This window comes from Triticum urartu, chromosome 4, assembly GCF_003073215.2.
Source record: "Triticum urartu cultivar G1812 chromosome 4, Tu2.1, whole genome shotgun sequence".
Lineage (NCBI taxonomy): Eukaryota > Viridiplantae > Streptophyta > Magnoliopsida > Poales > Poaceae > Triticum > Triticum urartu.
Window position 1 is genome coordinate 575172416 of NC_053025.1, and position 72089 is coordinate 575244504.

The following is a 72089-nucleotide window of genomic DNA, read 5'->3' on the forward strand; positions in this document are numbered from 1 at the left end:
GGCTCTGGCATAGTTGAGTATGTTGTGTGACTTCTTTCAGTGGTAGGCTAGCAGATGTAGGGGATGTAGGTGATACTGTCTGCCCAGAGTAAAGAGTTAATGCTTCAGAAAGACTGTGTCTCGGTCATCCGTTTCTCAAACACCTTGTAGTGCGAGAAATCCAACGAAGGAGATCGAGTCTTGTGGGGAAAAGTGCGCAAACATCTTCAGAGTGTACAAACTAATCATGGTTAGCCGTGTCCCCGGTTATGGACATCTTGAGTATCTGGTTCTTAAATTATTGTTTTGATCTCATCACTCTAAATTAAATTGTTGGGTTCTTAATATTGGTTAATTGAGATTGAGTTGGAGGAACCTCCTCAATGTTTATCAACTACCATGATAGTTAAAAAAATATTTCTTTGTTGTAGGAAAAAATGGCTTTTCGCAAAAACATAATAATCATAAATTCTCCCCCAGCCATATATGCATGTAGTGTTAGCATATATGTTGTTCATTGCTCTCTACAGTGTTATTTTGCCAGCATATTTCATGTGCTGGCCCGTTTTCGGGCTGCAATGTATTATGTTGCAGACTTTTCTGACGAAGTGTAAGCTGTGGTAGGTCGTTGTCGTGCACTCAGCTATGCTGTTGGAGTTGATGGACTCACTATATCTTCGAAGCCTTCCGCTGTTATCATATTTAGATGGCCTTAAGCCATATTATTGTAATAAGTTCTTTTTTGAGACTATCGATGTATTAAGTGTGTGACTGCACTTTGTTATAAATCCCTCAAGTACTGTGTGTGTCAGCATTACCGATCCATAGATGACACTTATGCATAGAGATTTAACCGTTTGAGGTCGGATCACTACAGGCGCACGCACGTACCATAGTCCGTAGCACATATAGTACACCGCCGTCACAACTCGCAAACGCGCCAACACAGTTCGTCCGCTCCGTTCCGGTATCCAGGCGTCCAGTCCACCCAACGCGGCGTCGCATCGTTCAGCATCCAGGTCCATGTCGTTCCGCCGGCCCGCCGCCTCCTTCCGGCCCCCGACCTGGCATGAACCATCACACGCCGACTCCACCTCCACCTCCCGGCGCCCCGGCTCCCGCGATTGGGTTTTACTGTAGCAACTGTCGTACATCTCCGACCGCCGGAACGCCACCACCGCCGAGTCCAAGACGAGTGACGGCCAGGCCGTGGCGCTGTCATTCTGGCTCGTGGATCCGCCGGGCGTCTCCTACACCGTCCACTGCCCCGGTGTCAAGGAGGACGACGACGATGATCACTCCTACAGCCACTAAGAGGCCTCGGTCATCAACGCTGAGGAAGCCCTCGTTCTCTTCAGCGTAACTTTAAGCTCCGCTTGGGTTAGCCGCTACGAGTATTTTGTCTACCGAGCTGGCCCGGGGCCTTTTTCACTATTTTGACCTTTTCAGAAAACTTTCGCACAAAATAAACTTCACGTAAAACTATTTCACAATCTAATCCTTTTGATAACGCCATAGACCGTGGCGTTTCCTCTCTATTTAGAAACGCCGAGCTAGCTAGCGTTGCTTCACTTCATAAATAAGTGGCAATATGGATAAGCTAGTTGAAACGCCAAACCCTTTGGCGTTTCATGCTTGGGCAGTAACGTCAAGCACCCTTGGCGTTTCTAGCAACGCTGTATATTTTGGCGTTTCTGCCCTGCCACGTAGCGTCTTGATCAGGTCAGCAACACTAGCTAGTTCGGCGTTTCTAAATAGAGAAGAAACGTCATGGCTTATGACGTTATCAAAAGGGTCAGATCATGAAATAGTTTTGTGTGGAGTTCATTTTATGCGAAAGTTTCCTGAAAGGGTTAAAATAGTGAAAAGAGCCCTGGCCCGGGCAAGCCATCGCTGGACCTACTTCCGGACCCCGGTATCCGAGGCTTCGTAGCCGAGGAGTTCGGCCTCTTGCCCTGTGGCGACGCCCACGGCGGGCACTACGCCGTGGCCTATCTCAACTGGGTTTCCATCGCCGGTGATGATTCATGGCAGTTCGACGCCCACCTCTTCTCGTCGGAGACGCGGGCGTGGACTGCTAAGCGGGCCTCGCAGAGCCTATCGGAGTGTGACAAGCTATTGCTGGGTAATCACGATCACGACACCGGCAAGCAGATCACCGTGGGAGCAGACTCGCTGGGCTGGGTTAATATCATCTGGGGCATCCTTCTGGTTACCAACCTGTTCGACGAGCATCCCGTGATCCAGTACATCCCATTGCCTGAGCCAAGGGTTCGCACCACCGACGAGGACGGTGGCATTTTCTACTGCGCAGATTTGCCCGAGTATATCCGCGATGTCACCTGCTGCGACGGCCTGATCAAGCTCGTCGACGTCGACTTCTACGGCGGCGATGGGGGGAGGGACCAAGGCTGGATAGCCACCACGTTTACCAGGATGGTGTCTTGAGACGATTGGCGCCGGCGCTTCACGGTCGATGTCGCCGGCATCTCGGTTGATCCTGGCTATCGGGCTTTGCTGCCAGACCTGTGGAACGACAAGACCAAGCAATTGGAACTGAAGAAGCTTGCTTACTACGGCCCAACCCTGAGCACGCAGGATGATGACTTCGTTTACATGATGGCCAGGGTGAACGATGAAGATGACAAGGCCTGCGTCATCGCCATTGACATTAAACGTGCGGCTGTGGAGGCAGTGGCGCCGTTCTCCGACCAAGGACGCCGCTGCATCACAACCTACTGTCGATGCACCTTCCCCAAGTACATCGACGCGGCGATAGACAACAGACCGGTGGTTCTTCCTTCTTTCTTATGTGGTTACTCAGGAATTCTATCCCTCCTGCTCTTGGTTTCTCTGTTGGTTAATGTGTGCTTAATTTGGAGAATGTTTATGTGTTGACGCAGTTGACAATGGGCTTTTTCGTGTTTGTTACTTCGATTGATCTGTTGGTCAAACTGTGCGATATGGTCTTGTAAATTAACTGTTATGATCAGATTAGTTTGTTGACCCTATGGCATGTAACCTTCTTCTGAGATCCACTTATGTTCTCTCCATTGGAAATTGCAAATAAATGCTTGGAATTTGAGAATGCAAGTTACAGCGAGTGCAGATCACTAGTGCACTGTTGTGCAGTGTCATCTCCACGTTACAATATTTGGGTGATGGTTTCATACTAGGAGCCTATATAGTTCTCCAGAATTAGGATTATGCTCAAACTTCCGTTCAATTTATACAGACAGTCAGGTATAGAACATTAGAAAAAAGGGGTTCTGATGTACAGTTTACTATAATGAAAAGTAATACTATATACTCTAGAAGTACTGCCACAGGTAATTGTTCTGCTACGAAATTCTTGGTCCCACTCTGCAATTTAATCATACTGATGAAATTTAATAGTACAAGATGCGTTAACCTCAGCAAGATTCAGCATTATAGAATGTCCTGCAGCTGTTTCAGGCTGGGATCCAACTCTGCGCCATTACCCTCTTCATAATAACCATCTGAAGGGGTCCTGTATGCATCAGCAATCGCCTTTCCTTTATCCATAACGGCTGACGGCACGGTTTGCAGGAGGCTGAAATGACAGGAATACAAAGAAGTATGAGTAATGACTCCTTTTGCTTTCAAGATGGATAAAGATATTGCATTTGGTAATACTTGTCCAGTGCTCCAAGGGCTACAGCGATTTTGCTCCTCATGACTTCAACAGATGCTGACGAGTCTTTCCGTGAAGCCTTTAGTAGCAGCGAGTCGAGATCTTCCAACGCTCTAGGAAACAGCATGCATAACAGCTCAATACATTCGTCAAACAAGCAAGTACTTCTAAAAAGGGCGTCATTTACCGTAAGCATTCATCCACTGCATCAGAGGCAGTTTTGCCTTGGCCATTACTGGAAGCATATTGTGCCACCTACATTAAGTTTACGACACAGTTTCAGTATCCATAGATAGAGATAAAGGAATCATAATTACGAAATATGGATACTCTATAATGCTATGGCCTAACAATAAAATTTCAAGACCTAGGACACCTGAAGCTTGAGAAGTAGAAGGGCTAGCTATTCATAAAAACATGAATGCGCTAGTAATGTGCTAACATTCACCAAATCATTGACTTACTGCCCGAATATTGATACGTAGAGATGATGCTGGACCAGAGCGAAGCAATGATCTACTCTCATCAAACCTTGGCTTCTCGAATTCCAAGGATTTCTCTGTAATGAAGCATATGAAGGTTAAAAACCATCTGACAAAGGTAGAATCTAAGATAATTGAGTTGTACTTAGCAATTGTATGCTGCTTGTTTCAAAGGACCATTTCCATTGGAAGAAGCACATAATAATTCAATAATGTGTGGTAGACCTGCAAAAGAATTCTGAACGAAACTGTACATTTGACACTGATTCCGTACGGTTGCAGATGAAGAACCCAGCTGCTAATTGTTGCTCAAACAGTCGTGCACTTGCAATTGGAATAACTTTCTTGCACATGTTCAATCAGGACAGCCAGTGTGCCGATCAAGTCGGTGCTTTGGGTACCAAATTTATCAACTGTAAATCACCCTCACCTAGATCCCTGAACTGGTCTTGGGTCAGCAGCACGGCCGGGACGTACGTCTCCAGTGGCTCCAGCTTCTTCCTAGCAGCAGCAGCAATTGAATGTCAGCACGAAGCCTCAAGGTGGTGTTAACGCAAACCAAATGGGGAGACGGATTAGCACTTCTTGACGTAGTTGTCGAACGGACTGGCTTCTGCCCCTGCAACATCGGTGACACGGCAAATTGGTCACTCACATCGCACACCGAGCACGCGCGAAGTGCCCGAAGAAATACTGTAGAATGCTTACGGCCGGCGGTGGTGGCGAGCCAGGCGGCGACGCCGGCGAGGGAGACGGCGCGGCGGCCGACGGAAGGCGGTGGGACGGAGGCGGCCGTGACGCGGCAGCATCGGCGCCGGCCGCGGGGCGTTGCTAGGGTGGGGCAGAGCTGCGCCCCGGCGGAGGTGGCGGGGAGGAGCGAGGCGGAGGGCATTTTTGGGGGCAGGGAGCTCTCGGCGGGGGACTGGGGGGAGCTCTTTGCTGGCTGCCGCGACGGACGCGAGGCGGGGGAGGGAGGGGGTGCGGCTGTGGTTGGCTCGGCGTGCCCACGGGCGGGGCTGCGTACGAGCAAATCGTTCGGTTCGGGTCGGGCAACTGGTGGACGCGCTCGGTGATGTTGCACGTTACGTGGGCTATCCGTCGCCACCAGGAGGCCGGGACCGAGTGACTGGTCGCCACTCGCCACCCTCCTTGTACGTACGTGGGCTCTGCCTTGTCGCCGGCACTGCGATCGCTGGTTATGGCATGAGTGCGACGTCGTCCGAAGAAGCATGGGCGAGGATGATAAACCAGTGCCACGAAACGGATAGGGAAGTTTTTGTTTACGGTATCAATAACTTCCCAACGTCCAACTTTTACGCTCTCGCCCCGAACGACCTTTCGATCGTAGGATGTCAGCACTGATCCTAAAGCATGTCAAAGCAGCCATGTCATCGATTCCTTTCGTTCGGAAAAGGAGGTGGCTGCCCCGAACATTTCCATCGTCCTCACGCCGCTGCCTTATCCATTTTCTCTCCTCACCCACCACACACTCCCAAGCAAACCTCCATTCCCATCCCCTTTCCTCACTACGCAGCACGGAGGAAGAGCACCAAGTGTCGGTGACGAGGTGGGCAGCGGCGGGGAGGAACTCTACCAGATCCAACATCGGGACATTGTGCGGCCGAGATGGGGCGAGCTGCGTTGTCCTCGTCGGCGTTGCGCCTCCCAAACTCCACCGGCGTTGAGCCTCGAGCTGGGGCTCGGCAGCCTCATCCAGCCGCCTCCGAGCAGCCTTGCGGTGGCCCGGCAACATGCGCGGTGTCCCGCCACAGGGAGGCTCGCCGGAAGAGCCGCTCATCGGGGAGCGCACGAGGAGCAGCCGACAGATAGGCTCGCTGGGAATGCGCGCCGTGGCCTCCGTCGGTCAATGACGCCCTCATGCCCAGGGCCAGAGCAACGGCAGGGGGGTAGAGGTAAGCGGCGGCGATGCCCTCAAGCGGCGCGTCCTACATCGACAGCTGACGGTTGTCCATGGGCCAATGCCCTCCGCCGGAGGAGTCGCTGGTGCTCGCTTAGGTCGGGGGCTTCCTCTTCCATTTTTCCCACGGCGCGTGCTTGGACAGGATCTGGGGAGGTCGGCTGCTTCCTCTTCCATTTCCCCCGCCAGTCGAGTGAGTAGGAGCAGTTTGCTGCTCCCGTGGTATGCATGCTATCTCCTTTTTTGTGATTGCTTCTCTTCTTCCCTCTAGATCATATGTAGTGTTTTTGCTTTTGGTGATTGGATTAAGTTGCTACGAGTACTGAGTTCACATCATCACGGCAATTTTCACAAATCTGTGTAATAGTTCACACGTCATCACGGCAATTTTTAGAAATCTTTGTAATAGTCACACGGCAAATTTTAGTTTAAGTTGCCATGACAATTTTTAGTTTAAGTCGCCATGGCAAATTTATTGTAAATAGCATGGCAATTTTTGTTTGAAATATGATGGCAAATATACATTTTCAGAACATGGCAAATTTAACTACGTAGCACGGAAATATACTTGCGTAGCCATGGCATTTTTAATTTGTTTCCATGGCAAAAGTACTCCATTTTTGCCATGGAAAAAATTAATCTGTTTATTGACGTGGCAGTTTCACTCCATTTTTGCCATGGTAAATTTAACTCCATTTTTTGGCATGACAAAAATATTTTTATTTTTCGCATGGTAAATTTTAGGTTAAGTTGCCATGGCAATTTTCAGTTTAAGTCGCCATGACAAATTTATTGTAAAGAGCATGGCAATTATAATTCAAATATTATGGAAAATCTAAATTTATAGAACATGGCAAATTTTATTATGTAGCATCTTAAATATACTTGCGTAGCCATGGCATTTCTTAATTTATTTTCCATGGCAAAAGTACTACTTCTTTGCCATGGAAAATTTCACACCATTTTTGGCATGGCAAATTTAACTCCATTTTATGCCATGGCAAACTTCTATAATTAACATGTTCAAAAACATGTAAACTTGCCATGGTAAACTTATAGTTGTTCAAAAACATGGCAACTTACGATGTTCAAAAACATGGCAACCTTTTGTAGATGTTCAAAAATATGACAAATTTGACATGGCATTTTAAAATATTAAAAAACATGGCAAACTTGCCATGGCAAACTTTAATATGTGCAAAAACATGGTATTATTTTAATTAAGTTTGTTAAAAAAACATGACAAACTTCTTTAAATTAACATGTTCACAAACATTCCAACTTGCCATTGCAACTAAAGTTGTTCAAAAACGTGGCAATGTTTGTAGATGTTTAAAAACATGGCAAATTTGCCATGGCAACTAAAATAAGTATTGTTTATAGATGTGTCTTTTCCCATGGTAACTAAATTCATTTTTTGCCATGGTTCGTTGTGTCTTTTTGCCATGTCCATCTTAAGAATGTTTGTCATGGGCATTACAAATTAGTTTGAGAACATGGCAAGTTTGTTCTTTCAAATTTGTTTTTGCCATCGGGATTACAGGTAGAATATCAATACAACTTAAGATGTTTTCTCCATTTTTTCCGAAAATTTTCTATGTGTCTAGAGATAGCTTTTTTCATCATATCACTTCATGGCAACTTTTGCATTTTTTTGTAAACTTTGTAGTGATGGCAATTTTTTCATACTGTACAGATGCAACGATTTATTCCTTTTTTCTTGTTATTTTTGAAAACATAAACTTAAACATGATAGTTTTTTCATAGAATGGCAAAATTCCATGACAATATTTTGGTGCAATAGACCATTGTTTATTAGTAATCACAGAAAAAACTGGGCTTTTTTTACTAGTTGTAACTTAATATGGGCTTTACTTTTTGTTTTCCTTTTCACAGGTAAAAGGCCTGTAGGTTCCGATGGTGGGGCGTTCGTGCTGGGGCGTTCTCCTCCCGAACGAGTCGTTCGGTGGATGCCCCTCCCGTCCCGAACGAAGCGTTCGGTATGGGATGGTCCCAGATGGAACAGTCGCGTCTCTAGCCGCACTCCTAACAGGTTTTTTTCAGACGTTTTTCCCGCATTGACGTCTAAAAAACGGTCAAGTTGCCTTCTCAGGAGCCTGTTTTCGCCAGCTTAGACCAAAATTGACGTCGGCGTATTCAAGCCGAACCCGACGCGCTGGGGGGCGTCCGGGGACACCGGGGCGAGCGTTTTTGGCGCGAAAGAACCGCGGCTAGCCGCGTCAGTGAGACGGCGCCTCGTTTTCCTCAGAGCGCCTCGGTTTCCCGCGGGGAATCAATGGCGAGGCTGCCGCCGGTCAGCCTTACCATTAATTCCTCACGGGTGGCGCGGCGACGTCTCCCCTCCCGCCACGCGTACACACAGCGCGGGCTATAAAATCCGTCGCTCTCCCTCGCCGCTGGCCACACTGGCCTGAGCCCAAACCAGCCGTCGAGCTCCCTCGTCTCTGCTCTCTACCGTCCGCGTCGCCGGGCTCCCCCGTCCTCCCCTTCCCCGGCGATGGCCGAACGCTTTCCAGGCGATGCCGCGGCGGCCAACGACTTCGACCACCGCTCGCTCCAGAAGCGGGAGGCATGGCTGCTTTTCGAGGCCAACATCTCGACGCCGTCGAACATGCGCGCCGGGCCGACGGGGTGGAGGCTCAGCAACGGCGGCGGCCCCATCCCCCCGGTGCCTGACGTCGACGCGCGCCCCGGCGTCTTCGCTGCCGAGGTCGACCGCGTGCGGGCGTCCCTAACAGAGGAACAGTGCGCCCTTTTCCAGTACGCTGCCGACAACCACGCGTCGTGGGCGGACTACTTCCAGCGACGGCAAGCGCAGCAGCTGGCGTCCACGAACGGGGTGCCGGTGGTCGGCGGTGTCAAGAACAGCGACGACCGCCGCGTCTAGTGGGGCGTCCCGGGCCGCACGCTCCACGAAGTGCTGTAGTACCTCGAGGGCGGCAATAACCCGCTGCTGGCATACCCTGTCGCGACGGCCGCCCCCCCCCCCCGCTGGAGCGCCGGGCCTTGGGCGCCCAGGAGGATCGGTTCCTCTTCTTCCTCGTCGTCCCGCTCCTCCTCCCACTCTTCCCGCTCGCCGCGTTGTTCGACGTCAAGGCCAAGCCCGCCGCGAAGACGCCGCTCGGCCGGCGCACTCGCAGCGTCGACATCGTCAACAACGAGGGTGGTAGACGCGTCCCCTCCTCGGCTCCTCTGTGCTTCGTCAAGCCAAAGATGGAGTCGGGGCACGCCGCCGTCAAGACGGAGCCGAAGCTCCCCGTCGTGAAGACGGAGCCCGGGCTCGCCGGCGGCGTCAAGGAGGAGCTCGACGACGCGGTGGCCCTCAAATGGGCGCGCGATGACTGGGCGTAGCTGGAGCTGGAGCGCCAGCGCGCCGCCTACGAGCGGTTTGAAGCTCGGCGTCGTGGCCGGGACGAGGGAGGCGTCGTCGTCCTCGACGACAGCGACGACGACGACGCGCCGCCGCCACCACCGGTCCACCTTGGAGACATCGGGCAGGAGTCCAGCAGGGGGGCCACGCCGTCAAGAAGGAGAAGGCTGGCGACGACGATGAGGACGGCGGCGACGTCGGCGACTTCGCCGCGCTCAGCGACTTCTTCGCGCCCGTAGATGTCTTTTTTTAATAATTTATGTAACGTTGAACATGTTGAATATTAATATCAGATTTGCCGAATTTAGCCGAACTTTGCCGAATTCAGATTTTTTAAAATAAAATAAAAACACATCTGGGGCGAGCGGCTGGGAACCCGCTCGCCCCAGCACCGATTTTAGCGCCGGCTCGCCCCCCGGGGACGCGTAAAATCACCGTCTGAAGGGCCAACGGCTGGAGATGCTCAAGGCTGCAGAGATCGCCACCGGCGACGTAGAAACGACCAAATTCAAGGGTTCGGGTTGGCTTCATGAGGTGCGTGTGGAAGGAAATGTCGCTCCATTTTATTTTATTTTTTGCGAAAGAAAATGTCGCTCCATGCGAGCTGCGTTACATAATATATATGCAAATGGTGGTAGGGTGAAACCAGGTCGGACCCGAATGGGCAATGCTCATATCGTATAATATTCTATTGTTCTTTTTGGGTTCGAATCCCGGATTATTTTGGATTTTGAACGTGGTACGGGAACGGAAAACAGGCATATACTACATGCACATACGAGGAATATATATATTTGCTGAAGTAAAATTATTATACATAAACAATGAACAAATATTAGTACTTGGTGAGGGTCGCTCGCTTGAGCATAGGCATGGCGTGGATTGCTTTCTCCGTAGTCCTCCCTTAAACCTTAAACTAGGGTTGTTGTACAAAATTTAAGGTTTATCTGGTATGCCAGATAATCAAGATCTCTCAAGCGGGCTCCCTTTGCATGACCTTTGAAGTGGTTTTTTTCTAAACGTCACATGAGGGGGTGGGGAGTTTCCCACCTGATTTTTCATTTAGAGTAAAGGTTTCTTTTACAGAGCAAGCGTTTATCGTGAGGAAAAGTCATGCCACGGATGGAACCGGATCCTCTAACATCCTCAAGGGATGTCACATAAGCTACAGTAACCGTGACATCCCTCCTTCATATCCATATGGTTAAGCCTAAAATGATTGTAATTAATTTGCAAATTACAAATATACTGTATATATTTAAAAAATTACGTACAAATAAAATCATGGTGCAATAAAATTATTTTTGATTTATTTTTGTACATGCTACAGTAAATCTTGTACACATATTTTTGTACATGCTACGGTACCCTAGCATCCCTTCTTCGTTTTACACACACATTTCACTGTAGCTTCGTGACATCCCTTGAGGATGTTAGAGGATCCACTTCCGCCACGGACCTGCATCACTTCTCTGCTCATGTGTTTTTAGGTGATGTGGTCATAGGATTAGGTCAAAGATTACACTAGGGAGTACATCAACCGGCGCTAAGTTCCTGGCGTCCCAAATCTTTCAAAGGATCAGCAATGTCATGAAATGTTGCAGTAAGGTAGAAGTTGTGAAAAATTGATCTTCCAGATGAGCTTGATGTCGTTGCAGTTTTTTGCCTCATGCCAAGGGCGCGCCATATAGCTTTTGTTTTGGGGCATAGGAGGAACAAGTGTGTGTGTGTGTGTGTGTAAGTTTTTGTGTCTTGTAGGCACATAGGGGTACTTGTCAGAAGGAAGAATGGTTTTCCTATGAAGGTTTTTGTATGTTAAGCCCATCATTACCTCCGGACCATTCCGGAACTCCTCGTGACGTCCGAGATCTCCGGGACTCCGAACAACATTCGGTAACCACGTATATCTATTCCTTATAACCCTAGCGTCATCGAACCTTAAGTGTGTAGACCCTACGGGTTCGGAAACCATGCAGACTGACCGAGATAACTCTCCGGTCAATAACCAACAACGGGATCTGGATACCCATTTTGGCTCCCACATGTTCCACGATGATCTCATCGGATGAACCACGATGTCAAGGACTTAATCAATCCCGTATACAATTCCCTTTGTCTAGCGGTATGATACTTGCCCGAGATTCGATCGTCGGTATCCCGATACCTTGTTCAATCTCGTTACCGGCAAGTCTCTTTACTCGTTCTGTAACACATCATCCCGTGATCAACTCCTTGATCACATTGTGCACATTATGATGATGTCCTACCGAGTGGGCCCAGAGATACCTCTCTGTTTACACGGAGTGACAAATCCCAGTCTCAATTCGTGCCAACCCAACAGACACTTTCGGAGATACCTGTAGTGTACCTTTATAGCCACCCACTTACGTTGTGACGTTTGGCACACCCAAAGCACTCCTACGGTATCCAGGAGTTGCACAATCTCATGGTCTAAGGAAATGATACTTGACATTAGAAAAGCTTTAGCATACGAACTACACGATCTTGTGCTAGGCTTAGGATTGGGTCTTGTCCATCGCATCATTCTCCTAATAATGTGATCCCGTTATCAACGACATCCAATGTTCATGGCCAGGAAACCGTAACCATCTATTGATCAACGAGCTAGTCAACTAGAGGCTTACTAGGGACATGGTGTTGTCTATGTATCCACACATGTATCTGAGTTTCCTATTAATACAATTCTAGCATGGATAATAAACGATTATCATGAACAAGGAAATATAATAATAACCAATTTATTATTGCCTCTAGGGCATATTTCCAACAGTCTCCCACTTGCACTAGAGTCAATAATCCAGTTCACATCGATATGTGATTAACACTCAAGGTCACATCCCCATGTGACTAACACCCAAAGAGTTCTGGGTTTGATCATGTTATGCTTGTGAGAGAGGTTCCAGTCAACGGGTCTGCAGCATTCAGATCCGTATGTACTTCGCAAATTTCTATGTCATCTTGTAGATGCAACTACTACTCTACATTTGGAGCCATTTCAAATAACTGTTCTACTTGGAGCTTTTCTAAATTTTTGCTCCATTATGCGTATCCGGTATCTCTACTCAGAGCTATCCGGATAGGTGTTAAGCTTGCATCGACGTAACTCTTTATGTCGAACTCTTTATCACCTCCATAACCGAGAAACATATCCTTATTCCTCTAAGGATAATTTAGACCGCTATCTGGTGATCTACTCCTAGATCACCTTTGTACCCTCTTGCCAAATATGTGGCAAGGCACACATCAGGTGTGGTACTCAGCATGGCATACCGTATGGAGCCTATGACAAAAGCATAGGGGACGACCTTCGTCCTTCCTCTTTCTTCTGTCGTGGTCGAGCTTTAAGTCTTAGCTTCATACCTTACAACTCAGGCAAGAACTCCTTCTTTGACTGATCCATCTTGAACACCTTCAAGATCATGTCAAGGTATGTGCTCATTTGAAAGTACCATTAAGCGTTTTGATCTATCCTTATAGATCTTGATGCTCAATGTTCAAGTAGCTTAATCCAGGCTTTCCATTGAAAAACACTTTCCAAATAACCCTATATGCTTTCTAGAAATTCTACGTCATTTCTGATCAACAACATATACTCATCAGAAATTCTATAGTGCTCCTACTCACTTCTTTGGAAATACAAGTTTCTCATAAACTTTGTATACACCCAAAAACTTTGATCATCTCATCAAAGCATACATTCCAACTCCGAGATGCTTACTCCAGTCCTTAGAAGGATTGCTGGAGCTTTGCATACTTGTTAGCATCTTTCAGGATTGACAAAACCTTCCGGTTGTATCACATACAACCTTTCCTCAAGAAAATCATCGAGGAAACAATGTTTTGACATCCTATCTGCAAGATTTCATGAATAATGCAGTAATCGCTAATATAATTCCAACAGACTCTTAGCATCGCTACGAGTGAGAAAGTCTCATCGTAATCAACTCCTTGAACTTGTCGGAAAACATCTTAACGACAAGTCGAGCTTTCTTAATGGTGATACTTACCATCATTGTCCGTCTTCCTTCTAAAATCCATATGTACCTAACAGCCTTACGATCATCAAGTAGTTCTTCCAAAGTCTACACTTTGTTTTCATATATGGATCCTCTCTCGGATTATATGGCCTTGAGCCATTTTGGAATCTAGGCCCACCATCGCTTCTCCATAGCTCGTAGGTTCATTGTTGTCTAGCAACATGACTTCCAAGACAGGATTACGTACCACTCTGAAGTAGTATGCATCCTTGTCATCCCACGAGGTTTGGTAGTGACTTGATCTGAAGTTTCATGATCACTATCATAAGCTTCCACTTCAATTGGTGTAGGTGCCACAGGAACAACTCCCTGTGCCCTGCCACACACTAGTTGAAGAGACGGTTCAATAACCTCATCAAGTCTCCACCATCCTCCCACTCAATTCTTTCGAGAGAAACTTTTCCTCGAGAAAGGACCCGATTCTACAAACAATCCCTTATTGCTTTCGGATCTAAGACAGGAGGTATACCCAACTGTTTTAGGTGTCCTATGAAGATGCATTTATCCGCTTTGGGTTCGAGCTTATCAGCCTGAAACTTTTTCACATAAGCGTCGCAGCCCCAAACTTTTAAGAAACGATAGCTTAGGTTTCTCTAAACCATAGTTCATACGGTGTCATTTCATCGAAATTACGTGGTGCCCTATTTAAAGTGAATGTGGTTGTCTCTAATGCCTAACCCATAAACTATGGTGGTAATTCGATAAGAGACATCATGGTATGCATCATATCCTATAGGGTGCAGTTATGATGTTCGGACACACCATCACACTATGGTGTTTCAGGCTATACTAGTTGTGAAACAATTTCCATAATGTCTTAATTCTGTGCCAAACTCGTAATTCAGATATTCATCTCTATGATCATATCATAGATATTTTATCCTCTTGTCACGACGATCTTTCAACTTCACCCTGAAATTACTTGAACCTTTCAATAATTCAGACTCGTGATTCATCAAGTAAATATACTCAACATCTACTCAAATCATCTGTGAAGTAAGAACATAACGATATCCACTACACGCCTCAGCACTCATTGGACTGCACACATCAAAATGTATTACTTCCAACAAGTTGCTTTCTAGTTTCATTTTACTGAAAACGAGGCTTTCAGTCATCTTGCCCATGTTGCATGTCTCAAGTGATTCAAAATCAAGTGAGTCCAAACGGTCCATTTGCATGGAGTTTCTTCATGCATATACACCAATAGACATGGTTCGCATGTCTCAAACTTTTCAAAACGAGTGAGCCCAAAGATCCATCAACATGGAGCTTCTTCATGCGGTTTATACCGATATGACTTACGTGGCAGTGCCATAAGTAGGTGGTACTATCATTACTATCTTATATCTTTTGGCATGAACATGTGTATCACTACGATCAAGATTCAATAAACCATTCATTTTAGGTGCAAGACCATTGCAGGTATTATTCAAATAAACAGAGTAACCATTATTCTCCTTAAATGAATAACCGTATTGCGATAGACATAATCCAATCATGTCTATGCTCAACGCAAACACCAATCTCGATGGTAGAGGGAGCGTGCGATGCTTAATCACATCAAGCTTGGAAAAACTTCCAACACATATTGCCAGCTCACCTTTAGCTAGTCTCCGTTCACTCCGCAGCCTTTTATTTCGAGTTCACTAACATTTAGCAACCGAACCGGTATCTAATACCATGGTGCTACTAGGAGTACTAGTAAAGTACACATTAACACAATGTATATCCAATATACTTCTATCGACCTTGCCAGCCTTCTCATCTACCAATGTTGGGTTGGCGTAGGCGTATTTCGAGATTAGGTTTTGTCACTCCGATTGTCAGAGAGGTATCTCTGGGCCCTCTCGGTAATGCACATCACTTAAGCCTTGCAAGCATTGCGACTAATGAGTTAGTTGCGGGATGATGTATTACAAAACGAGTAAAGAGACTTGCAAGTGACGAGATTGAACTAGGTATGGGATACCGACGATCGAATCTCGGGCAAGTAACATACCGATGACAAATGGAACATCGTATGTTGTTATGCGGTCTGACCGATAAAGATCTTCGTAGAATATGTAGGAGCAAATATGGGCATCCAGGTCCCGCTATTGGTTATTGACCGGAGACGTGTCTCGGTCATGTCTACATTGTTCTCGAACCCGTAGGGTCCGCACGCTTAAGGTTACGATGACAGTTATATTATAAGTTTATGCATTTTGATGTACCGAAGGTTGTTCGGAGTCCCGGATGTGATCACGGACATGACGAGGAGTCTCGAAATGGTCGAGACATAAAGATTGATATATTGGAAGCCTATTTTTGGATATCGGAAGTGTTCCGGGTAAAATCGGGATTTTACCGGAGTACCGGGAGGTTACCGGAACCCCCCGGGGAGCTAGATGGGCCTTAACGGGCCTTAGTGGAAAAGAGAAGAGGCAGCCCATAGTGGGCCGCGCGCCCCTCCCCTCCCTTGGTCCGAATTGGACAAGGAGAGGGGGCCGGCCCCTCTCTCTCTTTTCCCCCCTCCGCGAGTCCTATTCCAACTAGGATTGGGGGGGGGGGAATCCTACTCCCAGAGGGAGTAGGACTCTCCTGGCGCGCCCTATGTGGCCGGCCGGCCTCCCCCCTTTAGTCCTTTATATATGGAGGCAGGGGCACCCTAGAGAAACACAAGTTGATCCACGTGATCTTATTCTTAGCCGTGTGCGGCGCCCCTAGCCACCATAGACCATGATAATATTGTAGCGGTGCTTAGGCGAAGCCCCGCAGCAGTAGTACATCAAGATCGTCACCACGCCGTCGTGCTGACGGAACTCTTCCCCGACACTTTGCTGGATCGAAGTCCGGGGATCGTCATCGAGCTGAACGTGTGCTAAAACTCGGAGGTGCCGTAGTTTCGGTGCTTGATCGGTCGGGCCGTGAAGACGTACGACTACATCAACCAAACGCTTCCGTTGTCGATCTACCCGGTACGTAGATCACACTCTCCCCTCATTGCTATGCATCACCATGATCTTGCGTGTGCGTAGGAAATTTTTTGAAATTACTACGTTCCCCAACAGTGGCATCCGAGCCTAGGTTTTATATGTTGATGTTATATGCACGAGTAGAACACAAGTGAGTTGTGGGCGATATAAGTCATACTGCTTACCAGCATGTCATACTTCGGTTCGGCGGTATTGTTGGATGAAGCGGCCCAGACCGACATTACGCGTACGCTTACGCGAGACCGGTTCTTCCGACGTGCTTTGCACAGAGGTGGCTTGCGGGTGACAGTTTCTCCAACTTTAGTTGAACCAAGTGTGGCTACGCCCGGTCCTTGCGAAGGTTAAAACAGCACCAAATTGACAAACTATCGTTGTGGTCTTGATGCGTAGGTAAGATTAGTTCTTGCTTAAGCCCGTAGCAGCCACGTAAAACTTGCAACAACAAAGTAGAGGACGTCTAACTTGTTTTTGCAGGGCATGTTGTGATGTGATATGGTCAAGACATGATGCTGAATTTTATTGTATGAGATGATCATGTTTTGTAACCGAGTTATCGGCAACTGGCAGGAGCCATATGGTTGTCGCTTTATTGTATGCAATGCAATCGCGATGTAATGCTTTACTTTATCACTAAGCGGTAGTGATAGTCGTGGAAGCACAAGCTTGGCGAGACGACAACGATGCTACGATGGAGATCAAGGTGTCGCGCCGGTGACGATGGTGATCACGACGGTGCTTCAGAGATGGAGATCACAAGCACAAGATGATGATGGCCATATCATATCATTTATATTGATTGCATGTGGTGTTTATCTTTTATGCATCTTATCTTGCTTTGATTGACGGTAGCATTATAAGATGATCTCTCACTAATTATCAAGAAGTGTTCTCCCTGAGTATGCACCGTTGCGAAAGTTCTTCGTGCTGAGACACCACGTGATGATCGGGTGTGATAGGCTCTACGTTCAAATACAACGGGTGCAAAACAGTTGCACACGCGGAATACTCAGGTTATACTTGACGAGCCAAGCATATACAGATATGGCCTCGGAACACGGAGACCGAAAGGTCGAGCGTGAATCATATAGTAGATATGATCAACATAATGATGTTCACCAATGAAACTACTCCATCTCACGTGATGATCGGACATGGTTTAGTTGATTTGGATCACGTAATCACTTAGAGGATTAGAGGGATGTCTATCTAAGTGGGAGCTCTTTAAGTAAATTAACTGAGCTTAAATTTATCATGAAACTTAGTACCTGATAAGTATCTTGCTTGTTTATGCTTGATTGTAGATAGATGGCTCGTGCTGTTGTTCCGTTGAATTTTAATGCGTTCCTTGAGAAAGCAAAGTTGAAAAATGATGGTAGCAATTACACGGACTGGGTCCGTAACTTGAGGATTATCCTCATTGCTGCACAGAAGAATTACGTCCTGGAAGCACCGCTGGGTGCCAGGCCTGCTGGTGGAGCAACGCCAGATGTTATGAACGTCTGGCAGAGCAAAGCTGATGACTACTCAATAGTTCAGTGTGCCATGCTTTACGGCTTAGAATCGGGACTTCAACGATGTTTTGAACGTCATGGAGCATATGAGATGTTCCAGGAGTTGAAGTTAATATTTCAAGCAAATGCCCGGATTGAGAGATATGAAGTCTCCAATAAGTTCTATAGCTGTAAGATGGAGGAGAACAGTTCTGTTAGTGAGCATATACTCAAAATGTCTGGGTATAATAATCACTTGATTCAATTGGGAGTTAATCTTCCAGATGATTGCGTCATTGACAGAATTCTCCAATCACTGCCACCAAGCTACAAGAGCTTCATGATGAACTATAATATGCAAGGGATGAATAAGACTATTCCCGAGCTCTTCGCAATGCTGAAAGCTGCGGAGGTAGAAATCAAGAAGGAGCATCAAGTGTTGATGGTCAACAAGACCACTAGTTTCAAGAAAAGGGGCAAAGGGAAGAAGAAGGGAAACTTCAAAAAGAACAGCAAGCAAGTTGCTACTCAAGAGAAGAAACCCAAACCTGGACCTAAGCCTGAAACTGAGTGCTTCTACTGCAAGCAGACTGGTCAGTGGAAGCGGAACTGCCCCAAGTATTTGGCGGATAAGAAGGATGGCAAGGTGAACAAAGGTATATGTGATATACATGTTATTGATGTGTACCTTACTAATGCTCGCAGTAGCACCTGGGTATTTGATACTGATTTTGTTGCTAATATTTGCAACTCGAAACAGGGACTACGGATTAAGCGAAGATTGGCTAAGGACGAGGTGACGATGCGCGTGGGAAACGGTTCCAAAGTCGATGTGATCGCAGTCGGCACGCTACCTCTACATCTACCTTCGGGATTAATATTAGACCTAAATAATTGTTGTTTGGTGCCAGCGTTAAGCATGAACATTATATCTGGATCTTGTTTGATGCGAGACGGTTATTCATTTAAATCTGAGAATAATGGTTGTTCTATTTATATGAGTAATATCTTTTATGGTCATGCACCCTTGAAGAGTGGTCTATTCTTATTGAATCTCGATAGTAGTAACACACATATTCATAATGTTGAAGCCAAAAGATGCAGAGTTGATAATGATAGTGCAACATATTTGTGGCACTGCCGTTTAGGTCATATCGGTGTAAAGCGCATGAAGAAACTCCATACTGATGGACTTTTGGAACCACTTGATTACGAATCACTTGGTACTTGCGAATCGTGCCTCATGGGCAAGTTGACCAAAACACCGTTCTCCGGTGCTATGGAGAGAGCAAAAGATTTGTTGGAAATCATACATACAGATGTATGTGGTCCGATGAATATTGAGGCTCGTGGCGGATATCGTTATTTTCTCACCTTCACAGATGACATAAGCAGATATGGGTATATCTACTTAATGAAACATAAGTCTGAAACGTTTGAAAAGTTCAAAGAATTTCAGAGTGAAGTTGAAAATCATCGTAACAAGAAAATAAAGTTTCTACGATCTGATCGTGGAGGAGAATATTTGAGTTACTTTGGTGTACATTTGAAAAATTGTGGAATAGTTTCGCAACTCACGCCACCCGGAACACCACAGCGTAATGGTGTGTCCGAACGTCGTAATCGTACTTTACTAGATATGGTGCGATCTATGATGTCTCTTACTGATTTACCGCTATCATTTTGGGGATACGCTCTAGAGACGGCCGCATTCACGTTAAATAGGGCACCATCAAAATCCGTTGAGACGACGCCTTATGAACTGTGGTTTGGCAAGAAACCAAAGTTGTCGTTTCTGAAAGTTTGGGGCTGCGATGCTTATGTGAAAAAGCTTCAACCTGATAAGCTCGAACCCAAATCGGAGAAATGTGTCTTCATAGGATATCCAAAGGAGACTATTGGATACACCTTCTATCACAGATTCGAAGGCAAGACTTTTGTTGCTAAATTTGGAAACTTTCTAGAGAAGGAGTTTTTCTCGAAAGAAGTGAGTGGGAGGAAAGTAGAACTTGACGAGGTAACTGTACCTGCTCCCCTATTGGAAAGTAGTACATCATAGAAAACTATTTCTGTGACACCTACATCAGTTAGTGAGGAAGCTAATGATGATGATCATGAAACTTCAGAACAAGATACTACTGAACCTCGTAGATCAACCAGAGTAAGATCCGCCCCAGAGTGGTACGGTAATCCCGTTCTGGAAGTCATGATACTAGATCATGATGAACCTACGAACTATGAAGAAGCGATGGTGAGCCCAGATTCCGCAAAGTGGCTTGAAGCCGTGAAATCTGAGATGGGATCCATGTATGAGAACAAAGTATGGACTTTGGTTGACTTGCCTGATGATCGGCAAGCAATTAAGAATAAATGGATCTTCAAGAAGAAGACTGACGCTGACGGTAATATTACTATCTACAAAGCTCGACTTGTCGCAAAAGGTTTTCAACAAGTTCAAGGGATTGACTACGATGAGACCTTCTCACCCGTAGTGATGCTTAAGTCTGTCCGAATCATGTTAGCAATTGCCGCATTTTATGATTATGAAATTTGGCAGATGGATGTCAAAACTGCATTCCTGAATGGATTTCTGGAAGAAGACTTGTATATGATGCAACCAGAAGGTTTTTTCGATCCAAAGGGAGCTAACAAAGTGTGCAAGCTCCAGCGATCCATTTATGGACTGGTGCAAGCCTCTCGGAGTTGGAATAAACATTTTGATAGTGTGATCAAAGCATTTGGTTTTATACAGACTTTTGGAGAAGTCTGTATTTACAAGAAAGTGAGTGGGAGCTCTATAGCATTTCTGATATTATATGTATATGACATATTACTAATTGGGAATGATATAGAATTTCTAGATAGCATAAAGGGATACTTGAATAAGAGTTTTTCAATGAAAGACCTCGGTGAAGCTGCTTACATATTAGGCATTAAGATCTATAGAGATAGATCAAGACGCTTAATTGGACTTTCACAAAGCACATACCTTGATAAAGTTTTGAAGAAGTTCAAAATGGATCAAGCAAAGAAAGGGTTCTTGCCTGTGTTACAAGGTGTGAAGTTGAGTAAGACTCAATGCCCGACCACTGCAGAAGATAGAGAGAATATGAAAGATGTTCCCTATGCTTCAGCCATAGGCTCTATCATGTATGCAATGCTGTGTACCAGACCTGATGTGTGCCTTGCTATAAGTCTAGCAGGGAGGTACCAAAGTAATCCAGGAGTGGATCACTGGACAGCGGTCAAGAACATCCTGAAGTACCTGAAAAGGACTAAGGATATGTTTCTCGTATATGGAGGTGACAAAGAGCTAATCGTAAACGGTTACGTTGATGCAAGCTTTGACACTGATCCGGACGATTCTAAATCGCAAACCGGATACGTGTTTACATTAAACGGTGGAGCTGTCAGTTGGTGCAGTTCTAAACAAAGCATTGTAGCGGGATCTACATGTGAAGCGGAGTACATAGCTGCTCCAGAAGCAGCAAATGAAGGAGTCTGGATGAAGGAGTTCATATCCGATCTAGGTGTCATACCTAGTGCATCGGGTCCAATGAAAATCTTTTGTGATAATACTGGTGCAATTTCCTTGGCAAAGGAATCCAGATTTCACAAGAGAACCAAGAACATCAAGAGATGCTTAAATTCCATCCGGGATCTAGTCCAGGTGGGAGACATAGAGATTTGCAAGATACATACGGATCTGAATGTTGCAGACCCGTTGACTAAGGCTCTTCCACGAGCAAAACATGATCAACACCAAAGCTCCATGGGTGTGAGAATCATAACTGTGTAATCTAGATTATTGACTCTAGTGCAAGTGGGAGACTGAAGGAAATATGCCCTAGAGGCAATAATAAAGTTATTATTTATTTCCTTATATCATGATAAATGTTTATTATTCATGCTAGAATTGTATTAACCGGAAACATAATACATGTGTGAATACATAGACAAACAGAGTGTCACTAGTATGCCTCTACTTGACTAGCTCGTTAATCAAAGATGGTTATGTTTCCTAACCATGAACAAGAGGTTGTTATTTGATTAACGGGATCACATCATTAAGTGAATGATCTGATTGACATGACCCATTCCGTTAGCTTAGCACTTGACCGTTTAGTATATTGCTATTGCTTTCTTCATGACTTATACATGTTCCTGTAACTATGAGATTATGCAACTCCCGTTTACCGGAGGAACACTTTGGGTGCTACCAAACGTCACAACGTAACTGGGTGATTATAAAGGAGTACTACAGGTGTCTCCAAAGGTACATGTTGGGTTGGCGTATTTCGAGATTAGGTTTTGTCACTCCGATTGTCGGAGAGGTATCTCTGGGCCCTCTTGGTAATGCACATCACTTAAGCCTTGCAAGCATTGCGACTAATGAGTTAGTTGCGGGATGATGTATTACAGAACGAGTAAAGAGACTTGCAAGTAACAAGATTGAACTAGGTATGGGATACCGACGATCGAATCTCGGGCAAGTAACATACCGATGACAAAGGGAACAACGTATGTTGTTATGCGGTCTGACCGATAAAGATCTTCGTAGAATATGTAGGAGCCAATATGGGCATCCAGGTCCCGCTATTGGTTATTGACCGGAGACGTGTCTCGGTCATGTCTACATTGTTCTCGAACCCGTAGGGTCCGCACGCTTAAGGTTACGTTGACAGTTATATTATAAGTTTTTGCATTTTGATGTACCGAAGGTTGTTCGGAGTCCCGGATGTGATCACGGACATGACGAGGAGTCTCGAAATGGTCGAGACATAAAGATTGATATATTGGAAGCCTATGTTTGGATATCGGAAGTGTTCCGGGTAAAATCGGGATTTTACCAGAGTACCGGGAGGTTACTGGAACCCCCCGGGGAGCTAGATGGGCCTTAATGGGCCTTAGTGGAAAAGAGAAGAGGCAGCCCATAGTGGGCCGCGCGCCCCTCCCCTCCCTTGGTCCGAATTGGACAAGGAGAGGGGGCCGGCCCCTCTCTCTCTTTTCCCCCCTCCGCGAGTCCTATTCCAACTAGGATTGGGGGGGGGAATCCTACTCCCAGAGGGAGTAGGACTCTCCTGGCGCGCCCTATGTGGCCGGCCGGCCTCCCCCCCTTTAGTCCTTTATATACGGAGGCAGGGGCACCCCAGAGAAACACAAGTTGATCCACGTGATCTTATTCTTAGCCGTGTGCGGCGCCCCCAGCCACCATAGACCTCGATAATATTGTAGCGGTGCTTAGGCGAAACCCTGCAGCAGTAGTACATCAAGATTGTCACCACGCCGTCGTGCTGACGGAACTCTTCCCCGACACTTTGCTGGATCGGAGTCCGGGGATCGCCATCGAGCTGAACGTGTGCTAAAACTCGGAGGTGCCGTAGTTTCGGTGCTTGATCGGTCGGGCCGTGAAGACGTACGACTACATCAACCAAACGCTTCCGTTGTCGATCTACCGGGTACGTAGATCACACTCTCCCCTCGTTGATATGCATCACCATGATCTTGCGTGTGCGTAGGAAATTTTGTGAAATTACTACGTTCCCCAGCACTTGAAACTAGTGGTTTCACCAACCATCAACAATTGATGCTCCTTCTTGATTTCTACTTTTGTGGTGTCAAACATCGCGAATATCTCAAGGATCATCATATATGTCCCTGATATATTATAGTTCATCACGAAGCTCTAGCAGCTTGGTGGTAATGAGTTCGGAGAAACATCACTATCTCATCTGGAAGATCAACTCCCACTCGATTCAAATGATTGTTGTACTCAGACAATCTGAGCACAAGCTCAACAATTGAGCTTTTCTCCCTTAGTTTGCAGGCTTAGAAAATCGTCGGAGGTCTTATACCTCTTGACGTGGGCACGAGCCTGAAATCCCAATTTCAGCCCTCGAGACATCTCATATGTTTCGCGACGTTTCAAAACGTCTTCAGTGCCTCAATTCTAAACCGTTTAACTGAACTATCACGTAGTTATTAAAATATGTATGTCAGATGTTCGCAACATCCACAGACGACGTTCGAGGTTCAGCACACTGAGCGGTGCATTAAGGACACAAGCCTTCTATGAAGCAATGAGGACAATCCTCAGTTTACGGACCTAGTCCGCATAATTGCTACTATCAACTTTCAACTAAATTTTCTCCAGGAACATATCTAAACAGTAGAACTGAAGCGCGAGCCACGACATAATTTGCGAAGACCTTTTGACTATGTTCAGGATAATTAAGTTCATCTTTTGAACTCCCACTCAGATAGACATCCCTCTAGTCATCTAAGTGATTACATGATCCGAGTCAACTAGGCCGTGTCCGATCATCATGTGAGACGGACTAGTCATCATCGGTGAACATCTTCATGTTGATCGTATCTACCATACGACTCATGCTCGACCTTTCGGTCTCTTGTGTTCCGAGGCCATGTCTGTACATGCTAGGCTCGTCAAGTGAACCTAAGTGTTTCGCGTGTGTAAATCTGTCTTACACCCGTTGTATGTGAACGTTAGAATCTATCACACCCGATCATCACGTGGTGCTTCAAAACAACGAACTGTCGCAACGGTGCACAGTTAGGGGGAACACTTTCTTGAAATTATTATGAGGGATCATCTTATTTACTACCGTCGTTCTAAGTAAACAAGATGCAAAACATGATAAACATAACATGCAATCAAATAATAGTGACATGATATGGCCAATATCATATAGCTCCTTTGATCTCCATCTTGGGGCTCCATGATCATCTTGTCACCGGCATGACACCATGATCTCCATCATCGTGTCTCCATGAAGTTGCTCGCCAACCATTACTTCTACTACTATGGCTACGGGTTAGCAATAAAGTAAAGTAATTACATGGCGTTGTTCAATGACACACAGGTCATACAATAAATAAAGACAACTCCTATGGCTCCTGCCGGTTGTCATACTCATCGACATGCAAGTCGTGATTCCTATTACAAGAACATGATCAATCTCATACATCACATATCATTCATCACATTCTTTTTGGCCATATCACATCACATAGCATACCCTGCAAAAACAAGTTAGACGTCCTCTAATTGTTGTTTGCATGTTTTACGTGGCTGCTATGGGTTTCTAGCAAGAACGTTTCTTACCTACGCAAAAACCACAACGTGATATGGCAATTGCTATTTACCCTTCATAAGGACCCTTTTCATCAAATCCGATCCGACTAAAGTGGGAGAGACAGACACCCGCTAGCCACCTTATGCAACTAGTGCATGTCAGTCGGTGGAACCAGTCTCACGTAAGAGTACGTGTAAGGTCGGTCCGGGCCGCTTCATCCCACAATGCCGCCGAATCAAGATTGGACTAGTAACGGTAAGCATATTGAACAAAATCAACGCCCACAACTACTTTGTGTTCTACTCGTGCATAGAAACTACGCATAGACCTGGCTCTGATCCCACTGTTGGGGAACGTAGCAGAAATTCAAAATTCTCCTACGTGTCACCAAGATCTATCTATGGAGAAACTAGCAACGAGGGGAAGGAGAGTGCATCTACATACCCTTGTAGATCGCTAAGCGGAAGCGTTCAAGAGAACGGGGTTGAAGGAGTCGTACTCGTCGTGATCCAAATCACCGGAGATCCTAGTGCCGAACGGACGGCACCTCCGCGTTCGACACACGTACAGCCCGGTGACGTCTCACATGCCTTGATCCAGCAAGGAGAGAGGGAGAGGTTGAGAAAGAATCCATCCAGCAGCAGCACAACGGCGTGGTGGTGGTGGAGGAGCGTGGTACTCCAGCAGGGCTTCGCCAAGCACCGCAAGAGACGAGGAGGGAGCGGGGTAGGGCTGCGCCAAGAAGGAGAGGAACTCGTGTGTCTTGGGCAGCCCAAACCTCAAGTATATATAGGGGGAGGGGAGGGGCTGCGCCCCCACCTAGGGTTCCCTCCCTAGGGGTGGCGGCAGCCCCCAGATCCCATCTGGGTGGCGGCCAGGTGGAGGGGGAGAGGGAGGCGCACCAGGCATGGGCCCTAAGGCCCATCTGCCCTTAGGGTTTGCCCCCTTTCCTCCCCTTAGGCGCCTTGGGCCCTTGTGGGGGGGCGCACCAGCCCACCTGGGGCTGGTCCCCTCCCACACTTGGCCCATGCAGCCCTCCGGGGCTTGTGGCCCCACTTGGTGGACCCCCGGGACCCTCCCGGTGGTCCCGGTACGTTACCGATAAAACCCGAAACTTTTCCGGTGACCAAAACAGGACTTCCCATATACAAATCTTTACCTCCGGACCATTCCGGAACTCCTCGTGACGTCCGGGATCTCATTCGGGACTCCGAACAACATTCGGTAACCACGTATATCTATTCCTTATAACCCTAGCGTCATCGAACCTTAAGTGTGTAGACCCTACGGGTTCGGGAACCATGCAGACATGACCGAGATAACTCTCCGGTCAATAACCAACAGCGGGATCTGGATACCCATGTTGGCTCCCACATGTTCCACGATGATCTCATCGGATGAACCACGATGTCAAGGACTTAATCAATCCCGTATACAATTCCCTTTGTCTAGCGGTACGATACTTGCCCGAGATTCGATTGCCGGTATCCCGATACCTTGTTCAATCTCGTTACCGGCAATTCTCTTTACTCGTTCCGTAACACATCATCCCGTGATCAACTCCTTGATCACATTGTGCACATTATGATGATGTCCTACCGAGTGGGCCCAGAGATACCTCTCCGTTTACACGGAGTGACAAATCCCAGTCTCGATTCGTGCCAACCCAACAGACACTTTCGGAGATACCTGTAGTGTACCTTTATAGCCACACACTTACGTTGTGACGTTTGGCACACCCAAAGCACTCCTACGGTATCCGGGAGTTGCACAATCTCATGGTCTAAGGAAGTGATACTTGACATTAGAAAAGCTTTAGCATACGAACTACACGATCTTGTGCTAGGCTTAGGATTGGGTCTTGTTCATCACATCATTCTCCTAATGATGTGATCCCGTTATCAACGACATCCAATGTCCATGGTCAGGAAACCGTAACCATCTATTGATCAACGAGCTAGTCAACTAGAGGCTTACTAGGGACATGGTGTTGTCTATGTATCCACACATGTATCTGAGTTTCCTATTAATACAATTCTAGCATGGATAATAAACGATTATCATGAACAAGGAAATATAATAATAACCAATTTATTATTGCCTCTAGGGCATATTTCCAACAGTTACTCTATTATGCAAGGTAGATCCAATCTCATCATCCATGATAGTATGAATGATTACATTTTGGTTTAGGTGGTGGGAGTAGATGGCACGAAAAGAAGTGGCTAGGGGCACTGGTAGTGGCCATGGCACACTTTTGTGGCTGCCCAAGGCCATGCACATTCCAACAACCAAAATTGAACTTAAGCTTGGTCATAGAGCACAAAATAACGCCTAGGGTAGTTGATAGGGAAATTTGATAATAGCTTAAATAGTGGATGCCTTACAAAAGGTTCGACAGAGCTGGCACCGAAACACCACTGGCACCAAGAACTGAAGGAAGGCGATGATGGAAATAAAACATTGTCATAAGGGCAGGTACAACCTAAGCAAAGATAGATGAAGCGGCCGTGGCGAGTGGCCGCGTCTTAGAGCAGCGGTCTACGATCATGGAGCAGGGGAGGACACCTCCGCGACCTCATCCGGCTCAGCACCAACCAAAAGAAGGTGGATTTCCATCTTGCACAGAACATTGGGTGATGTCTCTTAAGCCATCTAGGTTTTTGTGGACTAACTTAGCTAAGTAGGAAGCTTTTTTCACCAAGTGAGAATGAGAATGGTGAGTCATGCATGATCCACTCCTTCCATGGTAGGCTTCTAGAACTTGAAAGGAAATTTCATCATAAGACAAAAAATTGTGTCTAAATGTTTTAATACCTAAACCACCTACAAAAAACAAACAATTCCCATTCCGGGCAAAATGGGGTTCTCTTTTTATTTGTCAGGTCAGGCGGGATAGTCAATTAAGAAATTAGACCATAGCGATTTGAAGTCTTACTATTTACTCGGCACTGAGTGAGATGGATCTTGGAAGTCTGGTTTTTGATTGGATAGTGATCTCGGGTATGCAGACCTTGTCCCATGCTACCAAGCATTGTGATCCTGAACAAGTCTCTTTGCCAGACTAGAAAAGAACACCTTCCATTTTTGTCTAGGTGCTCAATGGGGAGTTTGTGTAGTAATAAGGAGCCCATGAAATATGTGGGGAGTGAGTCAAGAACTGCAAAGAGTAGGACTAGGCGACCACCTTTGGTGAGTAGAAGTGCAATCCATCTGGATAGACAATGATCAAAAGTGTCTATTTAAGGGCTGAAACGCCGTGGACGACACTTTAGTTGGTGAAAGAGGCAACCTAGGTATGTTTGTGGAAAGTAAGACAAAGTTTTCTATAGATGAACAACCAATGAAGCTGTAGTTTTTGGGTCAACATTAAGCGCTAGGAAGGTGGGAATTAATATGTAGCTAGGCTAATGGTGGCAACGAAATCATCCAATATTGTTTTGAGCTTTGTTGCCGCAGTGGGAGTGGCTTTTAGAAAGATGAGCGTGTCATCTGCATACTGCAGAACTAGTGGTGGCATTCCTTGTTTAATGGGGGTGATGTAGTTTATCATGCCTAATCAATAATCCTTTTAAGGATGCCAGAGACAACGATAAATAGATAGGACAGAGAGGATCTCCCTGACACAGATCTTGTTTATAGTTAATCAATGGGGCCAGGGCATCCATTTAGCAGGACCGTGGTTGTATGCAACAAGTTTTTAATCTAGTTGAACCGTTTTCCACAAAAACTTTTTTTTTGCAAGGATGGTAATCATGAAATCACAAACTTTGCGAAAGTCTAATTTAATGACAAGTGGTGGGGCTTTGGAATGATGGCAGCAGTTGAGTAGATTAGCGTCATAGAGAAAATTCTCTAAGAGAGATATCCGGTTTGATCGTCGTAGACAACAAAGGGATGAGTGGCTTTAATCTGTTCCTCAGAACCTTGTTGGTTGTTTCAATTGGGCAATTTTGCAGCGATATAGGGCGGGAGGCATCTGGTGTTTGTGTCGTATCTTTTTTTGGTAGTAGGACAATTAGTGCGTGTTTTAGTGAAGTGGTGTCAATTTGGAGGTCATAGAAGTGGGTGAACAATCTTTGAAAAGATGGTTTGGCGATGGGCCAAAAGGTGCAATAGAAGCCCGTCCCAAATCCACCAGGTCCAGGGCTGGTAGCCTTGTTCATTTGGATGATCGTGTCGGTAATTTCCTATGGGCGGAAGGCTTGTCTAGTGCATGTAATTGCAGCATAGGATTTGAGTAAAGGCCGTTTAGCGCCAAATTCCACACAAGGCAATGAGCCTATTGGTTGGTTCCATGTTGTTTAAGGTAAGATGTTCTTTGGAGTATCACGCCATAGTAAGAAAAGGAATGTGCCCTCCTTGCTCAAATTGGGTTCCTTGATTAGGTTAACCATCTGTTCTGTCCTAGGGGCCTAGAAAAAAAATATAACTCTCTTCTTCGACTACTTCGTCCTTCGGCTTGTGGTCCGACGCCATAGTTTATCAGTTGATTTCTCTCTTGAGGATATATGGAGTGCTTTGTCCTCCCACTCCCCTCCCCAGGGCCAACTCTGCGAAGCACATCATTGTTCTTTCTCCAATGGGTCATCTGAAAAACTCGAAATTGAATAGTCTTCGATGGTGCTCAGTCTTATGATTCAGAGGTGTACCTTATGATGAATGACCATTTATGTTTGTCAGTGGCGACACCGTGTGTTGTTTGTAATGTCAAGCGCCATAACAAAAGTTTGGATTAGTCTCACACACATGTGTGTGTTTACCTATAGTTTGTCCACATGTATGCACATATAGCTTTTACATCACTTGCCTCGATCCTAGCTAGTGTCGCAACTTGTGCTTGTATTCTGTGAGAGCCTTGTATCCTGTTGATTGCAACCTTTTGTGCAGTGATGCATCGCCCCTTTGCCCCGGTATATCTCCTAAACTGTGCACTCACACGAGGGAGAGGATTGTGTCATGCAGGTGTAGGATCATGCAGTTTTCTAGCCACACGATTGGCTTCCGATTCGGAAATTGGTTTGCTTTTTGCATGTGCTTTAGCTCTTAATTATCTTAGGTGGGGTCCATGTGCACAGCTTTTTGCTGCCCCACCCATCCCACCTCTCATGACTTACCTTTTGACTTTTTAATTTGAATCTATTATATCTTTTGAATCGAAAGTCTAATTCCTTTTTGTTTGCATAATCGTGTTCCTTGCGAGAAGGTGAAACAAGACCACTCTTCAATAAGTTATGACAAGTTCTAAAAAGTCACAAAGTTTCATCTATTAAAACTTGACAAGGACGAAGGATAAATTCAACAAATTTGAATACAAAAAATTGAACCCTGCACGCTAAGCCCTAAGCCCTAAAACCTAAGCCTGCCAAGTTTCGACTATTAAAACCGAATAAAAAGAAGGATAAATTCAGCAAGTTTCAAATACTAAAACTTTAACCCTGCACCCTAAAATCAAAGCTCAAATCCCTAAAACCTAAAAGCAATTGGATCTTAGTAAAAGTTGATGAAAGTTGGTAAAAAACTTAATATTACTACTATCAAATTTTATTGTTTGAAACTTGGTAAAAGTTTAAATTTTGCAAAATTCTAATCAAGAGTGGCGTTGTTTGAAAATCTTCATCGCAAGGAACACGAATATGCAAACGATATATACACTGGAATTTTGGTTCATAAGATAGAATAGATCTAAAGTTCAAAGTGAAAAGAAATGCATGAGAGGTGGGATGGGCAGAGCTGCGAAAAGCTGGCATGCATGCACCCCACAAACACAAATTAAAGACTAATCGCATATACGAGTTTCCGAATTACAAAGCAATCGTGTGGCCAACCAAGTTGGCGCCCCTGCAAATTTCCCACTCGCATGAGCATCGTTAAAAGTTTGTTTAGGTGGGCGATCACCCCCATTGTCCGATAAGAAAACACGACACACAGATAAATGGTGCTAATCTTGTGCTTTAGAACAGGCTATGGACGATTGATAGATTGTAACTCGTGGCTGGCTCCACAACTGAGTGTCAATGTTCAAAGAGATTTTTTTTGAAACACACCCCATATATTAATTAATTAAAAGGTTATTACAATCATTCGCTACGAAATACGCCACGTAGGTGGAAAACTATTTAGAAGAACACCATCGGACCTACCGTTGAAGCTAAACTTCGCAATCTCATGTGCCACCAAGTTGGTAAGCCGATTAATTGTGTCCAGAGAGATTCCGGCGTGACATTGTTTTGTGGGTTCTTAGTTGTTAATATAACCAACCAGTTCTTTTCTTTTGCCTCTCTGGGAAAAAAGTACTTTTTTACACAAGATCAAAAGGGGATATTCTTTTTGGCTGGAAAGTTTTTGTGTGGTGAATTAGTGATGAAAAATATATCCGAAATCAAAGCAATAAAACAGTTAGAAGTTTATTCGAGAAATCAAGCTGTAGAACTGACAAATCCAACACAATCCTCTTCTCAAAACTAAGTAATAACTAAATAAAGCCAGCATGACCAAAAAGGGCTCAAATCAGGGGGTTACCGAGAAATGTTTGAACTAGACCGTAAACACTTCAAGAACTAATTCAATTTTTAGGTGACCAAATATTATCTTGACTCGAGCTGTTTATTTTTTCTTTTCTACTAGTAATAATGTACATGCAATGTACGTTTATATTAGGTAGAATATTAGTTGCACGTTATATTAGGTAAGATATATCTGTTGCACGTTGGTATTTGGTAAGATATCAATTACTTTTTCGTGGGAATAGTAGGATATTAATTACATGGCAGATTTCAAGGGATAGCGTTGAGTCAAAACGTGTTTATAATCAATGGCAGTGGTGGGTAATCAGAGCGTTAAACGTGTTTGGTGCTCAACATTGAAGCGATTTGAACCGCTAGATAACATGGTTTCACGGTCGAGATGGTTTGGATCTACCCATTTGGGTCTTTTTATATTGATGATATAAATAAACCGAGTTGCGATGTGTTTTAGCGAGGAATTAATGATGTGTTCCAAATCAAAGCTACTATCTATAAGCATGTAGTAGAAGGCAGCATGGCAAAGCCTGCACAAGCCTGTATTGCCGAGAGAGAGAAAAATATATACAAATCCAGCACAAATGGACAGTCAGAGAGAGCTCAGACCTCTTTGTAACCATGGACATTACGGAATTCCTTTTGCTAGCACCAGAAACACTATACACTGCATAGCGGTGCGCTCAAGAACACGATTCAGTCAAGATAAAGGAGCAGAGAGAGAACTGGCCAATCAGAGGAGCTGCTATGAGATCGATTCCTCATCTGAGATGAAAGAAAATGGAGAGACGGAGACGACCCACAGCCACAGCAGGCCGGGTGGCTCGCTCGGGGAGCCTAGCCCTTGCACTTGAGGACGAAGCCGAGCAGCAGCAGCGTGGCCATGAGGCCGCAGGAGGAGCCCCCGACGCGGTGGATCCAGTAGGGGTCGAACCTGACGACCCTCCGGTCCACGAAGCACGCCACGTTGATGGCCAGGATGAGCACCACCAGCAGCGCCGGCAGCCACAGCGCCGACGGCAGCAGTAGGCCCCAGCCCTCCTCCTCCTCCTCCTCCTCCGCCTCGAGGTCCCGGTCCATGTACAGCGGCGACAGCACGGCCAGCGCCGCCAGGGCCACGCACACCAGCTTCGCCGTCGAAGACGGCCTCCCCATCTCCGCTCTGTCGATCAGCCGGCGTCGATTGCACACGCTCCAAGTGCAAAGTAGACTCTCCTACACTCTCTGGACGGAAAGTCTAAAGGTCTATCCTATGTGATCGTGGTGCTCTCCAGAATTTCTCTCTTTTATTCTGTGTTTGGCTAGCTGGGCCAATCTTGAGAAGCAAGCGCGCGAGCACCTACCGATATCTATGCTTTTGATCAGCAAACCTTTTTGACTATCGATCGATTCCTATCATGTAAAAAAGGAACATATTCAGATCTGTGCATTATTATCCACTGATCGGTAGGGTGATGTAAAGCCGCCCGCAAAGGGGAGATTCTTTCTTCACCTTCGTAGCTGGTGAGCACGGAAGAGAATCGGATGCCGAGACAAGCTGCTCGAGCTCGACAATCCGAATATTGCGCCGTTACGGACGCGCGCGTAGGATCGAACCGGCCGGGCTTGTGCTTGAAGCGGCGCCCATGCAGCAACGTGGCTCTACAACTTTTTGCTGTACCTGTACGGCACGATGAGTCCTCTTACACGTGTTCTTAGCATAAGCTAAAGTATAATTAAGGCTTCGCTTTCTTTTTTGTTTGTTTTGCAAGGATAAAAGTGTTTTATTCGAGGATTATAGAGTTACAAGGCAAAAAATCCTCGGTTCATGAAGGCCGCCTATATAGCTACATAGTTGTGCTACGCTCAGTACGGCTGTATCTCGCCAAACAATTTGCTACTCTATTCTAACTACAATGAAGCTTTTGTGGAACTAACAAAAGAGCCCGTGCGTTGCAACGGGAGAGAAAACATAACACACGCTCTTAACTCAACAACCATCACTCAAGACCACAATAGGTCCATCTCCTTAAAGCAAGAAGTCGACTTATAGAGGTTCAGTAAAAAAGATGAGAACTAGACCTTTGACCTAGGCAGCCGCCGCCTCCAAACTAAGGTTTTCTGCCTCCCACCGGCGCCGGTGTCGGTCCGTCCCATCTCCGGTGGCCTTAGGACCATGGAGACGGAGTGGATCTCGGCCTTTGCCGGCGGGAGGGCTCCGTTTTTAGATCTTTTTTCAAGCTTTGTTAGGGTTTGTATCCTGCTCAGGAAGGCGAGACGGCGGCGGCTCCCTGAAGATGGAATAAAGGTCTCCCCGCCTAGCCCCCGTTTCGGTGATGTGTCTAGCATCATCGGTGGGCGTGTGGAGGTGTGTCTCCGGCGGCTCTGTCTTTGGTGGATTTGCTCGGATCTGTTCGTCGTTCGTGTTCGTTCGTGTGTCTTCAGGTTGGATCCTTTTGATCTACACTCTTCATCTGCGGCGGTTGTTGTTCTAGTGCGTTGGTTCTATGGGGCCTTAGCACGACGACTTTCCGACTGTCTACTACAACAACGTTTGCCCGGCTCCGGCGAGGGAAGGGTGATGACAGCGGCGCGCCTTCGGCTCGCTTCAGTGCTTGTAGTCGTCGCTAAGTGGTCTACGGATCTGGATGTATTTTTTATTATTTCTAGTGTTCGTTGTACTACCATAATTGAAGATGAATAGATTGAAAGTTTTTCCCGCAAAAAAAGGTCCATCTCCTTTATTTTTGCGAGACATCATATTTGTGTTGCCGCTTATCCTCCTTCTCACTCTCGCCGGCGATGGTCTCGGTGTTCACACAAAACAACAAAAAACGTGTGTTGAATATGGTTAATCCTAAGGCGTCTCTCTCTCCCTCTCTCCTCCCTCTCCCTCTCTTCTCTCCCTCTCTCTCTCTCGCTCGCTTTCTCTCACTCTCGCGATGAGAAATCTGTTGTTTTCCTCTGCGACATTTTTCAGAGGTATGCATGTGTAGTTATCGATGTTTTCTTTTTCGTATATGATTATAGTGGGGTGTTTATTTGCAATCCGGATCGCCGCCGGTATGAAAAAAACGAATCTTGCGCTATAAATTATAAGTTTGCTTTCATAACAATATTTTAAAAATATTTAACAGGTAAAATTAACATTATATTTAGATTCCACATATTTTTCTAATAAAATTTCATATATAATATGTTAAAATCGAAGTTACGGTTTAAAAGATACAGATAATTTAGAAAATCATTTGGTTTGACTCAAATATATTCCAAAATAATATTTAAAAATACTTAACAGGTAAAAATAATCTCATATTCATATTCTACATATTTTTCTAATCAAATTTCATATATAACATGTTGAAATCGGAGTTACGGTTTAAAAAATATGGATGATTTTAAAAAGCATTTGTTTGACTTAAATATGATCCGCGGATGAATTACCTAAAACATCGGGGGGAGGGGGGTTCGAAAAATGTAAAATAACGGTTCGGGTGTGACTTAAATCCGGACGGCGGGTTGATTTCAAGAAAAGACAGGGACTTTTCTGTAAAATACGAAAATAACGATTCGTTTTAACTTAAAACAGAACTGCGGGTTGAATTCTCTGAAATAGAGGGACTTTTCTAAAAAATGCCATGACAGACGAAAGAAACCCAATTTGCTTTATTATTAGGTAAAGATAAGCGTCTAGTTCTCTCTCATGGACTTGATCTCCAAAGTTAGATGACCATACGAAGAGCGAACAAGTGAATCATCTCTGAAGATCGGTAGGGCCATCGATGAATCTAACTGCACGACAACTCGAAGCTCATTGTGCCGGCTGACCTATCGCAGGCTCCAACAACCAACCCCATAGTTGGAGTGAACAAATCTTCGCCCTGATCTGGGTTTTCGAAGCTGCTCCCAGGCAACCGTTGTAGCTGCCGAGACGCTCACACATCCCAGGTCGCCCACCTCACCATAACGCTAAGGCAAGAGAGGCGACGGCCGACGGGGCGCTGGGCGCCGCCATGAACTCTCCAACTCATGAAGGACGCTGCCGTGGGAGAGAAAGAATCGGCCTCGCCGCCACCAGCTCCACCCCCGTGGGAGGCACCGGAAACGTCGAGGGAAGGAGGGCGTGGGGTGGCCGGGCGCTTGGTCGGTGGGGTCGCCGTCCATGTCGCCCCTGGGGAGGGAGCCACGTGGGGATGGGGCTACTTTTTTGATAGGTCGTTTACAAACCGTGACATGCATGATTCATCCATGAAGCATGTAACCTTCTCGGCCGGATCATGTGTACATTAACACTACCACTCTATTGCAAAAGTATAAAAAAATTAACTAGCACCACGGCGCGGCAGGTGTGATGAGCAATATTCAAATCATTCAAAAATAACTAGCAAAAACAACGAGCTCAACTACCTCTGTACCACTGATTGGTCACAAGTTTTCTTCCTTTTCAAAGGTCAAAAGCCATATAGTATTAAACAATTCTCCGAGCTCCGAGCTTCATTTTATGCTTTTTGGTAAGTTTTATCAGTAAGGTTTATGGCCTCGCACACGATCGTAGTGCATCCTCAGGGCCTCTCTGATTCGCAAGATTCTAAAAAATATGCAATAGAAAAACATATGATTGAAATATCATGTTCATCTTAATACTTCAGAATTTTGGGTTGTTTGATGCATCATAGAATAAAATAAAGATTTTTTCAAAAATGTTTGAGTGGATTCTAGAAATCCTATGGAAAATAGTATAAAAAATCCTTGAGAAAAATTCCTATAGGATTCAATCGTATGAATCAAACAACCACCATAGAAAATCAAACAACCGACATAGAAAAAATTTCTAAGGATTTAATCCTCTAAAATTCTTATAAAAATCCTTTGAATCCCTAAGCCTAGCTCGTTGCCGCACCTACTCCGCACCCCTTGAGCCCATAACTGTTGTAACTCTAGCCGGGAAGTCGTCGGCCATTGCCAGTAGATGACAATGACGATGATCCAAAGCACGGGCCGTTGACCTAGACAATGACGATGATCCAAAGCACGGACCGTTCTTTCGACGTTTAACTGATCTCTATCTACTGACAAGAGATTATTCTTTTTATATACATGTGCAATACAAGGGCGCCGTGTTGCGAGTCGTTGCTATGAGCGGGGACCTCCGGTGTTGCGAGGGCGCAACCGGCGCTACGGGAGAGACGTGCAATGAGGGGGTCCTGGGATACGTGGGAGCACGACAGGTGAGCCTAGCACCGGCTTTACAAAACTGAGAAATTATACTTCTCAGAATAACCCAGGAAGCAAAACAACAGCGCATCCATAAGTATCATTTTTCCTTTAAAAACGGCTGCTCAAAGCCAGGTAGACCAATACATTATTCCTATGTTACTTATCACTTGAAAACCATTCACAGCACGGATGGTTCAAATCTTTGGAGGGGGAGGACAGACCGTGCAAATACACGCGAAGTCATGCTCACAGCTAGCAACAGCATTGCCTCCCCATATTTTGTTGCAACGGTATTGGCACACCTCCAAATTACAATTCCCTTTGTACCGGAATGTTTCGCAGTCCTCCGCCGTCACCTTCATGGCCACGCCTGTGGATCAATCCCAGAGCAAACAACGAAGAGAAAATCAATATCAGAAGATCTGCTGCGAGGTTAACTTTGCCACGATTTTATCGTATAGATAGAGGAGGCACAAGAATTACTCCTACATGGAAAAGAATTTGCTTGGAGGAGGAATGTACGTGCCTAAAGATAGAACCACAAGGGCAAGGACCAGGAAGAACAAGCAGCGAGTCCTCATCTTAGATTTGTTAGAAATTTTGGCTAGTGATCACGGCGCTAATGGCTCGTGAAGATGATCAGATGTCGGTGTGTGGTAACTAGATGGCTGGCTATGCCGGGTTTATGTAGGATGTTCTTGCTTATCTTGTCTGGAGATATTACTTATGCTATACTAAATGCAAAATTAATGAGAAGTTGGACCAAATTAATTTACCAAATTAAGAGCAGTCAAGGATTAGAGACGTTTCCGAAATGTAGGCATACACTTTATTACAGAGCACCCTAATTTTCGCATCGAACGAGGGGCATATCTAATTTGAGGCTTCTGAGCACTGTACCGTGACAACAATAAAAGTTCACTGTGCATAACTGCCCTAGAACTGTAATATCTTTGCACCCCTAAAAAATATATAATATCTTTGTAGAGGGACCAATATTATGCCTTGTAACATGCTCCGTGCTAGTGATGATTTCATTAAAGAGTAAAACGTTTCCTTAACTTTTTTTGTGAGGAACACAGTAATGCACACGCTTATATCATGCACACTTATCTTTATGGACACACCCATGCACTCCCTATCTTTGTGAGCACCTTTAAAAGAGTGGGACAATAGATCTTGAGATTGACAAAGTTGGCACATGAGCAATCTTAAAAGTTTGTTCGATGCTTCTGGTAGGTCCTAAAAATTTAAAAACACCCATCTAGGTCCATTATGTGAGTAAGACAACCATGGCGGGTCTTAAGCTGGTCTGACCATGCCAGGTGGTCGGTTGACACAGTTTTGGCGGGAGGATTCCTGTCGAAAATGTTGCACTTTTCCCCCTAACGTATATAATAGCTTAGTTAATTGCCCTCAACTCATCTTCTCTCCTTTTGTTTCCTTCTTTGCCCTTTTCTTTCTCTTCTCCGTCTCCTCCCACATGGTCGAAAGCTCAAGTGTGCCAAGGAGCTTGTAGTCATCCACGAGCAACACTATGGCCGGGATGTTTTTGTCGTTCGTGGAGTGAGAATACTGTTGTGGAGGACAACCATTTGGCTGATATCAAAGTCGAGTAAAGATCCTAACCGGGCAGGAGAACATTGCCAAAGGAGTGAACGAGTACTACACCACTATGTTCAGCTCCTCATGCCATGTCCACTCTCTAAACTTGGAGGCACTTGATCTGCCAAGTTTCGATCTATTGCACCTCGGCGAGCCATTCGCCAAGGAGGAGGTTCTGAAGGTGGTTAAGGCCATGCTGCCACATAAGGTGTTGGGACCGGATGGGTTCATCGAGCGTTTCTACGCTTCTTGTTGGCACGTTATTGCATTCGACTTCATGAGCCCCATGGATGCGTCTTACCGAGGTGACATGTGTGGTTTGCCTGTGATCAATATGACCCTTGTCTCTCTGCTACCTAATATAAGTTGGAAGGGGCCATGGACATCAAGGACTTTAGGCCCGTCAGTCTTGTCCATGACGCGGTTAAAATTTCAAAAAGATATTCTATCATGTTGGCTGGCAGTTGAACTACCTCGCTTGGTGGGAGTACACCAAAGCACACTTGTGCAAGTTCGATGTCTCAGAGCTAGCACTGGCTTGCAGTAAGTTGAAATATATACCAAGCCAACAATAGCAAAAGCACCAAGGCCGGCAGTTGTAGAAAGAGGCATTCCCTTCTTTATTATTGCATTGATAATTTAGTAACAGTTGTGGCATGGCCTGGGTGGCAAACAAAACAAAACAAAACACCTGATCCCTACACCCCCTAACAAGGAACAGTACACTGGCAAACAAAACAAAACACCTTATTTGCTTTCCTCGCAAGCATTCAGAACAAAATGCTACCAAGTCCAATATTGTGCAAGAAGAGTACAAGTTGCCGTCCATCTACCCCAGAAAATCTACCAATATTCGGCACAGATGTCTATGAGGGGGCGCCGAGGTAGGACGCCAGCCGCAGGATGTCGCAGAAGACGCCTCCGGCAGTCACCTCCGCGCCTGCACCCGGCCCTCGCACGATCAGCGGCTGCTCCTTGTACCTCGAAGTGGTGAAGGCGATGATGTTGTCGGAACCAGATAGCTGGGAAAATGGGTGGTCCCTCTTGTACCTCTGCAGTAGTGATCACGGCGCTAATGACTCCTGAAGATGATCAGATGTCGGTGTGCAGGGCCGTACCGGGGAAATTGGAGGCCCTGGGCAAATCAAAATTAGGCCCTATGTGACAAAGAAAAACCATCATATTTTTGTCAGCCTGTGTAGTTTTTTACATACACACCAATTGGAAGCACAAGGTTCCATAGCACATACATAATCTGTTTTTTTAGTTACCATGATATTTTGGAAGAGCTATGAGACTGAGAGATATGCGTAGGCTGGCTTGGTGAACAGTTTATTCTAGTACCTAATGCTTCAGTTTAACACCGTGATTAATCAAAAAATGAGGCCCCTCTAGTGCTGGGGGCCCTGTTCGGTCGCTCCTGTTGCACATGCTCATGTACGGCCCTGTCGGTGTGTGCTAACTAGATGGCTGGCTATGCCGGCTTTATGTAGGATGTTCTTGCTTATCTTGTCTGGAGATATTACTTATGCTATACTAAATGCAAAATTAATGAGAAGTTGGACCAAATTAATTTACCAAATTAAGAGCAGTCAAGGATTAGAGACGTTTCCGAAATGTAGGCATACACTTTATTAAAGGGCACCCTAATTTTCGCATCAAACGAGGGGCATATCTAATTTGAGCCTTTTGAGCAATGCACCGTGACAACAATAAAAGTTCACTGTGGATAACTGCCCTAGAACTATAATATCTTTGCACCCCAAAATAACTATAATATCTTTGTAGAGGGACCAATATTATGCCTTGTAACATGCTCCGTGCTAGTGATAATTTCATTAAAGAATAAAATGTTTCCTTAACTTTTTTTTGTGAGGAACACAGTACCAATGCAGGCGTTTATATATATATATATATATATATATATAGGGTCGCGCTATTCGTCACCCTGGATGAGGAATAGTTATTCTTCACCCCCCCTCTATTTTACTATCAATGCACCGTAATTTTACGTTCCGTAAGTTTTGTCTTACTTCCGACGCAAAAAGGGACCGTAAGAAAATATATAATCGCCGTAAAAAATATTTTATGTTATGTAAAATTACAAACGTAAAAACATAGTCTATAGTATACATAAACTTCAAATTTTCTTGTCTTATGACCTATATTTTTATTTTCTTATGTCAAATTTGACCTAGTGAATCAATAGGAATGTAACTATTTGAATTCCAAACGTAATTTAATTATGAAATGATCGTAAGATTACCTCGGGTGAAGAATAACTTATGTTGCACCCTGGGTGATGAATAGTAACACTATATATATATATATATATATATCATGCACACTTAACTTTATGGACACACTCACGCACTACATATCTCTATGAGCACGTTTGAGAGAGTGAGACAACAGATCTTGAGATTGACAAAGTTGGCACATGGGCGACCTTAAAAGTTTGTTGGGTGCTTCTGGTAGGTCCTATAAGTTTAAAAACACCCATCTAGGTCCATTATGTGATTAAGACAACCATGGCGGGTCCTAAGCTGGTCTGGCCATGCCAGGTGGTCGGTTGACTACCCATGCCATGTAGGTTGACATAGTTTTGGCGGAAGAATTCCTGCCGAAAATGGTTGCTCTTTTCCCCCTAACGTATATAATAGCTTAGTTAATTGCCCTCAGTTCATCTTCTCTCTTTTTGTTTCCTTCTTTGCCCTTTTCTTTCTCTTCTCCGTCTCCTCCCACATGGTCGAAAGCTCGAGTGTGCCAGGGAGCTCGTAGTCATCCACGAACAACACTATGGCCGGGATGTCTTTGTCGTTTGTGGAGTGAGATTGTTGTTGTGGAGGACAACCATTTGGCTCATATCAAAGTCGAGTAGAAATCCTAACCGGGCAAGAGAGCATTGTCAAAGGAGTGGACGAGTACTACACCAATCCGTTCGGCTCCTCCTCATGCCACGTCCACTCTCTGAACTTGGAGGCACTTGATCTACCAAGTTTTGATCTATTGCCCCTCGACGAGCCGTTCGCCAAGGAGGAGGTTCTAAAGGTGGTTAAGGCCATGCCGCCACATAAGGTGTTGGGACCGGATGGGTTCACCGGGCGTTTATACGCTTTTTGTTGGCACGTCATTGCATTCGACTTCATGAGAGCCCTGGATGCGTTTTACCGAGGCAACATGTGTGTTTGCCTGTGATCAATAAGGCCCTTGTCTCTCTGCTACCTAATATAAGTTGGAAGGGGCCATGGACATCAAGGACTTTAGGCCCGTCATTCTTGTCCATGACCCGGTTAAATTTTTTGACAAGATATTCTATCATGTTGGCTGGCAGTTGAGCTACCTCGCTTGGTGGGAGTACACCAAAGCGCGCTTGTGCGAGGTCGACCCCTTCACGACAACTTCATGTTGGTCCAATTTATGGCACGCCAATATCTAGTTGGATATCATATGATGCTATTTAACTATCTAAGTATTTGAAGTTGAAGTTATTGAACATCGGGGTTGCTCAAACTCAGGTCAGGCGAAATCCATGCTTGGCTTGCCGATGCTGGCAACAACGACACTCGCGGGTATCGTTTCCCTTCCTGGAGGTGCTGCCATGGCCTTTATTTGTGCCCCTCTTTGAGCATTAGGGAAAACCCTAGGTCCGGTTCTTCGGATCGGATGGCAGCGGCGGCATGGCGTCGTTCTCCTTCATGAAGGCTCTATATTGCTAGCTAGTGGTGTCCCGGTGTTGGATTTAAAGATGTTAGACTTCGTGTTGATTTGGTATGCTCCTCTAGTTTTAGTTTTGGTGGTTTAGTTGTGTCCTTCACCATGCTCATGCCTCCTTGCATTCATGTCATGTGTTGTACTGATACGTCTCCAACGTATCTATAATTTTTGATTGTTCCATGCTATTATATTATCGGTTTTGAATGTTTAATGGGCTTTAATATACCTTTTTATATTATTTTGGGGACTAACCTACTAACCAAAGGCCCAGTGCAAATTGTTGTTTTTTTGCCTATTTCAGTATGTCGCAGAAAAGGAATATCAAACGGAATCCAAACGGAATGAAACCTTCGGGAGAGTTATTTTTGGAACAAACGCAATCCAGGAGACTTGGGGTGGACGTCAAGAAAGCAACGAGGCGGCCACAAGGCAGGAGGGCGCGCCCAGGGGGTAGGCGCGCCCCCCACCCTCGTGGGCCCGTCGTGGCTCTGATGGCCTACTTCTTTCGCCTATATATACTCATATACCCCCAAAACATCCGAGAGCACCACGAAACCCTATTTCCACCACCGCAACCTTCTGTACACGTGAGATCCCATCTTGGGGCCTATTCCGGTGCTCCGCCGGAGGGTGAATCGATCATGGAGGACTTCTACATCAACACCATAGCCTCTCCGATGATGTGTGAGTAGTTTACCATAGACCTTCGAGTCCATAGTTATTAGCTAGATGGCTTCTTCTCTCTCTTTGGATCTCAATACAAAGTTCTCCTCGATTCTCTTGGATATCTATTTGACGTAATTCTTTTTGCGGTGTGTTTGTCGAGATCCGATGAATTGTGGGTTTATGATCAAGATTATCTATGAACAATATTTGATTCTTCTCTGAATTCTTTTATGCATGATTTAATATCTTTGCAAGTCTCTTCGAATTATCAGTTTGGTTTGGCCTACTAGATTGATCTTTCTTGCAATGGGAGAAGTGCTTAGCTTTGGGTTCAATCTTGCGGTGTCCTTTCCCAGTGACAGCAGGGGCAGCAAGGCACGTATTGTATTGTTGCCATCGAGGATAAAAAGATGGGGTTTATATCATATTGCTTGAGTTTATCCCTCTACATCATGTCATCTTGCCTAATACGTTACTCTGTTCTTGTGAACTTAATACTCTAGATGTATGCTGGATAGCGGTCGAAATGTGGAGTAATAGTAGTAGATGCAGAATCGTTTCGGTCTACTTGTCACGGACCTGATGCCTATATACATGATCATGCCTAGATATTCTCCATGCGCTTTTCTATCAATTGCTCGACAGTAATTTGTTCACCCATCGTAGAATTTGCTATCTTGAGAGAAGCCACTAGTGAAACCTATGGCCCCGGGTCTATTCTCCATCATATTAATCTCTCGTCAACTAGGCATTTCTGTCACCATTTATTTTGCAATCTTTATATTCCAATCTATACAACAAAAATACCAAAATATTTATCTTATTATCTCTATCAGATCTCACTTTCGTAAGTGACCGTGAAGGGATTGACAACCCCTTTATCATGTTGGTTGCGAGGTTCTTGTTTGTTTGTGCAGGTACGAGGGACTTGCGTGTAATCTCCTACTGGATTGATACCTTGGTTCTCAAAACTAAGGGAAATACTTATGCTACTTTGCTGCATCACCCTTTCCTCTTCATGGGAAAACCAACACATGCTCAAGAAGTAGCAAGAAGGATTTCTGGCGCCGTTGCCAGGGACATCTACGCACAAGTCAAGACATACCAAGTACCCATCACAAACTCTTATCTCTCGCATTATATTATTTGTCATTTGCCTCTCGTTTTCCTCTCCCCCACTTCACCTTTGCCTTTTCTTCGCCTTCTTCCCGTATGTCTTTTTGTTTGTGTTTCCATGTGCCTTCTATTTTCTTGCATCTTTGCTTGCTAAAAATCTATTGATATGGATCCACTTAAAGTGTTATACTTGGATCATCTTCGATCCTTATGCGCTCGTGTTGAAACCCCAACTAGCCTAGTTGATGGGAAATCTTTAGATGAGCATGCTCATTTTGTGCGTCATCGTTTGTCTGAAAAGGGGAAGCTCTTATGGTATCAAATAAATAGTTTGCTATGCTATGCTTGTAATCTTTGTGAAATTTATGACTTTACTTCTTGCTCTAAGAACCCTAAAAAACACCTTCCCTGTCTATGTGAGTTTAATGATAATGAAATCTTATCTTCTTATGGAAAGGGTGTTTATAGTTACTATGATATTGAACAAATTGAAGAATTTGTCGTTTTTAAGGGTGCTCATGAAGTTGCTTCTTTGATTGAAAAGTATGATATTACTCTCTACAAATCTGAAAATTCCGACATACTTAAATATTGCTATGAAAACTATGCTCACAATGCCTATGTTAAGGAATTTATTGAGAGAATAACCGTTGCTTTGGAACAAAATAATGATATGGATGAATCTATAGATAATTATAATTCCGATGACTTGATTGAAATATCCCTTGATGAACATGATGCTTGCTATTCTTATAGCCATGATGCCAATATTTACGAAGATGAATTTGCTATAGTTCCTTATGTTAAACACGAGATTATTGCTATTGCACCCATACTTGATAGTTCCTTGAATCAAAAGCATGATTGCAATGATTTTACTATAAATTCTATTGATGTCAATTGTGCTAATAATATGCAAAACCCTAAGCTTGGGGATGCTAGTTTTGCTATGTCTACTACTTGTTGCAATGATCATGATTGGGGTGATTCTTCTTTTGATCTTGAAAATTTATTTAAGCCCCATGATGAATATGAGATTGATAATAGTGTTTGCAATATTATTGAAAGTGGGTTCAGAAGAGTGTCAACTTTAGATCCCACATATTTGGAGAATGTTCAATCTTATGAAAAAAATTAAGTGGGTTTGGAGAGGTCATGACTTTAGTTAATGTTAATCCCACAATTTTGGAAGAGTGTCAAGTTTGCATGCATGTGGATCGTGTTGAAAATATTTTATGTGATAGCTATTTTGTTGAGTTTGCTTATGATCCCACATGTAGTTATTATGATATAGGAAAATATGATTGTAGAAATTTTCATGTTACTAAATTACCTCTCGTTATGTTGAGATTGCTATTGTTTCTTTCCGCTTCCTTGCATATGCTAGTTTTTGCTTGCTATGATAATTTGTTTGCCTATAAGATGCCTATGCATAGGAAGTATGTTAGACTTATATGTGTTTGTCACGTGTTTTATGATGCTCTCTTTTGTGCTTCAATTCTTGTCTTTCATGTGAGCATCATTGAAATTATCATTGCCTAGCTAGGGGCGTTAAACGATAGCGCTTGTTGGGAGGCAACCCAATTTTATTTTTGTTTCTTGATTTTTGTTTCTGTTTAGTAATAAATAATTCATCTAGCTTCTTTTTAGATGTGTTTTTATCTTTTTAATTAGTGTTTGTGCCAAGTAGAACCTTTGGGAAGACTTGGGGGATGTCTTTGCGATCTTGCTGTAAAAAACAGAAACTTTAGCGCTCACGAGATTTGCTGCCATTTTTTACTGGAGAGTGATATTAGGTTGATTATTTTTGCAGATGATTAATAGACAAATTCCTCACGTCCACCAATTTATTTCAGAATTTTGGGGGTTACAGAAGTATTCGAAACCTACAGATTACTACAGACTGTTCTGTTTTTGACAGATTTTGTTTTTCGTGTGTTGTTTGCTTATTCTGATGAATCTATGGCTAGTATCGGGGGTATGAACCATAGAAAAGTTGGAATACAGTAGGTTTAACACCTATATAAATAAAGAATGAGTTCATTACAGTACCTTGAAGTGGTGGTTTGTTTTCTTATACTAACGGAGCTCATGAGATTTTCTGTTGAGTTTTGTGTTGTGAAGTTTTCAAGTTTTGGGTAAAGATTTGATGGATTTTGGAATAAGGAGTGGCAAGATCCTAAGATTTGATGGATCATCAAAGTGGTCACTTTTATGAATTCTTATAGCTTCAAATATGATATCACTAATGATTCCAACATCTCCTTTAGCATGCTTAAGATTGGTAAGTTCAAATAGACAATTACCAAAACTAGGATCACTAGAGTTCATCTTACTCAAGGCAATAGATTTATGGAGAATTTCATCCAAAGTTTTCAAGGAATTATCGGGAAATCGTTCCTCAAGAAATTTCCATATAGTATAGGCACAATTAAGAGTAGGCAAACTAGCAATCAAATTTTTGGGCAATCCTCTAATGATGAGCTCAATAGTTCTAAGATTGCGAATCATGTCAATATCTTCATCTAGGGTAGGATGCAAAGGATCAATATGAGGTGCACAAGGGCTAGCAATATACTTGTTCAAATGATATTGATTGAAAATTACAAGCATCTCATTTTTTCACTCATGAAAATACTCTCCATCAAGAATAGGCACTCTATGTCTAAGACTCCCTAAGGTAGACACATCCATCTTCCTCCAATGGTGATTAAACCAAGGCAATGGAGACCAAAGCTCTGATACCACTTGTAGGATCTAGAAGTAGATGTGTCTAGAGGGGGGGTGATTAGACACTTAATGCTAAAGTTGCAATTTTTAAGCTTTTTCGGTTTAAGTGGAGTTTAGGCATAATTTCAACATTCACAATACATATCAAGCAAGCATGAAAAGAGTGTATAGGCAGTGGAAAATAAAGCATGCAACTTGCAAGAATGTAAAGGGAAGGGTTTGGAGGATTCAAACACAATTGGAGACACGGATGTTTTTCCCGTGGTCCGGATAGGTGGTGCTATCCTACATCCACGTTGATGGAGACTTCAACCCACGAAGGGTAACGGTTGCGCGAGTCCACGGAGGGCTCCACCCACGAAGGGTAATGGTTTGCGCGAGTCCACGGAGGGCTCCACCCACGAAGGGTCCACGAAGAAGCAACCACCCACGAAGGGTCCACGAAGTAGCAACCTTGTCTATCCCACCATGGCCATCGCCCACGAAGGACTTGCCTCACTAGCGGTAGATCTTCACGAAGTAGGCGATCTCCTTGCCCTTACAAACTCCTTGGTTCAACTCCACAATCTTGTCGGAGGCTCCCAAGTGACACCTAGCCAATCTAGGAGACACCACTCTCCAAGAAGTAACAAATGGTGTGTAGGTAATGAACTCCTTGCTCTTGTGCTTCAAATGATAGTCTCCCCAACACTCAACTCTCTCTCATAGGATTTGGATCTGGTGGAAAGAAGGTTTGAGTGGAAAGCAACTTGGGGAAAGCTAGAGATCAAGATTCATATGGTAGGAATGGAATATCTTGGCCTCAACACATGAGTAGGTAGTTCTCTCTCAGAAATAGGATGCTGGAAGTGTAGGCTTAGTATGATGGGTCTCTCTATGAATGAAGAGGAGGTGGAGGGGTATATATAGCCTCCACACAAAATCCAACCGTTACACACAGTTTTCCAATCTCGGTGGGACCGAATCAACAAACTCGGTCGGACCGAAAAGGTAAACCTAGTGACCGTTAGAGATTTTCGGTGGGACCGACTGGATCAACTCGGTGGGACCGATGTGCTAGGGTTAGGGTAAATCCAAAACTCGGTTTGATCGATTACTCAAACTCGGTGGGACCGATTTGGGTAATAAGTGAAACAGAGAGTTGGCCAAGCAAACTCGGTGGGGCCGATTGCATATCTCGGTGGGACCGAAAATATTGCAATAGGTAACAGAGAGTTTGCAAGCCCATCTCGGTGAGACCGAGATCCCATCGGTGAGACCAAACTGATTAGGGTTTCTGGCAGTGGCTATGACAGGTGAAACTCGGTGGCGCCGGATAGGAATAATCGGTAGGTCCGAGTTTGGCTTTGGGTTTAGGTCATATGTGGAAGTGGGAAAGTAGCTGAGGATTTTGGAGCATATCATTAAGCACATGAAGCAAGAGGCTCATTAAGCAACACCTCATCCCTCCTTGATAGTATTGGCTTTTCCTATGGACTCAATGTGATCTTGGATCACTAAAATGTAAAATGAAGAGTCTTGAGCTTGAAGCTTTAGCCAATCCTTTGTCCTTAGCATCTTGAAGGAGTTCCCACAACCTTTAGTCCATGCCACTCCATTGTTGAACTTATCTGAAACATGCTAGATAGAAATGTTAGTCCAACAAGAGATATGTTGTCATCAATTATCAAAACCACCTAGGGAGCACTTGTGCTTTCAATCTCCCCCTTTTTGGTAATTGATGGCAACATACATCAAAGCTTTAGATAAGGATATAAAGAACAGCAAGTAAAGCTTTGGAAGGACATGCAACAAGCATAGGCTCCCCCTACATGTTTGCACTCATGTAAATATGAAATATAGAGGCATGTGAGAGCATAACCATGACAGAGTAGGCAATGTGTTACATGTATCTTGGCCATATGCATCAGAGCAAAAGATTATCAAGGAAAATACCTTCATGCTCATGAGTCCTTCTTGCAAACAGTATGTACATAAGCAAGAGCTCCTCATACTCATGATTTTGATGCATATACTTACCTTGTGGTCTTGAGTTGGCTTAGGATGGAATGAACCTGCACAAACAAAGTTAGATAACACAGGTACATCCACTAGCCAGAGCACACAAAAGAAACCACAAGAATGCCAAGACTGGGATGACATGTAGAGAGTGAGTACAAGGTACCACATTGGATTCAACATGTCCCCAAGAGTAAAGATATGCAATGAATTTGACTGATTTCTTTCCCTTAGGTGTCTTGCTCCCCCTGAATCTTACATGGGATATTGGGAGAAGACAGGGAACAGAAAATCAGAGCTGAAAGATACAAATGGATAGAACTTAATGCAAATACATGTCTTTCCCCCAAAAAGGCATGTGACATCTCTCCTCTTGAACATCAAGCATCTGGGATCCTTGAGTATTCTCTCCCCCTGGAAGTCTCTCTCTCCCCCTTAATACTTTCTCTCTTGTAGGTTTGGTCCTTGAGACTTTTTCTCTCCCTTGATGTGATCTCTCTCTCCTACAAGCTTTGATGTGATCTCTCTCTCCCCCTTTGACATCAATTTCCAAGAAGGGCTTTATGGAATCCGTCGTATAGGTTTGGTCCTTGAGACTCAGCACAAAGCAATGGATAAAACTGTGATGCTTGTAGAGGACAAGATTCATTGAGTAGAGCTGGATCAGAAGAAATATAGGACAAGTGGCAAACTGTTTTTCCTGTTGCGAAGTTGGTGGCACCGAGTGGTATGTTTCGGTGGCACCGAAAAGATTCGGTTGGACCGAAAATTACAAGTCGGTGAAACCGAGTTCACACAGAGAAAAACACTTGTCACCTCAGCTCACTAGACATGTAGGATCTCACAAAGATTTGCAATGAATTACCTGAAGGATTTGCAAGGAATTAAATGCAGAAAATGCAGAACATAAACAGAAAGAAAAGAGAAGAAACTGAAAGATCTAGATGAAGTTTTTTTTTGAAAAAGAGAAAGAAAATAAACATGCATGAGACAAATGCAATAACACAGAAAAGAACACAAGAGAACTTCATCTAGAGTTGGGCGGTGACATAGTCACCTATGTTAGAGTATATTGACTTAGGAGTCAAGTGAGAACACTTGATCATAGGTCATACTCATCGTTTAAGCTCAAAATGGGGTTACCATTTTTCGTTTAAGCATCTTGATGTATTCACATCTTGTTGAGTTGCTTTGACTCATGTCTTGGAGTAAAGCTTCTCTAAGATGGAATAACATACCTTGGGTGGTGGTGTGGTTCTTGCTCATGTAGTTGAACTTGTGTGGGTGCTCAAGGTTGATGTAGCTCATAAAGAGTTGGGAGCACCACTTGGAGTTTGAGTTCATCTACCTACATGGGTTAGTTCTTGCAAGGAAGAGCACTTGTGTATCCAAAAATGACAATCATGAAGCTCAACATAGAATTTGTCAAAGGATATGTTTGAATGGTTTTGTGCTTCCTTGTCTTCAACCACCATTGTGTAGAGTCTTGGTGATGTAGAGATTGCTCAAGATGTGAGTGAGTCGCAATCTCATGGAATTAGATTCAACCAAGCACCTACATGGGTTAGACAACATGCAAGGTGCAAATATATCCAAGACATAAGATAGTTATCATAAGAGATATATCATGGATTAGTCATAAGCTCATGTCTTGCATGTATCCAATGGAGTTTCTACTCCAAGTTCGAAGCATCAATGATGTTCAATTCTCCTCTCAACCTGCAAAACACTTTCTCATCAAGAGGTTTAGTAAATATATCCGCTAATTGCTTATTGGTGCGAACATGATTAAGATCAATGTCATCCTTAGCAACATGATCTCGAATGAAATGATGACGAACTTCAATATGCTTAGTTCGAGAATGTTGTACAGGATTATGACCAATTTTGATAGCACTTTCATTGCCACAAAGTAGTGGAACATGTTTCACATAGATCCCATAATATTTAAGAGTTTGGGTCATCCAAAGTAATTGAGCACAACATGAACCAGCGGCAATGTATTCCGCTTCGGCGGTGGATAAGGATACCGAGTTTTGTTTCTTGGAAGACCAAGACACAAGAGATCTACCAAGAAATTGACAAGTACCCGAAGTGGACTTTCTATCAACCTTGTCTCCGGCATAATCCGAGTCGGAATAGCCAACAAGATCAAAAGAAGACCACTTAGGATACCAAATGCCAAAATTTGGTGTATGGATTAAATATCTCACTATCCTTTTCACAGCCTTAAGATGACATTCTTTAGGAGCAGCTTGATATCGTGCACACATGCACACACTTAGCATAATATCGGGACGTGAAGCACATAGGTATAACAATGAACCAATCATAGAGCATAAACCTTTTGATCAACCGGTTCACCATCTTTGGTCAAATCATTATGTCCACTAGTAGGCATGGGTGTAGTCATACCTTTGCATTCTTGCATATTGAACTTCTTGAATAAGTCCTTGGTGTACTTCGTTCGAGAGACAAATGTACCTTCCTTAGTTTGCTTGATTTGCAAACCGAGAAAGAATTTGAGTTCACTCATCATAGACATCTCAAACTTCTCTGACATTAGCTTTCCAAACTTTTCACTAAAGAGAGGGTTAGTTGAACCAAATATGATATCATCGACATAAATTTGGCATACAAATAGTTCTCCATTAACCCTTTTAGTAAAAAGAGTAGAATCAATTTTACCAATTTCAAAACCACTTGTAATAAGGAACTTGGTCAAGCATTTATACCATGCTCTAGGAGCTTGTTTAAGACCATAAAGAGCTTTGTGAAGTTTGTAAACATGATTTGGTTTCTTAGGATTGATAAAGCCGGGAGGTTGTTTGACATAAACTTCCTCCTCTATTTCACCATTTAGAAAAGCACTTTTAATGTCCATTTGGTACAAGGTGATATTATGGTGATTAGCATAGGCAAGTAAGATGCGAATGGACTCAAGTCTAGCAACGGGAGCATATGTCTCACCATAGTCCATACCTTCGACTTGTGTGTACCCTTGGGCGACGAGACGTGCTTTGTTGCGAACCACTTGTCCATCTTCATCTTGCTTGTTGCGAAACACCCATTTGGTACCAATGATGTTGTGGTTATTGTCGGGCTTCTCAACCAATGTCCAAACTTGGTTTCTCTCAAAATTGTGTAGCTCTTCATGCATAGCGTTTATCCAATCCGGATCTTCCAATGCTTCTTCAACCTTCATAGGTTCAATGCTAGAGATGAATGAATAGTTTTCACAAAAGTTAGCTAAACGAGTTTTTGAGCGAGTGATTCTCCCGGTTTGTATATCATTGAGGATTTGCTCGACGGGATGATCTTTGGCAATTCTTGCTCAAACTCGTGAGAGCTTTTGCTTGGGTCTTCGTTGAACATCTTCTTCATCTTGTTCTTCTTCTTGGCCTTCTTCATTGTTGACGTCGTCGTTCTCTTGTCGTGGTGGAGAAAGAGGTTGTTGATGTTCGTCTTGACGCATTTCCTTGTCTTCTTCATCTTGGTGTGTCCCACTTATGGATGCTTCCGTGTCGATTCTTGGTTCACCTTGTCGTGAAGTAGAAGCTTCCACTTGGACGGATGAAGTACTCTCCTTCACCTCCGTTGGACGAATTTTGCCAATGGACAAGTCTTGGATTGCTTCTGAAGGGTCTTTGTCTCCTACATCAATTGGCAATTGCTCTACTTGCGAGCCATTAGATTCATCAAACTTCACATCTACCGTCTCTTCAACCTTTCGGGTGAAATTGTTTTAGACACGGTAAGTGTGAGAGTTTGAGCCATAACCAAGTAGAAAACCTTCATGAGATTTAGGAGCAAACTTTGAACGACGATGCTTATCAAGAATGTAGCACTTTGAGCTGAATACTCGAAAGTATCCAACTTGGGGTTTGTTACCGGTGAGAAGCTCGTATGCCGTCTTGCCGAGTAGCTTGTGAAGATATAAGCGATTTGTTGCGTGACAAGCTGTCTCAACCGCTTCTGCCCAAAAGTGCTTCGGCGTCTTGTATTCATCAAGCATCGTTCTTGCCATTTCGATGAGCGTCCGGTTCTTCCTCTCAACAACTCCACTTTGTTGAGGTGTGTACGTAGCCGAGAACTCGTGTGAAATCCCTTCTTCGTCAAGAAAGGTGTCCACATTTGCGTTCTTGAACTCCGTTCCGTTGTCACTCCGAACCTTCTTGATCTTCACGTCAAACTGATTTTGGGCCTTCCTAGCGAAGTTTCTGAAGATCTTCTGGACCTGCGACTTGTCATTAAGAAAGAACACCCACGTAAATCTTGAAAAATCATCAACTATAACTAGACCAAAGGAATTTCCACCGAGACTCTTGTAGGCGTTGGGACCAAAAAGATCCATATGAAGTAGCTCGAGTGGCCTTCTTGTGGTCATGATGTTCTTCACGGGATGCCTTCCTCCAACCTGTTTACCTGCTTGACAAGCACTGCAAAGTCTATCCTTATCAAATATGACATCGTTAACTCCAAGGATATGATTTCCTTTAATAAGCTTATCAAGGTTTCTCATGCCAACGTGACCTAGTCATCTATGCCACAACCAACCTTTTGAGGATTTAGCAACAAAGCAAGTTTTAGGTTGTGCCTTTTTAGAGAAATCGACAATGTAAAGATCACCTCTACGCATACCGGTAAAGACCATTTTATGATTGTCTCGACGAAATACTTGGCAATCTACCTCAGTAAATAGGACATTCAAACCGAAATCAGCAAGTCTAGATACTGAAAGTAAGTTGTAGCCGAGAGATTCAATGAGCATGACATTTCGAATGGAACTATCATGTGAGATGGCCACCTTACCAAGGCCAACCACTTTACCCTTTGAATTATCACCAAAGGTGACATATTTTCGAGGGCCGTCATTTTCAGCAAGCTCACGAAACATCTCTTCATCTCCGGTCATATGATCAGTACATCCACTATCAAGAACCCATTCCTTTCCACCTGATTCATATCCCCGAAGATTTGCCATAAGACCAAAATGTCTCATTGCATCATCAAGATCAAAGTCACTATCATCATCATCATAGTATCCATGTTCATCATGATCTTGTGACTCATCATTTCCTAGAGAGGGTAATTCATTAGATAAATGATCATCAAAGTGGTCACTTTTATGAATTCTTATAGCTTCGAATATGATATCACTAATGACTCCAACATCTCCTTTAGCATGCTTAAGATTGGTAAGTTCAAATAGACAATTACCAAAACTAGGATCACTAGAGTTCATCTTACTCAAGGCAATAGATTTATGGAGAATTTCATCCAAAGTTTTCAAGGAATTATCGGGAAATCGTTCCTCAAGAAATTTCCATATAGTATAGGCACAATTAAGAGTAGGCAAACTAGCAATCAAATTTTTGGGCAATCCTCTAATGATGAGCTCAATAGTTCTAAGATTGCGAATCATGTCAATATCTTCATCTAGGGTAGGATGCAAAGGATCAATATGAGGTGCACAAGGGCTAGCAATATACTTGTTCAAATGATATTGATTGAAAATTACAAGCATCTCATTTTTCCACTCATGAAAATACTCTCCATCAAGAATAGGCACTCTATGTCTAAGACTCCCTAAGGTAGACACATCCATCTTCCTCCAATGGTGATTAAACCAAGGCAATGGAGACCAAAGCTCTGATAACCACTTGTAGGATCTGAAGTAGATGTGTCTAGAGGGGGGGGTGAATTAGACAACTTAATGCTTAAGTTGCAATTTTAAGCTTTTTTCGGTTTAAGTGGAGTTTAGGCATACTTTCAACATTCACAATACATAACAAGCAAGTATGCAAAGAGTGTATAGGCAGCGGAAAGTAAAGCATGCAACTTGCAAGATTGTAAGGGAAGGGTTTGGAGAATTCAAACGCAATTGGAGACACAAATGTTTTTCCCGTGGTCGGATAGGTGGTGCTATCCTACATCCACGTTGATGGAGACTTCAACCCACGAAGGGTAACGGTTGCGCGAGTCCACGGAGGGCTCCACCCACGAAGGGTAATGGTTGCGCGAGTCCACGGAGGGCTCCACCCACGAAGGGTCCACGAAGAAGCAACCACCCACGAAGGGTCCACGAAGAAGAACTTGTCTATCCCACCATGGCCATCGCCCACGAAGGACTTGCCTCACTAGCGGTAGATCTTCACGAAGTAGGCGATCTCCTTGCCCTTACAAACTCCTTGGTTCAACTCCACAATCTTGTCGGAGGCTCCCAAGTGACACCTAGCCAATCTAGGAGACACCACTCTCCAAGAAGTAACAAATGGTGTGTAGGTAATGAACTCCTTGCTCTTGTGCTTCAAATGATAGTCTCCCCAACACTCAACTCTCTCTCATAGGATTTGGATTTGGTGGAAAGAAGATTTGAGTGGAAAGCAACTTGGGGAAGGCTAGAGATCAAGATTCATATGGTAGGAATGGAATATCTTGGTCTCAACACATGAGTAGGTGTTCTCTCTCAGAAATAGGATGCTGGAAGTGTAGGCTTAGTCTGATGGCTCTCTCTACGAATGAAGAGGAGGTGGAGGGGTATATATAGCCTCCACAAAATCCAACCGTTACACACAGTTTACCAATCTCGGTGGGACCGAATCAACAAACTCGGTCAGAACGAAATAGTAAACCTAGTGACCGTTAGAGATTTTCGTTGGGACCGACTGGATCAACTCGGTGGGACCGATGTGCTAGGGTTAGGGTAAATCCAAAACTCGGTTTGACCGATTACTCAAACTCGGTGGGACCGATTTGGGTAATAAGTGAAACAGAGAGTTGGCCAAGCAAACTCGGTGGGGCCGATTGCATATCTCGGTGGGACCGAAAGTATTGCAATAGGTAACAGAGAGTTTGCAAGTCCATCTCGGTGAGACCGAGATCCCATCGGTGAGACCGAACTGATAGGGTTTCTGGTAGTGGCTATGACAAGTGAAAACTCGGTGGCACCGGATAGAAATAATCGGTAGGTCCGAGTTTGGCTTTGGGTTTAGGTCATATGTGGAAGTGGGAAAGTAGCTGAGGGATTTTGGAGCATATCATTAAGCACATGAAGCAAGAGGCTCATTAAGCAACACCTCATCCCTCCTTGATAGTATTGGCTTTTCCTATGGACTCAATGTGATCTTGGATCACTAAAATGTAAAATGAAGAGTCTTGAGCTTGAAGCTTTAGCCAATCCTTTGTCCTTAGCATCTTGAAGGAGTTCCCACAACCTTTAGTCCATGCCACTCCATTGTTGAACTTATCTGAAACATGCTAGATAGAAATGTTAGTCCAACAAGAGATATGTTGTCATCAATTATCAAAACCACCTAGGGAGCACTTGTTCTTTCAATACTAGAATTGTATTAACCGAAAACATAATACATGTGTGAATACATAGACAAACAGAGTGTCACTAGTATGCCTCTACTTGACTAGCTCATTGATCAAAGATGGTTAAGTTTCCTAACCATAAACATGAGTTGTCATTGGATTAACGAGATCACATCATTAGGAGAATGATGTGATTGACTTGACCCATTCCATTAGCTTAGCACTTGATTGTTTAGTTTGTTGCTATTGCTTTCTTCATAACTTATACATGTTCCTATGACTATGAGATTATGCAACTCCCGTTTACCGGAGGAACACTTTGTGTGCTACCAAACGTCATAACGTAACTGGGTGATTATAAAGGTGCTCTACAGGTGTCTCCGAAGGTACTTGTTGGGTTGGCGTATTTTGAGATTAGGATTTGTCACTCCGATTGTCGGAGAGGTATCTCTGGGCCCACTCGGTAATGCACATCACTATAAGCCTTGCAAGCATTGCAACTAATGAGTTAGTTGTGGCATTATGTATTACGGAATGAGTAAAGAGACTTGCCAGTAACGAGATTGAACTACGTATTGAGATACCGACGATCGAATCTCGGGCAAGTAACATACCGATGACAAAGGGAACAACGTATGTTGTTATGCGGTTTGACCGATAAAGATCTTCGTAGAATATGTGGGAGCCACTATGAGCATCCAGGTTCCGCTATTGGTTATTGGCCGGAGACGTGTCTCGGTCATGTCTACATAGTCTTCTCGAACCCGTAGGGTCCGCACGCTTAAAGTTTCGGTGATGATTGTATTATGAGTTTATGTGATTTGATGTACCGAAGGTAGTTCGGAGTCCCAGATGAGATCAGGGACATGACGAGGAGTCTCGAAATGGTCAAGACGTAAAGATCGATATATTGGACGACTATATTCGGACATCGGAAAGGTTCCGAGTGATTCGGGTATTTTCGGGGGTACCGGGGAGTTACGGGAATACAAGGAAGAAGTAATGGGCCTCATGGGCAAGTGGTGGAAGAGAGGAGGCAGGGCGCGCGGCCCCCCTAGCCCAAACTGAATTGGACTAGGGGGCCGGGCCCCCTTTCCTCCTTTTCCTCCCTTTCCTTCCTTCTCCTTCTCCTCCTTCCTTTCCTCCTCCTAGTAGGAGTAGGAAAGGGGTCCTACTCCTACTAGGAGGAGGACTCCTACTAGGAGGAGGACTCTTCCTCCTGGCGCGCCCATAGAGGGCCGGCCGGCCTCCCCCCTTTTTCCTTTATATACAGGGGCAGGGGGGCACCTCTAGACAAACAAGTTGATCAGTCGATCTCTCCCAGCCGTGTGCGGTGCCCCCCTCCACCATATTCCACCTCGGTCATATCGTTGCGGTGCTTAGGCGAAGCCCTGCGTCGATAGCAACATCATCACTGTCACCACGCCGTCGTGCTGACGGAACTCTCCCGTGAAGCTCTGCTAGATCGGAGTTCACGGGACGTCATCGAGCTGAACGTGTGCTGAACTCGGAGGTGCCGTGCGTTCGGTACTTGGATCGGTCGGATCGTGAAGACGTTCGACTACATCAAACGCATTGTGCTAACGCTTCCGCTTTCGGTCTACGAGGGTACGTGGACAACACTCTCCCCTCTCGTTGCTATGCATCACCATGATCTTGCGTGTGTGTAGGATTTTTTTGAAATTACTACGTTCCCCAACAGTGGCATCCGAGCCTAGGTTTTATGCGTTGATGTTGTGCACGAGTAGAACACAAGTGAGTTGTGGGCGATATAAGTCGTACTGCTTACCAGCATGTCATACTTTGGTTCGGCGGTATTGTTGGATGAAGTGGCCCGGACCGACATTACGCGTACGCTTACACGAGACTGGTTCTACCGACATGCTTTGCACATAGGTGGCTGGCGGGTGTCAGTTTCTACAACTTTAGTTGAACCAAGTGTGGCTACGCCCGGTCCTTGCGAAGGTTAAAACAGCACCAACTTGACAAACTATCGTTGTGGTTTTGATGCGTAGGTAAGAACGGTTCTTGCTAAGCCTGTAGCAGCCACGTAAAACTTGCAACAACAAAGTAGAGGACGTCTAACTTGTTTTTGCAGGGCATGTTGTGATGTGATATGGTCAAGACATGATGCTAAATTTTATTGTATGAGATGATCATGTTTTGTAACCGAGTTATCGGCAACTGGCAGGAGCCATATGGTTGTCGCTTTATTGTATGCAATGCAATTGCGCTGTAATGCTTTACTTTATCACTAAGCGGTAGCGATAGTCGTGGAAGCATAAGATTGGCGAGACGACAACGATGCTATGATGGTGATCAAGGTGTCGCGCCGGTGACGATGGTGATCATGACGGTGCTTCGGAGATGGAAATCATAAGCACAATATGATGATGGCCATATCATATCACTTATATTGATTGCATGTGATGTTTATCTTTTATGCATCTTATCTTGCTTTGATTGACGGTAGCATTATAAGATGATATCTCACTAAATTTCAAGATAAAAGTGTTCTCCCTGAGTATGCACCGTTGCCAAAGTTTGTCGTTCCCAGACACCACGTGATGATCGGGTGTGATAAGCTCTACGTCCATCTACAACGGGTGCAAGCCAGTTTTTGCACACGCAGAATACTCAGGTAAAACTTGACGAGCCTAGCATATGCAGATATGGCCTCGGAACACTGAGACCGAAAGGTCGAGCATGAATCATATAGTAGATATGATCAACATAGTGATGTTCACCATTGAAAACTACTCCATTTCACGTGATGATCGGTTATGCTTTAGTTGATTTGGATCACGTGATCACTTAGATGATTAGAGGGATGTCTTTCTAAGTGGGAGTTCTTAAGTAATATGATTAATTGAAGTTAAATTTATCATGAACTTAGTCCTGGTAGTATTAGCATATCTATGTTGTAGATCAATATCTCGCGTTTAGCTCCCCTGTTTTATTTTTTATATGTTCCTAGAGAAAACTAAGTTGAAAGATGTTAGTAGCAATGATGCGGATTGGATCCGTGATTTGAGGTTTATCCTCATTGCTGCATAGAAGAATTATGTCTTTGATACACCGCTAGGTGACAAACCTATTGCAGGAGCAGATGCAGATGTTATGAACATTTGGCTACCTCAATATGATGACTACTTGATAGTTTAGTGCACCATGCTTAAACGGCTTAGAATCGGGACTTCAAAGACGTTTTGAACGTCATGGACCATATGAGATGTTCTAGGAGTTGAAGTTAATATTTCAAGCAAATACCCGAGTTGAGAGATATGAAGTCTCCAACAAGTTCTATAGCTAAAAAGATGGAGGAGAATAGCTCAAGCAGTGAGCATGTGTTCGGATTGTCTGGGTACTACAATCGCTTGAATCAAGTGGGAGTTAATCTTCCAAATAAAATAGTGATTGACAGAATTCTCTAGTCACCATCACCAAGTTAGTAGAACTTCGTGATGAACTATAGTATGCAAGGGATGATGAAAACGATTCCCGAGCTTTTCATGATGATGAAATCGATGAAGGTAGAAATCAAGAAAGAGCATCAAGTGTTGATGATTAACAAGACCACTAGTTTCAAGAAAAGGGTAAAGGGAAAGAAAGGGAACTTCAAGTAGAATGGCAAGCAAGTTGTCACTCCCGTGAAGAAGCCCAAAGTTGTACCAAAGCCTGAAACTGAGTGCTTCTATTGCAAAGGAAATGATCACTGGAAGCGGAAATTCCCTGAATATTTGGTGGATAAGAAAGATGGCAAAGTGAACAAAGGGTATATTTGATATACAGGTTATTGATGTGTGCCTTACTAGTGTTTATAGTAGCCCCTGGGTATTTGATACTTGTTCGGTTGCTAAAATTAGCAACTCGAAATAGGAGTTACAGAATGAACAGAGACTAGTTAAGGGTGAAGTGACGATGTGTGTTGGAATTGGTTCCAAGATTGATATGATCATCATCGCACACTCCCTATACTTTCGGGATTAGTGTTGAACCTAAATAAGTGTTATTTGGTGTTTACGTTGAGCATAAATATGATTTGATCATGCTTATTGCAATACGGTTATTCATTTAAGTTAGAGAACAATTGTTGTTCTGTCTACATGAATAGAACCTTCGATGTTCTTACACACCAACAAAAATGGTTTGTTGGATCTCGGTCGTAGTGATACACATATTCATAATATTGAAGCCAAAAGATGGAAAGTTAATAATGATCGTGCAACTTATTTGTGGCACTGTCGTTTAGGTCATATTGGTATAAAGCGCATGAAGAAATTCCATACTGATAGAATTTTGGAATCACTTGATGCTTGCGAACCATGCCTTATGGGCAACATGACTAAAACTTCATTCTCCAGAACAATGGAGCAAGCAACTGACTTATTGGAAATAATACATACTGATGTATACGGTCCGATGAGTGTTGAGGCTCACGGCGGGTATCATTATTTTCTGACCTTCACAGATGATTTGAGCAGATATGGGTATATCTACTTAATGAAACACAAGTCTGAAACATTTGGAAAGTTCAAAGAATTTCAGAGTGAAGTGGAGAATCATCGTAACAAGAAAATAAAAGTTTCTATGATATGATGGCAGAGGTAAAATATTTGAGTTAAGAGTTTGGCCTTCAGTTAAAACAATGATAAATAGTTTCACTACTCACGCCACCGGAACACCACCGTGTAATGGTGTGTCGGAACGTCACAACCGTACTTTATTAGATATGGTGCGATCTATGATGTCTCTTACCGATCTACCACTATCGTTTTGGGGTTATGCATTAGAGACAGCTGCATTCACGTTAAATAGGGCACCACCTAAATCCGTTGAGACGACACCGTATGAACTATGGTTTGGCAAGAAACCTAAGCTGTCGTTTCTTAAAGTTTGAGGTTGCAATGCTTATGTGAACAAGTTTCAACCTGATAAGCTCAAACCCAAATCGGAGAAGTGCGTATTCATAGGATACCCAAAAAGAAAAATGTTGGGTACACCTTCTATCACAGATCCGAAGGCAAGTTATTCGTTGCTTTGAATGGATCCTTTCTACAGAAGGAGTTTCTCTCGAAAGAAGTGAGTGGGAGGAAAGTAGAACTTGATGAGGTAACTGTACATGCTCCCTTATTGGAAAGTAGTTCATCACAGAAATCTGTTCCTGTGACTACTACACCAATTAGTGAGGAAGCTAATGATGATGATCATGTAACTTCAGATCAAGTTACTACCGAACCTCGTAGGTAAACCAGAGTGAGATCCGCACCAGAGTGGTACGGTAATCCTGTTCTGGAGGTCATGTTACTTGACCATGACGAGCCTACGAACTATGAGGAAGCGATGATGAGCCCAGATTCCGTGAAATGGCTTGAGGCCATGAAATCTGAGATGAGATCCATGTATGAGAACAAAGTATGGACTTTGATTGACTTGCCCAATGATCGGCGAGCCATTGAGATTAAATGGATCTTCAAGAGGAAGACGGATGTTGATAGTAGTGTTACTATCTACAAAGCTAGAATTGTCGCAAAAGGTTTTCGACAAGTTTAAGGTGTTGACTACGATGAGAGTTTCTCACTCGTATCTATGCTTAAGTCTGTCCAAATCATGTTAGCAATTGCCGCATTTTATGAAATCTGGCAAATGGATAAACAAAAATGCATTCCTTAATGGATTTATTAAGGAAGAGTTGTATATGATGCAACCAGAAGGTTTTGTCAATCCTAAAGGTGCTAACAAAATATGCAAGCTCCAGCGATCCATCTATGGACTGGTGCAAGCATCTCGGAGTTGGAATATACACTTTGATAAGTTGATCAAAGCATATAGTTTTATACAGACTTGCGGTGAAGCCTGTATTTACAAGAAAGTGAGTGGGAGCACTACATCATTCCTGATAAGTATATGTGAATGACATATTGTTGATCGGAGATAATGTAGAATTATTCTGCAAAGCATAAAGGAGTGTTCGAAAGGAGTTTTTCAAAGAAAGACCTTGGTGAAGCTGCTTACATATTGAGCATCAAGATCTATAGAGACAGATCAAGACGCTTGATAAGTTTTTCAATGAGTACATACCTTGACAAGATTTTGAAGTAGTTAAAAATGGAACAGTCAAAGAAAGAGTTCTTGCCTGTGTTACAAGTGTTGGGGAACGTAGTAATTTCAAAAAAATTCCTACGCACACGCAAGATCATGGTGATGCATAGCAACGAGAGGGGAAAGTGTGATCTACGTACCCTTGTAGACCGACAGCGGAAGCGTTAGCACAACGCGGTTGATGTAGTCGTACGTCTTCACGGCCCGACCGATCAAGCACCGAAACTATGACACCTCCGAGTTTTAGCACACGTTCAGCTCGATGACGATCCCCGGACTCCGATCCAGCAAAGTGTCGGGGAAGAGTTCCGTCAGCACGACGGCGTGGTGACGATCTTGATGTACTACCGTCGCAGGGCTTCGCCTAAGCACCGCTACAATATTATCGAGGATTATGGTGGAAGGGGGCACCGCACACGGCTAAGAATATGATCACGTGGATCAACTTGTGTGTTTAGAGGTGCCCACCTGCCCCCGTATATAAAGGAGGAAGGGGGGGAGGCCGGCCCTAGGAGGGGCGCGCCAGGGAGTAGGATTCCTACTCCTAGTTGGAGTAGGTTTCCTCCTTTCCTAGTCCAACTAGGAGAAGGGGGGAAAGGGGGGAGGAGGGGAAGGAAGGGAGAGAGGGGCCGCGCCCCAAACCCCTTGTCCAATTCGTACTGGGCTTGGGAGGGGCGCGCGCCACCTCCTGGTCCTTCCCACTAAGGCCCATTAAGGCCCATTGCTTCTTCCTCGTATTCCCGTAACTCCCCGGTACCTCCGAAAATACCCGAATCACTCGGAACCTTTCCGATGTCCGAATATAGTTGTCCAATATATCGATCTTTACGTCTCGACCATTTCGAGACTCCTCGTCATGTCCCCGATCTCATCCGGGACTCCGAACTCCTTCGGTACATCAAAACTCATAAACTCATAATATAACTGTCATCGAAACCTTAAGCGTGCGGACCCTACGGGTTCGAGAACAATGTAGACATGACCGAGACATGTCTCCGGTCAATAACCAATAGCGGAACCTGGATGCTCATATTGGCTCCCACATATTCTACGAAGATCTTTATCGGTCAGACCGCATAACAACATACGTTGTTCCCTTTGTCATCGGTATGTTACTTGCCCGAGATTCGATCGTCGGCATCTCAATACCTAGTTCAATCTCGTTACCGACAAGTCTCTTTACTCGTTCTGTAATACATCATCTCGCAACTAACTCATTTGTTGCAATGCTTGCAAGGCTTATGTGATGTGCATTACCGAGAGGGCCCAGAGATACCTCTCCGACAATCGGAGTGACAAATCCTAATCTCGAAATACGCCAACCCAACATGTACCTTTGGAGACACCTGTAGAGCTCCTTTATAATCACCCAGTTACGTTGTGACAGTTGGTAGCACACAAACTGTTCCTCCGGCAAACGGGAGTTGCATAATCTCATAGTCATAGGAACATGTATAAGTCATGAAGAAAGCAATAGCAACATACTAAATGATCGGGTGCTAAGCTAATGGAATGGGTCATGTCAATCACATCATTCTTCTAATGATGTGATCCCGTTAATCAAATAACAACTCTTTTATTCATGGTTAGGAAACATAACCATTTTCGATTAACGAGCTAGTCAAGTAGAGGCATACTAGTGACACTCTGTTTGTCTATGTATTCACACACGTATTATGTTTCCGGTTAATACAATTCTAGCATGAATAATAAACATTTATCATGATATAAGGAAATAAATAATAACTTTATTATTGCCTCTAGGGCATATTTCCTTCAGTCTCCCACTTGCACTAGAGTCAATAATCTAGTTCACATCGCCATGTGATTCAACACTAATAGTTCACATCACCATGTGATTAACACCCAAAGTTCACATCGTCATGTGACCTATACCCAAAGGGTTTACTAGAGTCAGTAATCTAGTTCACATCGTTTATGTGATTAACACCCACAGAGTACTAAGGTGTGATCATGTTTTGCTTGTGGGATAATTTTAGTCAACGGGTCTGTCACATACAGATCCGTAAGTATTTTGCGAATTCTATGTCTACAATGCTCTGCACGGAGCTACACTAGCTAATTGCTCCCACTTTCAATATGTATCTAGATCGAGACTTAGAGTCATCCAGATCTATGTCAAAACTTGCATCGACGTAACTTTTTACGACGAACCTTTTGTCACCTCCATAATCGAGAAACATATCCTTATTCCACTATGGATAATTTTGACCGCTGTCCAGTGATCTACTCCTAGATCACTATTGTACTCCCTTGCCAAAATTAGTGTAGGGTATACAATAGGTCTGGTACACAGCATGGCATACTTTATAGAACCTATGGCCAAGGCATAGGGAATGACTTTCATTCTCTTTCTATTTTCTGCCATGGTCGGGCTTTGAGTCTTACTCAATTTCACACCTTGTAACACAGGCAAGAATTCTTTCTTTGACTGTTCCATTTTGAACTACTTCAAAATTTTGTCAAGGTATGTACTCGTTGAAAAAACTTATCAAGCGTTTTGATCTATCTCTATAGATCTTGATGCTCAATATGTAAGCAGCTTCACCGAGGTCTTTCTTTGAAAAAAACTCCTTTCAAACACTCCTTTATGCTTTGCAGAATAATTCTACATTATTTCTGATCAACAATATGTCATTCACATATACTTATCAGAAATGTTGTATTGCTCCCACTCACTTTCTTGTAAATACAGGCTTCACCGCAAGTCTGTATAAAACTATATGCTTTGATCAACTTATCAAAGCATATATTCCAACTCCGAGATGCTTGCACCAGTCCATAGATGGATCGCTGGAGCTTGCATATTTTGTTAACACTTTTAGGATTGACAAAACCTTCTGGTTGCATCATATACAACTCTTCTTTAAGAAATCCATTAAGGAATGCAGCTTTATTTATCCATTTGCCAGATTTCATAAAATGCGGCAATTGCTAACATGATTCGGACAGACTTAAGCATAGATACGATTGAGAAACTCTTATCATAGTCAACACCTTGAACTTTGTCGAAAAACCTTTTGCGACAATTCTAGCTTTGTAGATAGTAACACTACTATCAGTGTCCGTCTTCCTCTTGAAGATCCATTTAATCTCAATGACTTGTCGAACATCGGGCAAGTCAACCAAAGTCCATACTTTGTTCTCATACATGGATCTCATCTCAGATTTCATGGCCTCAAGCCATTTCGCGGAATCTGGGCTCATCATCGCTTCCTCATAGTTCGTAGGCTCGTCATGGTCAAGTAACATGACTTCCAGAACAGGATTACCGTACCACTCTGGTGCGGATCTCACTCTGGTTTACCTACGAGGTTTGGTAGTAACTTGATCTGAAGTTACATGATCATCATCATTAGCTTCCTCACTAATTGGTGTAGTAGTCACAGGAACAGATTTCTGTGATGAACTACTTTCCAATAAGGGAGAAGGTACAATTACCTTATCAAGTTCTATTTTCCTCCCACTCACTTCTTTCAAGAGAAACTCCTTCTCTAGAGAGGATCCATTCCCAGCAACGAATAGCTTGCCTTCGGATCTGTGATAGAAGGTGTACCCAACATTTTTCTTTTTGGGTATCCTATGAATACGCACTTCTCCGATTTGGGTTTGAGCTTATCAGGTTGAAACTTGTTCACATAAGCATTGCAACCTCAAACTTTAAGAAACGACAGCTTAGGTTTCTTGCCAAACCATAGTTCATACGGTGTCATCTCAACGGATTTAGATGGTGCCCTATTTAACGTGAATGCAGCTATCATGCATAACCCCAAAACGATAGTGGTAGATCGGTAAGAGACATCATAGATCGCACCATATCTAATAAAGTATGGTTATGACATTCGGACACACCATTACATTGTGGTGTTCCAGGTGGCGTGAGTGGTGAAACTATTTCACATTGTTTTTAACTGAAGGCCAAACTCGTAACTCAAATACTCTTCTCTACGATCAGATCGTAGAAACTTTATTTTCTTGTTACGATGATTTTCCACTTCACTCTGAAATTCTTTGAACTATTCAAATGTTTCAGACTTGTGTTTCATCAAGTAGATATACCCATATCTGCTCAAATCATCTGTGAAGGTCAAAAAATAACGATCCCCCCCGCGAGCCTCAACACTCATCGGATCACATACATCAGTATGTATTATTTCCAATAGGTCAGTTGCTCGCTCCATTGTTCCGGAGAACGGAGTCTTAGTCATCTTGCCCATAAGGCATGGTTCGCAAGCATCAAGTGATTCATAATCAAGTGATTCCAAAAGCCCATCAGCATGGAGTTTCTTCATGCGCTTTACACCAATATGACCTAAACAGCAGTGCCACAAATAAGTTGCACTATCATTATTAACTTTGCATCTTTTGGTTTCAATATTATGATTATGTGTATCACTACGATCGAGATCCAACGAACTATTTTCATTGGGTGTGTAACCATATAAGGTTTTATTCATGTAAACAGAACAACAATTTATTCTCTTACTTAAATGAATAACCGTATTACAATAAACATGATCAGATCATATTCATGCTCAACGCAAACACCAAATAATACTTATTTAGGTTCAACACTAATCCCGAAAGTATAGGGAGTGTGCGATGATGATCATATCAATCTTGGAACTACTTCCAACACACATCGTCACTTCACCCTTAACTAGTATCTGTTCATTCTGCAACTCCCGTTTTGAGTTACTAATCTTAGCAACTGAACCAGTATCAAATACCGAGGGGTTGCTATGAACACTAGTAAAATACACATCAATAATCTGTATATCAAATATACCTTTGTTCACTTTGCCATCCTTCTTATCCGCCAAATACTTGGGGTAGTTCCGCTTCCAGTGACCAGTTCCTTTGCAGTAGAAGCACTTAGTATCAGGCTTACGTCCAGACTTGGGCTTCTTCACTTGAGCACTAACTCGCTTGCCATTCTTCTTGAAGTTCCCTTTCTTCCCTTTGCCCTTTTCTTGAAACTAGTGGTCTTGTCAACCATCAACACTTGATGTTTTTCTTGATTTCTACCTTCGTCGATTTCAGCATTACGAAGAGCTTGGGAATCGTTTCCGTTATCCCTTGCATATCATAGTTCATCACGAAGTTCTACTAACTTGGTGATGGTGACTAGAGAATTCTGTCAATCACTATTTTATCTGGAAGATTAACTCCCACTTGATTCAAGTGATTGTAGTACCCAGACAATCTGAGCACATGCTCACTAGTTGAGCGATTCTCCTCCATCTTTTAGCTATAGAACTTGTTGGAGACTTCATATCTCTCAACTCGGGTATTTGCTTGAAATATTAACTTCAACTCCTGGAACATCTCATATGGTCCATGACGTTCAAAACGTCTTTGAAGTCCCGATTCTAAGCTGTTAAGCATGGTGCACTAAACTATCAAGTAGTCATCATATTGAGCTAGCCAAACGTTCATAACGTCTGCATCTGCTCCTGCAATAGGTCTGTCACCTAGCGGTGCATCAAGGACATAATTCTTCTGTGCAGCAATGAGGATAAACCTCAGATCACGGATCCAATCCGCATCATTGCTACTAACATCTTTCAACACAATTTTCTCTAGGAACATATCAAAATTAAACACAGGGAAGCAACAACGCGAGCTATTGATCTACAACATGATTTGCAAAATACTACTAGGACTAAGTTCATGATAAATTTAGGTTCAATTAATCATATTACTAAAGAACTCCCACTTAGATAGACATCCCTCTAATCCTCTAAGTGATTACGTGATCCAAATCAACTAAACCATGTCCGATCATCTCGTGAGATGGAGTAGTTTCATTGGTGAACATCACTATGTTGATCATATCTACTATATGATTCACGCTCGACCTTTCGGTCTCCGTGTTCCGAGGCCATATCTGTATATGCTTGGCTCATCAAGTATAACCTGAGTATTCCGCGTGTGCAACTGTTTTGCACCCGTTGTATTTGAACGTAGAGCCTATCACACCCGATCATCACGTGGTGTCTCAGCACGAAGAACTTTCGCAACGGTGCATACTCGGGGAGAACACTTCTTAATAATTAGTGAGAGATCATCTTAAAATGCTACCGTCAATCAAAGCAAGATAAGATGCATAAAATATAAACATCACATGCAATCAATATAAGTGATATGATATGGCCACCATCATCTTGTGCTTGTGATCTCCATCTTTGAAGCACCGTCGTGATCACCATCGTCACCGGTGCGACACCTTGATCATCATCGTAGCATCGTTGTTGTCTCGCCAATCTTATGCTTCCACGACTATCGCTACCGCTTAGTGATAAAGTAAAGCATTACAGCGCAATTGCATTGCATACAATAAAGCGACAACCATATGGCTCCTGCCAGTTGCCGATAACTTGGTTACAAAACATGATCATCTCATACAATAAAATTTAGCATCATGTCTTGACCATATCACATCACAACATGCCCATCATGTCTTGACCATATCACATCACATCATGTCTTGAACAAAAGAGTTGTCATTTGATTAACAGGATCACATCATTAGGAGAATGATGTGATTGACTTGACCCATTCCATTAGCTTAGCACTTGATCGTTTAGTTTGTTGCTATTGCTTTCTTCATAACTTATACATGTTCCTATGACTATGAGATTATGCAACTCCCATTTACCGGAGGAACACTTTGTGTGCTACCAAACGTCACAACGTAACTGGGTGATTATAAAGGTGCTCTACAAGTGTCTCCGAAGGTACTTGTTGGGTTGGCGTATTTCGAGATTAGGATTTGTCACTCCGATTGTCGGAGAGGTATCTCTGGGCCCACTCGGTAATGCACATCACTATAAGCCTTGCAAGCATTGCAACTAATGAGTTAGTTGCGGGATGATGTATTACGGAACGAGTAAAGAGACTTGCCGGTAACAAGATTGGACTATGTATTGAGATACCGACGATCGAATCTCGGGCAAGTAACATACCGATGACAAAGGGCACAACGTATGTTGTTATGCGGTTTGACCGATAAAGATCTTCGTAGAATATGTGGGAGCCAATATGAGCATCCAGGTTCCGCTATTGGTTATTGGCCGGAGACGTGTCTCGGTCATGTCTACATAGTTCTCGAACCCGTAGGGTCCGCACGCTTAAAGTTTTTGTGACGATTGTATTATGAGTTTATGTGATTTGATGTACCGAAGGTAGTTCGGAGTCCCGGATGAGATCGGGGACATGGCGAGGAGTCTCGAAATGGTCGAGACGTAAAGATCGATATATTGGACGACTATATTCGGACATCGGAAAGGTTCTGAGTGATTCGGGTATTTTCCGGGGTACCAGGGAGTTACGGGAATACGAGGAAGAAGTAATGGGCCTCATGGGCCAAGTGGTGGAAGAGCGGAGGCAAGGCGCACGGCCCCCCTAGCCCAAACCGAATTGGACTAGGGGGCCGGCCCCCCTTTCCTCCTTTTCCTCCCTTTCCTTCCTTCTCCTTCTCCTCCTTCCTTTCCTCCTCCTAGTAGGAGTAGGAAAGGGGAGTCCTACTCCTACTAGGAGGAGGACTCCTCCTCCTGGCGCGCCCATAGAGGGCCGACCGGCCTCCCCCCTTGCTCCTTTATATACAGGGGCATGGGGCACCTCTAGACACACAAGTTGATCAGTCGATCTCTCCCAGCCGTGTGCGGTGCCCCCCTCCACCATATTCCACCTCGGTCATATCATTGCGGTGCTTAGGCGAAGCCCTGCGTTGATAGCAACATCATCACTGTCACCACGCCGTCGTGCTGACGGAACTCTCCCGTGAAGCTCTGCTGGATCGGAGTTCGGGGGACGTCATCGAGCTGAACGTGTGCTGAACTCGGAGGTGCCGTGCGTTCGGTACTTGGATCGGTCGGATCATGAAGACGTTCGACTACATCAAACGTGTTGTGCTAACGCTTCCGCTTTCGGTCTACGAGGGTACGTGGACAACACTCTCCCCTCTCGTTGCTATGCATCACCATGATCTTGCATGTGCGTAGGAAATTTTTTGAAATTACTACATTCCCCAACACATATACTAGTGGGAATTTTACATTATAGAACTTGGCTTGTATATTTCAATGATGGGCTTCCTCAAAATGCCCTAGGTCTTCGTGAGCAAGCGAGTTGGATGCACACCCACTTAGTTTCTTTTGTTGAGCTTTCATACACTTATAGCTCTAGTGCATCCGTTGCATGGCAATCCCTACTCACTCACATTGATATCTATTGATGGGCATCTCCATAGCCCGTTGATACGCCTAGTTGATGTGAGACTATCTGCTCCTTTTTGTCTTCTCCACAACCACCATTCTATTCCACCTATAGTGCTATATCCGTGGCTCACGCTCATGTATTGCGTGAAGATTGAAAAAGTTTGAGAACGTCAAAAGTATGAAACAATTGATTGGCTTGTCATCGGGGTTGTCATGATTAAATAATTTTGTGATGAAGATAGAGCATAGCCAGACTATATGATTTTGTAGGGATAACTTTCTTTGGTTGTATTATTTTGAGAAGACATGATTGCTTTGTTAGTATGCTTGAAGTATTATTATTTTTATGTCAATATTAAACGTTTGTCTCGAATCTTTCGGATCTAAACATTCATGTCACAATAAAGAAAATTACATTGAGAATTATGCTAGGTAGCATTCCACATAAAAAATTCTATTTTTATCATTTACCTACTCGAGGACGAGCAGGAATTAAGCTTGGAGATGCTTGATACATCTCCAACGTATCTATAATTTTTTATTATTCCATGCTATTATATTATTGGTTTTGAATGTTTAATGGGCTTTAATGTACCTTTTTATATTATTTTTGGGACTAACCTACTAACCAAAGGCCCAGTGCAAATTGTTGTTTTTTTGCCTATTTCAGTATGTCGCGGAAAAGGAATATCAAACGGAATCCAAACGGAATGAAACCTTCGGGAGAGTTATTTTTGGAACAAACGCAATCCAGGAGACTTGGAGTGGACGTCAAGAAAGCAACGAGGCGGCCACAAGGCAGGAGGGCGCGCCCAGGGGGTAGGCGCGCCCCCCACCCTCGTGGCTCCACTGGCCTACTTCTTTCGCCTATATATACTCATATACCCCCAAAACATTCGAGAGCACCACGGAACCCTATTTCCACCACCGCAACCTTCTGTACCTGTGAGATCCCATCTTGGGGCCTTTTCCGGCGCTCCGCCGGAGGGGGAATCGATCACGGAGGGCTTCTACATCAACACCATAGCCTCTCCGATGATGTGTGAGTAGTTTACCACAGACCTTCGGGTCCATAGTTATTAGCTAGATGGCTTCTTCTCTCTCTTTGGATATCAATACAAAGTTCTTCTCGATTCTCTTGGAGATCTATTCGATGTAATTCTTTTTGCGGTGTGTTTGTCGAGATCCGATGAATTGTGGGTTTATGATCAAGATTATCTATGAACAATATTTGATTCTTGTCTGAATTCTTTTATGCATGATTTAATATCTTTGCAAGTCTCTTCGAATTATCAGAGATTGATCTTTCTTGCAATGGGAGAAGTGCTTAGCTTTGGGTTCAATCTTGCGGTGTCCTTTCCCAGTGACAGCAGGGGCAGTAAGGCACGTATTGTATTGTTGTCATCGAGGATAAAAAGATGGGGTTTATATCATATTGCTTGAGTTTATCCCTCTACATCATGTCATCTTGCCTAATGTGTTACTCTGTTCTTATGAACTTAATACTCTAGATTCATGCTGAATAGCGGTCGACGTGTGGAGTAATAGTAGTACATGCAGAATCATTTCGGTCTACTTGTCGCGGACGTGATGCCTATATACATGATCATGCCTAGATATTCTCATAACTATGCGCTTTTCATTGTTCACCCACCGTAGAATTTGCTATCTTGAGAGAAGCCACTACTGAAACCTATGGCCCCCGGGTCTATTCTCCATCATATTAATCTGCCGTCAACTAGCCATTTCTGTCGCCGTTTATTTTGCAATCTTTATTTTCCAATCTATACAACAAAAATACCAAAAATATTTATCTTATTATCTCTA

At 43.9% G+C, this 72089-nt stretch overlaps 3 protein-coding genes across 3 annotated transcripts; 1 reads left to right on the forward strand and 2 right to left on the reverse strand.

Moving 5' to 3' along the window:
- Positions 1–3164: 3164 nt before the first annotated feature.
- Positions 3165–5147, reverse strand: LOC125552805. Its single transcript, XM_048716490.1, has 7 exons — positions 4825–5147; positions 4699–4735; positions 4547–4617; positions 4099–4193; positions 3822–3889; positions 3637–3747; positions 3165–3553 (listed from the first exon to the last, which is right to left on the reverse strand). The coding sequence occupies exons 1-7, from the start codon at positions 5006–5008 to the stop codon at positions 3409–3411; spliced, it is 711 nt and encodes a 236-aa protein (XP_048572447.1). The 5' UTR covers positions 5009–5147; the 3' UTR covers positions 3165–3408.
- Positions 5148–5503: 356 nt separating this feature from the next.
- Positions 5504–10146, forward strand: LOC125552806. The gene is made up of 2 exons (XM_048716491.1): positions 5504–6256; positions 7931–10146. Exon 2 carries the CDS (start codon positions 8553–8555, stop codon positions 8940–8942), a length of 390 nt encoding a protein of 129 aa, XP_048572448.1. The 5' UTR covers positions 5504–6256; positions 7931–8552; the 3' UTR covers positions 8943–10146.
- Positions 10147–32090: 21944 nt separating this feature from the next.
- Positions 32091–32923, reverse strand: LOC125554202. The gene has a single exon (XM_048717788.1). The coding sequence runs from the start codon at positions 32722–32724 to the stop codon at positions 32407–32409; it is 318 nt and encodes a 105-aa protein (XP_048573745.1). The 5' UTR covers positions 32725–32923; the 3' UTR covers positions 32091–32406.
- Between the last annotated feature and the right edge of the window lie 39166 nt (positions 32924–72089).

Excerpts from the sequence above, each read along its gene's own strand:
- LOC125552805 (XM_048716490.1), bottom strand. The coding sequence starts at position 5,008 with ATGCCCTCCGCCTCGCTCCTCCCCGCCACCTCCGCCGGGGCGCAGCTC. Across the intron at positions 4,194-4,546 it reads AGACCAGTTCAGGGATCTAG|AGAAATCCTTGGAATTCGAG; the intron begins GTGAGGGTGATT and ends GCTTCATTACAG. Across the intron at positions 3,748-3,821 it reads GCAGTGGATGAATGCTTACG|AGCGTTGGAAGATCTCGACT; the intron begins GTAAATGACGCC and ends GCTGTTTCCTAG.
- LOC125552806 (XM_048716491.1), top strand. The coding sequence starts at position 8,553 with ATGGCCGAACGCTTTCCAGGCGATGCCGCGGCGGCCAACGACTTCGAC.
- LOC125554202 (XM_048717788.1), bottom strand. The coding sequence starts at position 32,724 with ATGGGGAGGCCGTCTTCGACGGCGAAGCTGGTGTGCGTGGCCCTGGCG.